Source organism: Gossypium arboreum, chromosome 4 (genome assembly GCF_025698485.1).
Source record: "Gossypium arboreum isolate Shixiya-1 chromosome 4, ASM2569848v2, whole genome shotgun sequence".
In the NCBI taxonomy this organism is placed as follows: Eukaryota; Viridiplantae; Streptophyta; class Magnoliopsida; order Malvales; family Malvaceae; genus Gossypium; species Gossypium arboreum.
This window is the reverse complement of record NC_069073.1, coordinates 26,841,289-26,913,377: the sequence shown is the minus strand read 5'-3', so window position 1 is coordinate 26,913,377 and position 72,089 is coordinate 26,841,289. Positions and strand designations below refer to the sequence as shown.

General features: G+C 36.8%; 1 long non-coding RNA gene and 1 other non-coding gene across 2 annotated transcripts; one reads left to right on the top strand and one right to left on the bottom strand.

Annotated features, from left to right (window-relative positions):
- The first annotated feature begins 46,609 nt into the window (after positions 1–46,609).
- On the top strand, positions 46,610–48,996 carry LOC128291739 (uncharacterized). Its single transcript, XR_008281563.1, has 2 exons — positions 46,610–46,710; positions 48,826–48,996. It is a non-coding gene; the product is annotated as an uncharacterized LOC128291739 (long non-coding RNA).
- Positions 48,997–49,670: 674 nt separating this feature from the next.
- On the bottom strand, positions 49,671–49,777 carry LOC128292195 (small nucleolar RNA R71). The gene has a single exon (XR_008282180.1). It is a non-coding gene; the product is annotated as a small nucleolar RNA R71 (small nucleolar RNA).
- Positions 49,778–72,089: the final 22,312 nt, after the last annotated feature.

Here is a 72,089-nt window from a genome sequence, read left to right as displayed (position 1 = left end):
ACCCATGCAACATGTCATGTATGCAGAATGTCATGCCCATATTTGAATCAAACAATCACAGTCAAGTCATTCATATACCAACATATATTCACAATCAAATTCATCAACCACACAGTCCAAGTTCGTCAGTTGCCCACAAGGGCAAAACAGTCATTTAACACCCTAGGGGCAAAATTGTAATTTTACCCCACAAGGTATCTCGGTAATTCCACCCTATAGGGGTATTTTAGTAATTCTACCCTATAGGGGTATTTCGGTAATTCTACCCTACAGGGGTATTTCGGTAATTCTACCTTACAGGGGTATTTCAGTAATTCTACCCTACAGGGGTATTTCGATAATTCTACCCTACAGGGGTATTTAATATTTTGTAAATCGAGGGTAAAATGGTAATTTTGTAAATCGGGGGTACTTTGGTAATTTTTACAATTTGAGGGTATTTTAGTAATTTTACAAATCGGTGGTATTTCATTAATTTTTCAAACTGAGGGTATTTCGGTAATTTCACAAATCAGGGGTATTTTGGTAATTTTGTAAACCAAGGGTATTTTGGTAATTTTACAAGTTAAGGGTATTTCAGTAATTTCACAAATCAAGGGTATTTTGGTAATTTTACAAGTCGAGGGTATTTCAGTAATTTCACAAATTAGGGGTATTTTGGTAATTTCACAAACCAGGGGTATTTTGGTAATTTTACAAATTGAAGGCATTTTAGTAATTTGGTAAACTAAAGTATTCTAAACAGGGATAACAATACGAATGGGCCTAAAGCCTATTCTCATTAAAATGGGCCCACACGCTCGTGTGGCCCTTTTAGCCCAAATCTAGCCACAGATATGAGATTCACCTAGCCTAGTCCAATATTTACTACACAATCAAACAACTTATCCAATTGGGCCCATAAGCCCATTTGGCCCACATGGCCCGAAGTAGCCATCCTACAGCTAGAGTAGTGAGAAATACACACCTGATTGGAAACTGGAGTTAATCCACGCTCCGAGCACTCTTAGCCGACGCCCAACCCAAACGAGCACGCCACAAAGCGAAAGGGATCAGCCAAGAAAGGTACCTTACTCTCCTCATGGTTCTCTTTATTTAAAGCCAGCTTCGCATCCACTCTTATGTTAGTTTCTCGATGTGGGTTTCCTCCATCATCAGAGTTTAAATTCAACACCAACTCTTGCCGCCCCCTGTTAGCAAAATTAATGCTCTTTGCTAGCCATGGGATTCGAACCCATGCCTCCCCTTAAATGCTCCACACGCTACTTGCCACTAAGCCACAAGGCTTTTTGTGTCACAATTTCTCCAACAATATTTTTAAGGCCTACCTACTACACCCAGGGTTTGATTCACCTTAAACCAAAATTTTTGCTAGAGTCCAGGTTTGAACCCAGGACTTCTCCAACACTTCTCCGCACACTTAACCACTAAAACAAGCTTTCATTAATGAAATTTTCACGCACAACAGAATATTAGAAGCTACCTTCAACTTCTCCCATGCTCAAGGCCCAAAACTTCTAGGCCCAAATTCAAGGTGTTACAATATAACCAAATACATAAGTTCAAAAGTACCAAAGTGAAAGCTTGATAGTGTGATGAGATCTTCGACAAATCCCAAATCCGAGCAAGCTTTGTTTACACTATAAAACACAGAACAGTAAACAAAGTAAGCTATAAAGCTTAGTAAGCTCATATGCTAAGTAAGTAAAACTCACCAACCAAAAATTCAATAGCATAAACATCATATAATTCAATTTAAATTTGAAGCATAAATTAACACATATATTCAATCCAAAGATTAAATGCAATTTCCATGAACTTCTTCGATTTGACGATTGTATAGTTCATGTAAATACCTGTACAAGCTCGTATCAATCTCATACTCATCCATATCCTTGGTATACCCGTTGAACCATTTGTAATACTATCAGTTACTCGAGAATCTCGTACCCTAAGTGCCAATACATAGCCAAAGCTATCTCAATCTCATATCACATATAATTCTCACTCTCGAGCTATCAATGAGTCTGCTCACACAAGTTGTCGGTCATGACGTAGCTACACGGTGTTGCTCACACAAGCTGACGACAATCTACAACACATGCCGGATAACTTAGCCACCGGTCAGACATACGGACTAGCAGCCAAATTACATAACCTCTAATGACATGTCATTCGTATCCTAATCTATTCTTAAGGTTCAACCGGGATTTCTCATTACCGAATCTTCGTCGAACATTTTCATACAATCATATTCATCAATAATTCAAATATAAAGCATTTAAAACACAATTACAATAATGTTTATTAGCATACGAACTTACCTTAATTCACAAAAACGACGAAATGAATCGATTAATCCAACACTTACTTTTTCCCCTAATCTAGATCCGAACTTTGTTTTTCTTGATCTATATAATATCAAATTCAATCTATTCATTATTCATTCTATTCAATTTAGCCCAAAATGCATATTATGAAAAAAATACACTTTTGCCCCTAACATTTCAACATATTTACTATTTAGTCCTTATCTCATAAAAATACAAATTCATGCAATTAGGCCCCTACCCATGCGAGCTAAATTTCATATAGACCCATAGTAGCCTATATTTTTCATTTATTTCACAATTTAACCATAAGATTTAAACATTTCACAATTTAATCTCCAATTGGCAATTTTACCAAAAATCAATTTACAAATGTTGTTTATCTAACAACAACCATTCATTTTTTATTACCAAACATCAAAATACACACATATTCATCAATGGAAAAACCCTCAACCTTTAACAATTTTCCAAATTAGTCTCTGGACTAGCTAGATTAAGCTGTAACGATCTTAAAAACATAGAAATCATTAAAAACGGGACAAAAAATGAACTTACATGCACAATGAGACTAGACCGAATGCTTCAAGCTATTCTCCTTGCTTTTATATGCACTAAATTCAGCTAGGAAGAAGATGAATGAATAAAATTCCCTTTTATTTTATTAAATTATCATTTAATTATCTATTTACTTAATTAACCTTAAAAATTAATTCAATTTACAACATTACCAAGCCATTATCATCCAATATCATATGAATGGTTATTTATCACATAAGGACCTCCACTTTAAGGTACCATAGCTATTAGGGGATTTATTCGCGGTTTTTAATATTTTGTAAAGATTTTAAAATTTTGTATTTGGATGTGGAATTAATATTTTGAGTAGGTAAATGGGCTTATAGAAGGCCCATGTGTTGGCCAAAACCTGGTTGAATTTTTGAATTTTTGGACTTAGGAGTTAGGGGTTCTGGCTAAGTGGCCCTTAAGTGGAGTGATGTGTAAATTGCATCACAAAAAGAGCCTTAGCAAAGTGGCAAGCGTGACGCAACTAGGCTCCTAAAAAGGTAGCGTGTGGAGCATTAGGGAAGGCATGGGATCGATTCCCTGTGTTGACAAATGGATGCATTTATTTTTTTAAGTGCAATAGGGGTAGGTGTTGGAGTCCAAGTGGATTCTGCTAAAGGAAAGTTTGAATCAGTCCAAATGCTTGAATTAAGGAGTGATAAGGGGAGAGATTTAAGGGATTGGGTGAGAGACTGGGAGTTGGCCGAATTTAGGGAATTGAAGAGGGAAAATCCGGCAGAGGGTTTAGGTTAATATTTCGACACCTAGGGCTTTGTGAGGTGTCGTTTTCTTCTGCTCAGGCACCACAAGGGTTTTCTTTTTCTCTCTTTTCCTCTCTAGCCGAAACTTTCACCTATCCTGTTCTTCTTTCTCTACTTTCTTCTCCAAGGCCGTCCATCAAACCTGCGATTCATCAGCACCTTTGCCGAAGTCGCAAAAGCCGAAATCCTGTGACCGCTGCTTGTGCCTATTTCTTCAAAGCCAGGTCCTTCTATGTTCTTTTGTTTTTATTAATCTAGGATTATCTTTTCTTAATCCTAGATACCTGACAGCAATTCTACTTCAAGGTCATAGTCTCACATCGTCATTCCCTTCACCACCCAAAAGCCAAAAGTACCATTAGTTTAGGGGCTTATAGCCGAAACTTCTTCAACCCCTGGATTCGGGTTTAACCATTGTTCTAAGGATAAATCTGCACCGGATTGCGTGGAAATCAAGTAGGAGTAAGGGGTAAGTACTTATCATCTCAGATCTGTTCTTATTTTACGATGTTAGAAAAAGCCGAAATCCCTAAAAATTAGGGAGGCTGTCGATTTGGGCATAAGGCTTTAAGGGCTTGTAACTGATGTTTTCTTTCAGTGATTAGAGTCTTCTTAAGTGTTGGATCAAAAGCGTGAATCATTGGAACAATCGGATTCGAAGCTAGCTATTGATTTTGGAAAAAGGTAAGGGTTCAAAGGCTTTTTAGGAACATGGTTCGACTTTAGTTGAGCAAGTTTTGGGTTTAGTTGTTATGGTTTGTAAATAAGAACTGTGCTAAACAATTATAGGACATCGAAGGAGATATCAGTAGCAGTCGTCGCGAATCAGCTGTGTACTGAACACCCTTTCTTAGTTCAATTTGGCAAAAGCCGAAATGCTGAAATTCTGGCATTTCATAGGCTTGTGAGTATGCGAATGCTCTCAAGACATAGAGTAATTGTTGGATCTAGCACCGCAAGGTGGTAAGTAAGTTTGTGTGACATCTTAACGTACTTCGAAAAAAGAGGGCCTCGATTGGCCAAAATTGGGCCCAATGGGCTTACGGACCAATATGGGTAAGAGATGGGCAAATTAGCCTGTTAGTTAAATGGTGGAACCAAATTTCATAAAACTGCTAAAAATTACTGAAGTAGCTTGTGTAGTTGCGTAAGTTACGAAATTACCCCTAAAGAGCATAATTACCAAAATACCCCTAGGGTTTAAATTGGCTAAACTGCATGATTGATTAATATTGTATTTTACATGATATGCTTTTATTAATATCTGTTGCATGGGATTGGGGTATTGATGGAGGAAGTATTGAAAGTGGTTCATCCACATAAGAGAGCCTTTGCCTCAACTTACTGATATTTGAGCAGTGTTGCTGCAACTGTGGAGTGTAGGGCTGGGTGGGTTGAGATATTCCCCACATGGAGTGTAGGCTGCTACGGGGCAGTGTAGCGGTTGGTGGGTTGAGTAGTCTCCCCAGTTGGGCTTGCATTCATTACTACTATTGTTACTTATGTTACTGAACTGGGCCTATGGGCCACACTGTTATGTAAAAAGGGGCTAAGGCCTTGCTACTGTATTCTGAAAAGGGCTTTGGTCCACTGTGTACTATGATCTGAATAGGGATTAGGCCCAATGGGCTCGAGCTGATTTGGGCTTTGGATGGGTTTCTGTATACACTGAGTTTTCCCAAACTCACCCCTTTTTCCTTCCATCCTTGCAGGTGAGCCCTAGTTGGTGGACTTGGAGCTGGGCGGGATTCGGAGTGGCCACACGTTTTCTACAAATTCGTTTTCTTCTGGTGAACTAGGTTTTCCCTATTTTTCGTTTCTAGTTTTGGGTTTTTTATGTAATAAGGCCGCTAATTATTTTATGGTTTGGGTTGTTTCTTTATTATTTAACTCTATTATGATAAAACTAAACTATGATAATTAACAGAATGGATTAGCTCTAGGACGCGTTTTCAAAAACGTTAAGTGATTTCAAAATAACACGAATACAAGTAAGACTTCCGCTAAGCAAACGTTTCCAACCTTAATCACTTTCTTAAGATGGACATAACCAAACGGTTTTCTCAAAATTATACAAGATGTTAGAGTGTGGCAATGGTGGTGTGCATGTCTAGGATTGGATCCGAAGGGAGCTTGGTACTTAAGCAGTCTGACGGACTCACCTCCTCTTCTTCCCGGTTTCCTACCGTGCCTGACTTAGCTCACTTTAACCTACTTTTAAAAGTGTCTTTTACAACACCAACTAAGTTTTCCCAAACTAAGTAATACGGAATGTTTTGAACGCTTTGATGTGACGCATCAGATCCGGTCATAACGTCTAGGCTGGGTTGAGGGTGTTACATTTAGTGGTGTCAAAGCCTGGTTACAACAACTCAGCTGTGGATCGAGTCCGAAAATCTTTTTAAAAACTTAGGCCTAAAATGGGTATTTGTGGATATGGTAAGTTTTTCGAAGAATGTTCAAGTTTTTTTAAATGGGGTTAAATCAATAGTTTTAAAATAAAAGTGTTTTCAAATCAAACCCTTTTATTTTCTGTAAACAAAACATGGTTTTAATTTTACATGGATCGATAAGGAAGTGGCACATCAATCCCGGCACCAAGTCTCAGAATCGTTTTTTTACGCATTAAATATTTATGGAACTGGATGGAAATAATCATCAGATAGTATCGAGCCTTAGAGATAGTGCTATTGATAATATTATATTAGGGCTACAAAACTAAGACCGTAGCTAAATTGGGATTGCGTGAAAATAACTCAAACTCTATCTGCTCATAAGAAATTACAGAATAAATAAAGGCAATCAAGAAACTAATGTCATAAAATTCGAATCGATAAATCGTTATGAGTACAAGGGTTACTCGGGAAGAGGCCGTGGGCGAGGCTGAGGTAGCACTCAAGCTAGATCTGCGTCATCTGAACACATACCAGCTGGCGAGGTACGTCCACCACCGGTTAATGAAAATGGGCCGTATGACCGGACTGCAAGGGATGACGCTTTGTCTCGTGCCATGTTGAGGGTTTTGGAAAGGGTGGCGGAGCTAACATCGGGCCCATGAATAGGGGTCCATTTCAACGCCTTCGCCAACTGAGAATGAGATTTTAGGGCGATCTCGAGTGGCCCCAAATGTGGCTGAGTACTGGTTGGAAGCCACAGAGCGGATCATGAATGACCTAGACTGCTCAATAGAACAGAAGTTTAAAGGGGCGGTGTCGTTGCTATGGGATGAAGCGTATCAGTGGTGGATTACTGTAAGAGAGGGAACCCCAGCTAAGAGGGTAACATGGGAGCTGTTCAAACAGACCTTTAAGGCAAAATATGTTGGAGCTAGCTATGTGGATGCACACAGAAAGGAGTTCTTGAATCTGACTCAGAGAAATAAGACCATTGCTGAATATGAGGCGGAGTTTCTACGATTGAGTCGGTATGCTAATGGCATCATTTCCACCGAATACGAGCGCAACGTTCGTTTTGAGGATGGTCTCAGAGATGAGTTAAGGGTGCTCATAGCTCCGTAGAGAGAGCGAGATTTCGCTGCACTGGTAGAGAAGGCTAAGATAGTCGAGGAGGTGAAACAAACCGAACGGAAGAATCGTGATAGGGATCGGAATCGGTTCAGGAGGGATACTGGACCAGCGGGTGCTACAAATCGAAATGTTAAGAGAGCTAGGATGGAGGAACCGGTTCGAGCAGTTTCGGTGAACACAGGTAGACCGCAAGCTTGAGGGGATTGCAGCAGAATGCATCAAGGAGAGTGCTGGAAGCCTTCTGGGGCTTGTCTTCGTTGTGGGTCTAAGGAGCATAGGATTAAGGATTGTCCTAGGAGGGCCACTCAGGCTCAAGTGGCCGAACAAGGGGCTGTGTGACCGGCTCAACCTATGAGGGATGGACCGCCGCTACCAAGAGGTTGTGGACAAGGTCGCGGTGGTAATGGCCGTGGACGTGGGGCACCTGGCAGGGGTATTGGTAATGCGGATGCTCGTCAGCCAGCTTTGGTGTATGCTACTCGTCGCCATGAGGAGGGTGACGCACCTGATGTCATAACTGGTACGTTTTTTATACATGGTGTACCTTATACTGCTCTGATTGATGTGGGATCAACCCATTCATATGTGGCATATAACATTTACGGGCACTTTGGGTGTGCTTCGAGGAGACTGTATGTGGGGTGTCTGTGATAAGTCCTTTAGGTCAATCGGTTAAGGTAGAGAAACTCTTCAAGGAGGTGCCTCTGGAGATTCAAGGCAGGGTTTTCTGTGGGGATTTGATGGAGTTACCGCTTGAAGAATTCGATTTGATACTAGGGATGGATTGGTTGACCAAGCATAAGGCAACTTTAGATTGTGCAGCTAAGAGGATGGTGTTAAGGACTGTCAATGATGAAGAGGTAATGATTATTGGAGAACAAAGGGATTACTTATCCAATGTAGTATCGGCGTTGAGGGCTGAGAAACTGATGCGCAAGGGATGCGAGGTATATCTGGCTTTCGTAAGCCAAGTTGAAACTGAGGATCTGACTATGGAGACCATCAGAACTGTTAGGGAATTCTGGGATGTTTTTCCTAAGAGCTTCTGGATTACCCCAAATCGGAAGTTGAGTTTGGAATCGATTTGTTTCTGGAGCGACAAAGATATCTATTGCACCCTATAGGATGGCACCAAGGAGTTAGTGGAATCAAGGCTCAAATTCAAGAGTTGTTAGATAGAGGCTTCATTAGGCCTAGTGTGTCTCCTTAGGGAGCACCGGTCTGTTGTGAAGAAAAGGACGAACGATGCGCATGTGCATCGATTATCGCCATTGAACAAACCGACGATTAAGAATAGGTATCCACTACCAAGGATTGACGATCTGCTTGATCAACCGAGGGAGCTTCAGATTCTCTAAAATCGATCTTCGCTTCGGATACCATCGCCTAAGGGTAAAAGAATGGGATATTCATAAGACAAAGATTCAACTCGATATGGACATTATGAGTTTGTGGTCATGCTTTTTTGGTGATTTAACGCACTGCAGCTTTTATGGATCGATGAATCGAGTATTCCAACCTTACTTAGATCGGTTTGTAGTCGTCTTTATCGACGATACCTCGTATACTCAAACGGAGGCGAAGCATGATGAGCATCTCAGACAGTCTTTGCAAGTGTTAAGGAAAAGGAGCTCTATGCGAAATTCAGAAGTGTGAATTACGGTTGAAGGAGGTAACCTTCTTAGGGCATGTGGTCTCTGCCGAGGGGATTAAGGTGGATCCTCGTAAAATTGAAACGAACCTGGAATGGAAGCCACCTAGGTCAGTATCGGAAATTCGGAGTTTCCTAGGGTTGGCAGGTTACTACAGAAGGTTTGTGGAGGGTTTCTTGGTAATGGCGACACCCTTGACAAAACTCATAAAGAAAGGAGTACCATTTGTCTGGACCGAGATACAGCAAAAAGCTTTTGATCGGTTGAAAAAGGTATTGACTGAAGCGCCAGTATTGATTCAATCGGTGTCTAGGAAGGACTTTACTGTATACAGCGATGCATCGTATGTGGGGTTAGGTTTCATACTGATGTAAGAGGGCAAGGTGGTCGCTTATGCATCGCGATAGCTTAAGGCTCATGAGGTGAATTACCCTACGCATGATTTGGAGCTAGCAGCGGTGATTTTTGTGTTAAAAATTTGGAGACATTACTTATATGGGGAAAAGTCCAACATATACACAGATCATAAGAGCCTAAAGTATCTGTTGACTCAGAAGGAGTTGAACCTTAGGCAACGAAGATGGGTGGAGTTGCTTAAAGACTACGACTGTTCGATAGAGTACCACCCAGGAAAGGCTAATGTGGTGGCGGATGCGTTGAGTCGAAGGGTTGTTACTGATTTGAGAGCCTTGTTCGCACGATTAAGTCTGTACGACGATGGAAGCTTGTTGGCAGAACTGCAAGTAAGGCCTACTTGGACTGAGCAGGTTAGGGAAAAATAGTTGAAGGACGATTCATTAGCTCTTCGATTCCAGCAAGTTAAGAATGCTGAGAACGAGGATTTTGGGTTGAACACCGAGGAGTTCGTGCTTTCGTGGAAGGGTTTGTATTCCAAAGGACCACGAATTGAGGCGATTAATTACGAAAGAGGCTCATGGTGGACTTTGTGCCATGCATCCTAGAGGAAATAAGTTATATCGAGACTTGAGAGATGTCTTGGTGGCTTGATTAAAACGTGAGGTGACTGAATTTGTTGGGAAATGTTTGACGTGCGGCGAGTTAAGGTGAGAACCAATTGCCTTGGGATTATTGCAACTCGTGAAAATTTCGCTATGGAAGTGGGAAAGAGTAACAATGGACTTTGTGAGTGGGTTACCCTTGACACCCACCAAGAAAGATTCGGTGTGGGTGGTTGTGGATAGGTTAACAAAATCGCTCATTTCATACTGCTCGCACCGACTACTCACCGCAAAAGTTGGCCAAGTTATATGTGGCGTAGGTAGTGCGATTGCATGGGGTGCCGGTCGATAATTTCGATTGAGACCCTAGGTTTACATCTCGGTTTTGGCGGAAGTTGCAGGAAGTGTTGGGTACACGATTGGATTTTAGCACCGCTTTTCACCCACAGACAGATGGACAGTCAGAAAGGGTTATTCAGGTTCTGGAAGATATGTTGAGAGGTTGAATCATTGATTTTCGTGGAAGTTGGGAGGACTACTTGCTATTGGCAGAGTTTGCTTACAATAATAGCTATCAAGCAAGTATTCAGATGGCACCATGTGAAGCGTTTTATGGGCGAAGATGTCATACGCCAACGTGTTGGACAGAGTTGGGTGAACGACGAGTGCTTGGACCGGAATTGGTGGCAGACACTGAAAGAAAGGTTAGGCAGATAAGGGATCGGTTAAAAGAGGCATCTGATAGACAGAAATCGTATACGGATCTGAAGCACAAAGAGATTGAGTTCGCTGTTGGGGATATGGTTTTCTTGAAGGTTTCCCCTTGGAAGAAAATTTTGAGATTTGGTAAGAAGGGTAAGTTGAGCCCACGGTTTATTGGGCCTTACCGAATTGTTAAGCCGGTTGGAGTAGTGGCTTATCAGCTAGAGTTACCACCAGAACTGCATCGTATCCACGACGTTTTTCATGTATCCATGCTGAGACGGTATCGATCTGACCCAACTCACATCATACCAGTTGCAGAAATCGAAGTATAGTCAGATTTAACCTTTGAAGAGGAACCTGTGCAAATACTTGATCGTGATGTCAAGGTGTTGAGAAGGAAATCAGTTCCACTAGTGAAAGTACTTTGGATGAACCATGGCAAGGAAGAAGCTACTTGGGAGACTGAGGAGGCTATGCGTCAACAGTACCCTCAACTGTTCTAATAAGGTAAAATTTTGAGGTCGAAATTTCTTTAAGGAGGGTAGAGTTGTAACATCCTGATTTTCGGATTTATTCGCGATTTTCAATATTTTGTAAAGATTTTAAAATTTTGTATTTGGATGTGGAATTAATATTTTGAGTAGGTAAATGGGCTTATAGAAGGCCCATGTGTTGGCCAAAACCTGGTTGAATTTTTGAATTTTTGGACTTAGGAGTTAGGGGTTCTGGCTAAATGGCCCTTAAGTGGAGTGATGGGTAAATTGCATCACAAAAAGAGCTTTAGTAAAGTGGCAAGGGTGACGCCACTAGGCTCCTAAAAAGGTGGCGTGTGGAGCATTGGGGAAGGCATGGGATCGATTCCCTGTGTTGACAAATGGATGCATTTATTTTTTTAAGTGCAGGAGGGGTAGGTGTTGGAGTCTAAGTGGATTCTGCTAAAGGAAAGTTTGAATCAGTCCAAATGCTTGAATTAAGGAGTGATAAGGGGATAGATTTAAGGGATTGGTTAAGAGACGGGGAGTTGGCCGAATTTAGGGAATTGAAGAGGGAAAATCTGGCAGAGGGTTTAGGTTAATATTTCGGCACCTAGGGCTTTGTGAGGTGCCGTTTTCTTCTGCTCAGGCACCACAAGGGTTTTCTTTTTCTCTCTTTTCCTCTCTAGCCGAAACTTTCACCTATCCTGTTCTTCTTTCTCTACTTTCTTCTCCAAAGCCGTCCATCAAACTGCGATTCATCAAGACCTTTGCGAAGTCGCAAAGCCGAAATCCTGTGACCCTTTGCTTGCCGATTTCTTCAAATCCGTGTCCTTCTATGTTCTTTTGTTTTTATTAATCTACGATTATCTTTTCTTAATCCTAGATACCTGGCGGCAATTCTACTTCAAGGTCATAGTCTCACATCGTCATTCCCTTCACCACCCAAAAGCCAAAAGTACCATTGGTTTAGGGGCTTATAGCCAAAACTTCTTCAACCCCTGGATTCGGGTTTTACCACTGTTCTAAGGATAAATCTGCACCGGATTGCGTGGAAATCAAGTAGGAGTAAGGGGTAAGTACTTATCATCTCAGATCTGTTCTTATTTTACGATGTTAGGAAAAGCCGAAATCCCTAAAAATTAGGAAGGCTGTCGATTTGAGCATAAGGCTTTAAGGGTTTGTAACTGATGTTTTCTTTCGGTGATTAGAGTCTTCTTAAGCGTTGGATCAAAAGCGTGAATCATTGGAACAATCAGATTCGGAGCTAGCTATTGATTTTGGAAAAAGGTAAGGGTTCAAAGGCTTTTTAGAAACATGGTTCGACTTTGGTTGAGCAAGTTTTGGGTTTAGTGGTTATGGTTTGTAAATAAGAACTGTGCTAAACAATTGTAGGACATCAGGGGAGAAATCAGTAGCAGTCGTCGTGAATCATGTGTGTACCGAACACCCTTTCTTAGTTCAATTTGGCAAAAGCTGAAATGCCGAAATTTCGGCATTTCATGGGCTTGTGAGTATGCGAATGCTCTCAAGACATAGAGTAATTGTTGGATCTAGCATCGCAAGGTGGTAAGTAAGTTTGTGTGACGTCTTAACATACTTCGGAAAAAGAGGGCCTCGATTGGCCAAAACTGGGCCCAATGGGCTTACGGACCAATATGGGTAAGAGATGGGCAAATTAGCCTGTTAGTTAGATGGTGGAACCAAATTGCATGAAATCGCTAAAATTATCAAGTAGCTTGTGTAGTTGCGTAAGTTACTAAATTACCCTAAAGAGCATAATTACCAAAATACCCCTAGGTTTTAAATTGGCTAAACGCATGATTGATTAATACCGTATTTTACATGATATGCTTTTATTAATATCTCATTGCATGGGATTGGGGTATTGATGGAGGAAGTATTGAAAGTGGTTCATCCACGTCTTGGAGGCTTTGCCTCAACTTCTCGATATTTGAGCGTTGTTGCAACTGTGGAGTGTAGGGTTTGGGTGGGTTGAGATATTCCCACATGGAGTGTAGGGTGGTGCAGGCGAGTAGCGGTTGGTGGGTTGAGTAGTCTCCCAGTTGGGCTTGCATTCATTACTACTATTGTTACTTATATTCTTGAACCGGGCCTATGGGCCACATGTTATGTAAAAGGGCTAAGGCCTTGCTCAGATTCGAAAAGGGCTTCGTCCACTGTAATCTTGTGATCTAAATAGGGCTTAGGCCCAATGGGCTCGAGCTGATTTGGGCTTTGGATGGGTTTCAGATACACCGAGTTTTCCCAAACTCACCCTTTTTCCTTCCATCCTTGCAGTGAGCCCTAGTTGGTGGACTTGAGTCAAGCGGGATTCGAGTGGCCACACGTTTTCGCAAATTCGTTTTCTTCGTGAACTAGATTTTCCTATTTTTCATTTCGGTTTTGGGTTTTTTGTAATAAGGCCGCTAATTATTTTATGGTTTGTGTTGTTTCTTTATTATTTAACTGTATTATGATAAAACTGAACTATGATAATTAACGGAATGGATTAGCTCTAGGACGCGTTTTCAAAAACGTTAAGTGATTTCAAAATAACACGAATACAAGTAAGACTTCTGCTAAGCAAATGTTTTCAACCTTAATCACTTTCTTAAGATGGACATAACCAAACAGTTTTCTCAAAATTATACGAGATGTTAGAGTGTGGCAATGGCGATGTGCATGTCTAGGATTGGATCCGAAGGGAGCTTGGTACTTAAGCAGTCCGATGGACTCACCTCCTCTTCTTCCTGGTTTCCTACCTGGTGCATAGCTTCCGTTCACTTTAACCTACTTTTAAAAGTGTCTCTTACAACACCAACTAAGTTTTCCCAAACTAAGTAATACGGAATGTTTTGAACGCTTCGATGTGACGCATCAGATCCGGTCATAACGTCTAGGCCGGGTTTGGGGTGTTACAAATAGAACACAAGTTTTACACTTTATACGATTTAGTCATTTTTATCAAATTAAGCACTTAAACGATAAAATTTCTTAACGAAATTTTCACACAACATACTATCATGTTGTAGACATTAAAATAATAATAGAATAGTTATTTTGACCTCAGATTTGTGGTCCCAAAACCACTGTTCTGATTTGACTAAAAATGGGCTGTTATAGGTTAACATTTGCAAGATAATGAACATGTTTGGCATACTAGTTTTGTAACACCCCTAACCCGTATCCGTTGTCGAAATGGGGTTACAAGGCATTATCAGATTAAACACAACTTCTGAACGATTACATAAACTCTTAGGTCATTACGAATGCATACATAATAATTTATAAAACACATAATAAAATTTTAAAAAACATTAACATTTAACAAACATCTCATTTCATACTCGAACCCTGTATATTCAAAAAACAGTCACACGAATATAATATGTAACCATACTTTGAAACATATAGTAATAGTTGTTAATTTGTAACTCTTAAACATACAACAAATACTGCATTAATAAATCTCAAAAATACCTCAAGCATAATTTCAAAATTTATAACATTATGCGCATGGTACATATTAGTAGAAACCATTTGATTAATAACTTAAACTCAAATATCAGCTTACCTAATTTGCATAAAAACAATCATGATTCCTTATAACTTGAATTACTATTTATATGATCAATTGAAAATGCATAAGCAGAAATTATAGATACTAAAATTCATAAAATTTATACAGTGTCTACTTTCATTTTTTTTTAATCACATCATTATACACATCATCAATAAGACATATGTTTTAGTCAAAAAAACCAAATGCATGTAATATTTTCCATTTCCAAAACATTTTTCACCTATATTTCATTTCAAACTGAAAACAACTAAGCTTAAAACATCATTTTTAGCCATTTCATTATACACTTATCGAACACTCAACTTACATATACTATACATATTACTTATCTATCACATGATATAACCCAATTCAACTAAAATTAGCTTATTTAAAAACACATCAAGAATCCTTACCAAATCATATCAAGCACTATTCACCCATATTTATATTCATATTTCTTAACCAAGTCGGACATATATACATCAGATAAAACTCATATAATCTTCTTATTTTACCAATGAACAAATTTTATTTGGTCATTTTTCAATCGCTTAGCCGAATGTAATTATACTTAATACATATGCTTTTATCAATGTTTAAATTTTCATCATTTTTAATCTATCACTTTATATGCATATAACCTTTCATAGAAAATAAATCAATATACATATATATCAACCATAATTTGCACATCAAGTCAAACATATTACAAATATATCTTATCTAATATATATAAATATCAAACCAATACATCATATACTTATATATATATATAAATGCCGAATCATGATTATCTTGCTAACATGATTCATAACAATTTCTTCACTTAACACAAGCATATTGAACTAAGATTTATCACAAGCCATAATCGAATTACCTAGTTACCATAATACATAGCAAATCTAAATAAAACATGTTTCACTTATAAATACAAAGCATGGTTGAACCATCAAACAAATATAAATCTATTACCTAAATTCAAATACAATACATAGCCGAATCATTAAAACAATAGGTAAAATATCAAGCGTAATTCATACATACATATATACCATAGCCGATTCAACCAAACCAAATAAAATCATCACTTGAACATAGAATACAAACCAAACTTAGCACATACAAGAACCATGATCAAGATAGCAAATACTTATATATCAAATTAGTCATTTTTGCATGGCTTATCATATACAACACTTCAAACATATCCGAAATGTAGTATAGCCTGTACATACCATAGGTTCAAAATTTAGCTTTTAAAAATACCGATAAACAGACGATAGTAGGTTAGACTTTGCTAACGATCCCTGAGTCCATAACTAGTCTCCAAAATCTATAAAACAGAAGCAATGATACACACACAGTAAGCTAGCACAGCTTAGTAAGTCATAAGCAATTAAACAACTGAATGACATAATCAACTCAATTTAACCAAACCAATTCATGCTATCATAATCACATTTAATCTCAAACTTACAAATTTGTATACAATATATACATTCATGTATCAACTTTAACTTGGCCGAAATACATATATATATATCCATTATCAAATTTATCATTTACTTCTAAGGTCAAAATATCATCACGTAGATGAATATATATACACATTCATATATGTATACGCATTTTTCACATTTTAATATCACATACTTATATAATTTTGCCAAATATAGATTTGCATTCAATATATGTATAACCAACTTAATAACATGATTCATATCATCACTTCAAATACCAAAACTTACCTTAATTTCAATACATTAGCCAACACATACTTGAACCCTTTTAATTCAATTTCGCATTCGGTCTACTTAACATTCCCCATTCAATCATTCAGAATTAAATAGGATACTCGGATAATCACATATATTGTACAATGCCAATGTCCTAGACGTGGTCTTACATGTAATCACATATAGATGCCATTGTCCCAGATAGGGTCTTACACGTAATCACATATCGATGTCATTGTCCCAGACAGGGTCTTACATGTAATCACATATCGTTGCCAACGTCCCAGATGTGGTCTTACACGTAAGCACATATCGATGCCAATATTCCAGACGTGGTCTTACATGTAATCATATATCGATGCCAATGTCCCAGACGCAGACTTACACGTAATCACATATGGGTGCCAACGTCTCAGACGTGGTCTTACATGTAATCAGATATCAATGCCGATGTCCCAGACGTGGTCTTACACGTAATTACATATCAATGCCAACGTCCCAAACATGGTATTACACGTAACCACATATCGATGCCAACGTCCCAAACGTGGTCTTACACGTAATCACATATATCATTTCAACCATGCTTTAAGGAAATGCCAAAATGCTTGTTTCATATAAAAACAAATAATCATATCATACCACTTAAAGATCAAACTTACTCATTCTTTTACTTCATGATATGCGCATAAGTATATCAAATGAACATTAAAGAACCAATTCTCTAAAGGCCAACTTATACATTGCTTAATCATCAAACATAAATCATTTTTACTAGAATATTGGCCAATGCAAAAATGTACCATTTCATTTACCATATTTCAAGCCAAAAATATCTCATATTTAATACAAATAACTTATAAATAAACATTTGGCTAATTGATAAATCTTTAATACAACATTTGTAATATACATCATCAAATCCTTATAAACCAACCTAACTAATTTATTTCATAACCAAATATACCATTATAAAACCTAATTATAAGGTCATATAACTCACAAATCATACCACAATCACATTTTTCATTACTCAATGTCGATTCATAACTTGCTAATAATCATTACAATTATTTATAGATCATATATATTGAAATTTAACAACATCTATTTGCTTATAAACTTACCTCGAACAATGACGATCGGAACGGAACGACGATTCAATAACTTTGGTTTTCCCCCTATCCAAATTTGATTTCTTTGATTCTTAATCTAAACATATTCAAATTAAACTTATTCAAACGAAAATTCACTCAATTTAATCCGAAAGCACATGATTGGAAAAATTACCATTTTGCCTCTAACATTTCACACTTTTCACAAATTAGTCCCTATTGCACAAAACACAAAATATGCAAAATTTAAATATACCATGCTTGGGTCAAATATTTATCTTCCTTATATAAGTCTACACATTTCATTTATTTCACATTTTAGTCCCTCAATTTATTATTTTTACAAATTAGCCCTAATTACTCAAATTCATCAAAAATTTAAATACAAAACATGTTAATCTATCACATATCTTTTATTTTCCAGCATCAAACAACAAAAATCACGAGCTTCAACAATGGAAAAATACAAAATCATCATCAAATTCAAAAATTGAGACATGGGCTTGATAGATAACATAGCAACGATCTCGAAAACGTAAAAATTATCAAAAAGCGAGCTAAATTACATACCTTACTTAAGCATGTATATGACCGAACCCTTAAACTCTATTTTTTCTTTTCTTACAACATTCGGCCATTTCAAAAGATGAATGCATGGCTTTTACTTATTTTATGTTTTATTATATTAACATTATTTAATATATTACAAAATTAACCTTTGTTATAAATTATGAAACCATTATATATTATGACAAAAATCGTCCATCACTAATTCATATGGTTTAATTACATCATAAATACCTCATATTAAAAGAACAAAGCAATTTGGTACTTTAATAATTAGTTAGCAACTTTTATAACTTACACAATTTAGCCCTTTTCAAATGATATTTTCATACACCTAAATTCACACATAATAAACGCAAAAAATAATTTTTAAATATTTTTTTGAGTCGGATTCGTGGTCCCTAAACCACTATTCCGAATAGGGTCTAAATCGAGTTGTTACAAGTTTTGTATACAAGCTTATAAATGACACTTGGTTTATGTTACTTGGTTGGTGCCAAATTGATAATTAGAAGATTAATGATAACAGTAAAATTTTGAATGGTATTATGCATATGAAATAGGTTGTGATATGAAATGGTTTAAAATATTGATATGAACTGTATTTGATTGAGTTTATTAAATTGTTGATGCCAATGAGGGCACATTGGTTGTGTGTTTAAATGCCTATCAGAGTTAACGTTTAAGCTTTGAAATATGTATGTTTCGGTGTGGAAATGAATGACATAAATTGGCATTATAGGTCAATTAGCTTGGATTGTATAAAACTTGCAAAAATAGGTCATTTATGCTGCACACAGGCATCATACTGCCCTGTGTCACACAAGGGTTGTTAACATGACCATGAGTGATACAAATTCAAGTTGGTTTTTAGTTCACACGGGCATGACCATAGTTTGTTATACAGTTTGACAACACGACCTTGTGACCTCTGTTTCACATTTTAACCCTTCTTTTTGTAAAAGTTTCAAAATAGTCCTAAATTGATTCCAAGTCAGTTTAAGAGCTTTCGTAAGCTTGATTGAGACTCAGTTTTGTTTTTAATGTATGTTAAACATAAAATTAATTTGTATATATAATGATTTAAAGAATAATATTGAGTAATTTTCATCTGAATGTTTCTATTTACTTTTGTAGAATCTTGTAGCACAGTTCAGTGCCTGGATCGGGTATAGGGTGTTATAGTTACAAGTTCCAATGTCATTATGTCACGAATCTTCATGGCATGGAGAACCTTTACTTGTGTCGTAGGAATGCTCGTTAGGACGATGCGACCCTCATCATCCGACGTCACAGTCTATTTCTTTGCTTGTAGTGCTGGCTCATTACGAGATCGTGGCGCCAAATTGGGACGTGGCTTACTCATTAGGATGGCATGATTTCTCACATTGAAATGAGGCTTATTCTTTGTGATGCCTCATTAACCTCGTGACGACATCACGATAGTTTTGGTCATCCCCATGCATGAATTTTTTACTTCTCATTTCGTATGTTTGTCCCTTTTCGTGGACTCATCAACACGTAAAAATAAAAAAATAATCTGATTAAAACTATTAACAAAATAATTAAAATATTATGAAAATTAATAATTTAAAATTAAAATAAATTCAAATGAAAAGTCATTTTTCAGAATTGGAACGATCTATATCGCTCTTGTCAAAGAACTTCCAACTAGTCCTTGATACTTTGTTCTATCATTTGTTCCTCCATCGAGAGATTTAAACTAGCACCATTGATCAATACCATTGGCATTGCCTTATCTTTGACTGACACGAAATCTACATTAAGAGCCATTTGGTACTGAACCTAAGCTATCCTCAAATTGATATTCAAGATATTTTTACTTCGAGCCTTGTTACCTTCATGTCACGTGAGGCTTTGTGTACTCAAACTTTATCTTTAGTTTCAAATGAGAACTAGGCAAACTCAATAGTTTCTTTGGTTGACACCTTATTGGTTTTGGCCAGAAAGTGTATGGGCTCGTATACATTTTCATTCAGAGTCTGGTTAAGCTCCATTTTAATGGTTAGATCTATTTTTACATATACATCTACATATATAGCTATGTCTATTTCTACGTTAATTGTACCAGAGATGCCTTCGGCTATATTCAATGTCTCCTCGTGGTCTCTGGTTCCAAACTCTTGCTAACTATTTTCATTTAATTCACAACGATACAGTGGCTCTCATAATTCGAGTTGGGAACATCATGTCTGACCTCTTCCACTAGGGTCTCTCTGCTTCTTCTTGCTTTCGAAGTAATTCCTCTAACTGGTGCACTAGCTTTGAATTCTTTCTATGTTAGTTTGGAATTCTATATTGCGGGGAAAAGACTGGTATTCATCTTACTCAAAAGGAATTTTGGATGAACAATCATAATTTCCAAGACTACGATCATAACTCCATTAATTCATCGACACTCCATTTGCCTTTCTTGATCTCTGATTACGCATATGTTGTTCATACAAGTATCTACATACATTATTATCCATGATTAAGTCCATTTCTTGCTGAGTTGAATATTTGAGCACATTGTATTCTTCTAATCTACCACAAATCGTAGCGGTAGATTTGGTATTTTTTAGCATTTGATGAGATTATTTTCTAAGCATTTTAATATGTTTTATTGCATTTTTGCATTTCTTAGTTTAGGATTAAAATATTGTAAAATAAGCATTTTACGTAGTATTTTGAGTTAGTTGACCTAATCGGGTTAATACCAGCCTTAAGGTGGTTTTAACACTTTACATTATTGTGCAGGACATCTAATTTTAGGCCTAAGAGCGTAAGGAATGGAAGTCGAGTCATAGTACAAGCTTCTCAAGTCGTAACACAGCCGAGCTTATAAGGAAAATCATATTCAAATTTTTGTTTCACAACACGCAAAATTCTGTGTCCCAACATAGGTGCGATGTGAGGCCAAATATAAGCAAAGGTGTTTTCATTCACACAATACATCTTTTTGTGTAATTAAGACTGATGTTTACCCTAATTAGGACTACTAAACTCTCCTATAAATAGTTAAGTTAAGCTTTATGAACTTTTTGCCACATTAGTTTTAGGTTTTATTTTAGTATATTTAGGTTAGTTTAGGTTTTAGTTGATTTTTCTAAACATTTTTATTTCTTGTTCTTCGGCTTGGATTCTATTTGAATCAAAGTATTTACAATTCAATATTTCAGTACTTCTCTTTTATTATTTGTTTGTAACCGTCAAGATCTAGAAAACTGTCAAATGATTTCATTATTCCGAGCACTCCAAGATACCATACAGACAATCTCTACCTTTTCTCTTTTATATTATTTTGTGTTTTTACACGAGTAATGTAACGGCCCAATTTTGGGCCTAGTCGGAATAGTGGTTTTGGGGCCACAAATCCGTCGAGAAAAAAATTTATTTTTTTTTATTTTTATGATCTACAATTTCACAGAATTATTTATGAAAATTTTGTTCAAAAAATTTGACGTTTGGGCACTCAATTTAGTTAAAAGGACTAAATTGTAAAAAATTGCAAAAGTTGCGTTCTACATGTTAGAGGTGTCCAATTGTTATGAAATTTTAAATTGGAGGTCCTTAAATGGTAATTAGACCATTGGTTAATTTTTTGGACAAAAATGGACATGAAATAGGTGAAACAGAATATTTTTAAGTTAAAGGCATTTTGGTCATTTAGTAATTAAAATGAATTAGAAAACAAAATAAAAGCCAAAATTTATCGTCCATCTTCTTCCTTGGATGAATTGTACATGAAGAAACCATGGATAGGGTTTTCCAAGCTTCCAAGCTTGACTGTAAGTCCGTTCATGCCTCGTTTTTAATGATTTTTATGTTTTTAAAATCCTCGTAACAAGATATACCTATTTCTACCATTTATTTGAGTTATGATGAGGTCTAGGGTTTGACCCATGTTATAAATTTGTGCATTTGGATGTTTAATGGTATATTATGCATGTTCATGTTTGGAGAAACAACTTTTGCTAAGTGATTTTCTTTAAAAATGCTTAAAAGGACTAATTTGTAAAAGTTGTAAAATTATGTGTACAAAATGTGATTTAGTGAAAAATGTGAGCTTCTATAAGGGGGAATATGAATTGGCTAGGCTTAGGATTTGAGAAAAATAAGTGCTTTTCATCTTACGAGCCTAGGGGCAAAATTGTGTAAATATGTGAAACTTTAGAGGCAAAAATATAATTTTACCATAGTGTGATTTTTGGACTAAATTGAATAATGTGAGTATTAAATGAGCTAAATGTGTTATTATAGATCAAGAAAGATGAGGAATTGACCTTGATCGGGGAAAAGAAAAGGTTGTGGACTAAATTGCAAATTCGTCATATTTTGCACCGAGGTAAGTTTGTACGTAAATAATGCATCATTTTTACTTATGTTATCACATTTTATCATGTTTTATGAAATATGGGTGAATATTGAATGAAATTAACAAGTATCAAAAAGTGAGAAATTTCCTGGTTGAACATTAGGAACAGAATAGGATACGAGTGACATGTCACTAGTGACTCAAGTGTGGTACTATGGGAAGACCACTTTGAGAAGAGATAGATTGGTCACAAGTGTGGTACTATGTGAAGGCCACTTTGTGAACAAAGATAGCTTTGGTCACAAGTGTGGTACTATGTGCAGGCCACTGGGTATCCGTTATTATTCCGATGTGTTCAACGAGAAATGACTAGGGGTAACGGAATATGACTATGTGATGAATAAGTGTAGGTACATGTGTAAACTTATGAGAAATGTGCTCGATATGTGATTGAACTTTGGCAAGATTGATTTGTAGTAAGTGTTACAATGAAAGTTACTACAAAGAAAACATGAAAGAGTGAAATTTAGTAATAAAACAGTTTTGGACAGTAGTAGTTCTGTGAATTTGAAAAATCACCAAAAATGATGTAAATCAAATTAGAGGTTGAATAAGATATGCAATTAAATATTATTGAGTCTATTTTCATATAAAGGAAGCTTCTAAGTAAAAGATTTCATATTATGAGATATTTGAATTTTTGTGAGGCAGAGTCAGAAGGATTTCAGATTCCCTTGTTCTGATTTGGGAAAATCATTAAAAATTTTACCAAAATTATTATGGATTATAATTTATATGCTTAAAATACTTAATGAGTCTAGTTTCGAAAGAAACAAAAAAAACATCATCTGAATCCAGTATGAGGAGATAATTAGTTTTTAGTGAAGAGGGATTGGAGCTGTCAGACAGTGAAACATGGGTGATTTTAAAGAATAAACTGTACTTATTGGCTAAACAAAAAATTCTGAAAATTTTATGGTAAGAATATATGCGAGCCTAGTTTCTGGAAAAATTATTGGATCTTAATTTGGAGTTCCATAGCTCTAGATATAAATAATTTAGTGACTATGACTCGAATAGACAACTTGTTTTGAACTTAAGTAAATAGTGGATCTATGTGTAGTTATGATTGTATTACTTTGAAAACATACTTTGAGGATTTATAAAAGCATGTTAATAATTTATTTATTATTTACATACCTGCTTACTAAGCTATATGCTTACTCCCCTCTCTTTTCCATTGTTTTATAGTGTGACCAAGCTAGCTCGGGGTACGTAGATCATCGGAGATCCATCCACACTATCAACACTCTTTTGGTATTTTGAAAGCATTATTTTGAATTATGGCATCTATAGAGGACTTGGTTATTTTTTTATGTGTCATAATTTATTTGGCCTAAAATCTTGGCCTATGTTATTTGATGGTTCATTTTGTATAAGGCCATTGATGTTGGCTATTATTGGTTAAGTTGTATGTTTATGATAATGTCATGTTGTGTGTTGATAAATTTGGTATAAGTGTGTAAATGTTTTGGATGGAAAAAGGCTTGGTAAATAACCTAACTTTCATCCACACGGCTGGCCACACGACCATATGCTCAGGGCGTGTGCCCCTGTTTTTCAAGAAAATTTTCAAAGTTTTCAAAAGTTCTCAATTTGGTCCCGAACCACTTTCAAAGTATGTATTGGGCCTCGTAAGTCCATATTAGGTATTTTATGATGAAACATGAAAAGTTTTAATTTGGATGGAATTTTATGACTTGGTTTTGTATGATTGGTTATGTTTAAGTCTGGTAATGCCTTGTACCCTGTCCCGGTGTCGGACACGGGTAAGGGGGTGTTACAATTAATCTAATCATAGAAAAGATGGTTTTTGAGATGATGAGTGTCTAAATATTTAAGGAGATTAACAAGCGAATGTGAGAGTGGTTAGCAGAAGAGTTAGGGTTTTTCCAATAAGATTAATTGGTGTAAATAAATGTGTTCTTAAACCCTAGGTTGACGACCTTAGGAAGTAATATAGGTAAATGGATCGAGAGATGAGAATACTGAGTAAATCATTTATTTATCCCAGTAAAAAAAGTGAAGCCAAAAGGTAAGCGTGTATTGGTTGATTAGTTAGGGAATAGAGGCCATGATGTAATAATGTTTAGGTAATAATTAATCTTCTCATAAAAACCCTATGTCTGGAGTTGATTACAACCACGAAAGCTACTTAATCTTCTTCTTGTCATTTGAGTGATTTTCATTTGTTCACATCATTTGCGTACTTTCAGTTTTTAATTATATATCTATATCTTTAATATTTAATATTGATTGTCATAAAGTGATGTTTAATAAGTATTGTTTAGACCTATTGCTGTAGATAATAATATTTTTAGATTTAACTCAACCTCCATTGGTTACGATCCTCAGAATACTTCGCGGTGTACCATTGTAACACTAATCTATATTACAATTTGACATGTTCGCTTGCAGATATCACACATAATTTATATTTATTTATTTGCACAATTTTAAATCTAAATATTCGTACATTTGGAGGTGATCAAGTCGCATTGTCCCTATAGCCACTGTACCATTTGATCATGATATGAAATCACCAAGAGAAGGATTTTACAATCCAAATAACCCACACTTACAATTTGGTTAAAAATGGATGGATAATGAATAGAGAAAGGAACAAGATCGATGAGTTGAGCTATCTAAAAGAATCATTGGAGCAAAGTGAGTATAAGTTTAATCAATATGTGGAAAGAAAAAATAGAGAAGGAAGAAAAGGGAAGAAATCCAACCATCGACGACGATAGCGGCTGTGGAGAGTTCAATGATGGTTGAATAAAAGGAACTATATGGGATTTAGCGTATCAAGGTTGGAGAATAAAAAAATAAAAAAAGGGTTCGGTCACAGTGGAGAATAGGAGCAAATGTTAAAAGAAAGGGTGGTGGTTATTTTGTAAAATGGAGAGAAAATAGATGAGAAAATAAATGAAAAAGAAAGAAAATGGGAGAAAGGGGGAGGTAGGGACAACAAAGGGGTGGTCAGAGCTTGGTCAACCATGAGTAGGTTCAATGAACCTCAACTAAAGGCAAGGTAAGAATTTTTGGCAAAAAGATAGAGACATCGAGTGAAAAGGGGGATCATGCTCCCTAAACTTAAGGTAAGCTTGACCTATATTGGAGGAAAGGAATCCTCCTATTTATGGTGAAAATGATGTGGACAGCAAGCACTAAAAGTACATTGAAAAATGTCTAACAATTAAATAAAATGAGTGTGAACATGTGGGCTTCAATTTAGGACCACTAGGATAGCTAAAAAGTCATTAAACCACTAGACAACCAACTTGTTTTAATTTTAATAAAAAATATTTAAAACCATGGGATGACCTTTGCTAAGGGTTTAAAACAAATTTGCACCAAAAAGAAATTAATGAGAGAATCAGGTCATCCAGGACAGCTCCATCACTACTCGGTCACTATAATTGATATTTATTTATTATCAAATGAGTAAAATATTATCTAAATAATAATTTAGTCGTGACCACTCTCGGTTCATTAAACCAACTTCTACTAACCCAGTTTTTGGGATGTGACACCTTATGTCTTATAAGCAGTGACTGTTGCAATCTTCTGGATTTGATGTCAAGATCTAGAGATCAAGCTATTGCTCAGGGTTGTCAAGTTAGTCCTTAATACAACTCTTGCATGTATGTCGTGTGTTCTAGAAAATTATATGAAAATTCATTGAAACATGAAATGGAAACTAGATAAATGAGCAATGGATAAGTCTTATATGTATGAAAAGTATGAGATTTGACTAGTCTAATTAGGTATTAGGAATCTTGAGGCTAAAGAATGATAGCATATAAATGACTGAAAAGTGTAGTGTAGGTGTCTTTAAAACATGCTATGAAATGTGTCTGTTATGAATGAGTCAGTATGTGTGATGAGTCTATGTTTGTCTCCATTGAGTCATCTAAAAAGGGTCCATTAGGACTTTAAACACATACTTTGGAAAAGGACAAGTTCATGGCCATGACACCATATCGTGTAAGACCATAACTGTGCTATGGCATCATATGGAAAGATGATCGCCTCAAGACGTACCGACTTCCAAAGTAGAAATCCTACACAAAAGATGTGGAAAAACGATATTTGCAAGTATACGACTGATAAATCGTAATTTATACATATTTTTATCCCATGCTTAGCTTAATTGTTGGATGAATTATCCTTAGATTTGGTGAATTTAATGCTCCTAATCCTTTAATTTCATGATTTATACTTAGGTGAGCATAAGAGAGTAAAAAAAGCGAGAAACGGGCCAAAAATGGAGAAAATGGGTCAACATGGGAAATCAACACGGCCTGGACTTCCTCACATGAGTAGTTCACATGCCCTTGTCTATTTAACAGATTGCAACACGGCCTAAGCCATCTCATACGGGCGTGTCACACGGGCGTGTCCCTGTCAAGTCTAGTCCTATTCGGAAAAGGCCACTCTTGAAGGTTTTGAAGCATTCTAAAGCCTATATAAACACCCCAGGAGGTACCTAGAAGGGGGACACGAAATAGGAGGCAAGGAATTACTCGAAGAAAGCCGATTGATCCATCTCAGAAGTCGGATTCACCTTCAAGACTAAAGATCTCCCTTCAATTTCCTTCAGGAGCTTTTGGGTTTTCTTTATGTTTTGTTATCATTATTCTTTTAAGATGTTTTCTTTTACACTTATGAACTAAATTCCCTAAATACCTAAGGGGAATGAAACCAAAGAAGGATCTTGTTATTATTTTCTGAATTATATGATAAATATTTGACTTGTTCTTAATTATGAGTTCTTAATTCTTGCTTTAATATTCCAGGATATTGATTCAAGTATTGATGTGCTTATTTGGAGGAGCAAAAGTCCCTGTCTAAGAGTAGATCTAACATAATTAAGCGGAGTTAATTGCACGCCTAGAGATAGGGTGAAATAATTTTGTCAAACTAGGGTGAAACATAATAAGGGAATCCATAGATCGAGTTAATGCAACAATAGGGGTTTTAATTAGAAAGAGATTTCAATTCATCAACCTGGGGTTAGACATTGTTAGTCTCGAGAGAGATAATAATATAAATTACGAATTTATACGAATCAAGTCAAATGAATATGTAACACCCCGTACCCGAGACCGTGACCGGAGTCGAACACGAGGTGCTAACAGACATAAAATATTTATTTTCACAGTCCATTTAAAAATTTCCAGCCAGCTGGCTAACTGTGTCACTGTCACCTTAAAATTCATATCTTCAGTTCCACAACTCAAAAATCAGTTTCGTAATTTTTCCCTGAAACTAGAGTCATATATGCATCTACAAATTTTTTTTCTAGATTTTTTGGTTGGGTCAATTAGTACAGTTTATTAGTTAAAGTCCCCCATGTTACAGGGATCGACTACACTGACCTTCGCGCATTAAAACTTGGATATCTCCCTGTACGGGGCTTCAATACTGATGCCGTTAGTTTCTATAGAAACTAGACTCAAGTAGGAATCTATACATATATGGCATGACTCCTAATTATCTCTGGTTAATCTACAATGAATTTCCAAAGTCGGAACAGGGAATCTAGAAACCGTTCTGGCCCTGTTTCACGTAAACCTAAATATCTCTTAACATACAACTCATATGACCATTTCGTTTCTTCCATATGAAATTAGATTCATCAAGGTTCATTTACATAATTTATTCACTATTTAATTCCATTCCTACTATTTTTAGTGATTTTTCACATCCACGTTTCTACTGCTGTCAGCATCTGCCTTTAAGGTAGATTTTACCTACTTCATAATTTCCTTGATTCAACTATCCCTTTTAGCATACATGGCACAAAAGATGATCACGGTTAACCATTCCAAGGGCTAATCGATTCCAAACATTTCCACATCTCTTAATGAACAACATACAAAATGATTATGATACCATGCCAAAGTGTATATAAGCCATTTTCGCATGGCTATCCAAATTTATACAAAATCAAAGGGTCTATGACCAACAAACGAAAGAGTAGTCCTATACATGCCATTTCAAAGTTCAACCAAAATTTGTACCAAAAAGGGGGCTTTGATAGTGTGGGAGACTTCGACTTCCAAAAATCCCGAGTCCGATAGCTGACGAGCCAAAATCTATAAAACAGAGAAACAAAGAAACGGAGTAAGCAATTTATGCTTAGTAAGTTTTGAGCAAGGATTCCAAGACAACAAAAGCATAGCATTCATATAGCTAAACGGATAATTTCATATGCACACATTCTCAATATCACACTTACTTCACATTACCAACCCTTATGTTCATACACAAAAGATCGACTTAGCTAAAGGCGGTAGCTCGCTTATCAACCGAAATAATACTTATTTGTAAGGGCTCAACTAATTCAAACACATACGAAACATACCTCATTGCTGGAATTTTTGCAAGCGTATTAACTGAAATTTTTACAGCAAGATTGCTCATTCCCGAATCACGTACCTTCGGATTTTATCCGGATATAGCGACTCGCTCAAAAGCCTTCGGGACATAGCCCGGTTATAATAGCTCGCATAAATGCCTTCGGGACTAATCCCAGATTTGGGAACTCGCACAAATGCCTTCGGGAATTAACCCGGTTTTGGTAACTCGAACAAATGCCTTCGGGACTTAGCCCGGATACCATTCAAATGACCAAGCACATATATCAACAAATCATAACACATCCGTATTACATTCTCATTACCAAAGCTCAAACACAAGACACTCATCATATTTACAATTTCGGCTCAATAGCCACATACAAGGGCATGATTTCGATTTGCTTAAAACATGATCTAATCAAATCATAATTTAAGCTCTATTACTCAAGAACTTACCTCGGATGTTGTCGAACGATTTCGATGGCTATTCGACCACTTTTTCTTTCCCTTTATCAGATTTAGATCCCCTTTGCTCTTGAGCTTAATTAAACAAATAAATCGATTTAATCATTCGAGCATCGAAAAGAGGAACACAAGCCACTTAGCCCACACTTATACATTAGACCTTAGAGTCACATACATGTGAAATCATGCATCAACTCAAGATATTAACCCACACTCCCCTTCTTAGCCGATTGTCCTAACCAAGATAAAGGCATCAATATGCTTGCCTCTAACCGAATGCATGCACACCAATCCATCTCATGTGGCCGAATATGCATGTTGATGTTGAGGCCAATTATATATTTAATACCACACATAAATGGCATACATTTTACTAACTAATGCATCACATATTGTAGCTCAATATGCATCTATCATTTACTCCATAACCGAAACATCATCATATGTAAATATATACCTTGAGATAGTATTTATGTCATACCAATACATCATGTGCAACATATATACATATAGGTGCAAGGGCCGAATCTCAAGTTGATTATAACCAAATATAAACATATATCCAAAACTCAAATCTTACCTACCATGCAATATGCATAAATCATACTTATAGATATACCATGGCCGAATACACCACAACACCATACCATTTCAACTTTGGTCATGGTTAAATAAAGAACTTAATGTCTCACTCAAAAATGCTAAAAGAAAATCCAAGAGTCCTCAATCCACCATCACATGTGTCATTATCAAGCTTCATATTTAGCATGCAATGGCATTAACACAAAATCCACCTTGGCCGAATATCATCCCCATGACATAGCAAAGATTTGAACCATGGGCTAATAAGAACATCAAGCTAGCAACTAAAACATGCATGAATCTCATGGCACAACCTCAAACATACCTTAATCTAGACACAAGTATGGCCAAACCTCCTCCTAATCCTCTTCCAAACCAAGCATGAAGCAAGAACTCCTTCCTTCTTCCTTAGAATTTTAGGCTCAAAGAAATGAAAAGGATGAACAATTTTTTCTTTTTTCTTCAACTCACGGCAAAATGGGGGGGATGGATGAGACCATTTTTTTCATCACTCCTCCCTTTCATTATTTTATTTTTTTCTCCCATGATGCTCCAACATAACATGTCTATGACATGTTTTGCCCATAATTCTTTGTCATGGCCGGCCACCACCTATAAAAAGAAGGGGTATTTGACATGCAAGGCCATTGTTTTGCATGCATGATTCAATTAGTCATCACACATTTCCCTATCGTACTTTCAAAGTTTACTACTAGGTCCTTTTTAGTGAAATTCACATTTATAACCCTAAATCAAAACATCAAAAATGTCACACACGAATTAACACATATTATAGGCATCAAAATGAATATTTAATTATTTTTATGCCTCGGCTTTGTGGTCCCGAAACCACATTCCGACTAGGGTCGTTTAAGGTGTCACAACTCTCCCCACTTAAGAAATTTTCGTCCCGAAAATCTTACCGTAAATAGGTTTGGGTATCGCTCTTTCATAGAGTCCTCGGGTTCCCAAGTAGCTTCTTCTATCCCGTGTTTGAGCCATAACACTTTCACTAGCGAAACCCTTTTGTTTCGCAACTCTTTCACTTCACGTGCTAGGATACGAATCGGTTCTTCTTCATAACCCATATTGGCTTGAATTTCAACCTCTGATGGACTAATTACGTGCAACGGATCAGATCTATAACGTCGAAGCATCGAAACATGAAAGACGTCGTGAATCTTTTCGAGTTCAGGGGGCAAAATCAAACGATATGCAACTGGACCAACTCGTTCGGAGATTTCGTACGGCCCAATGAATCTCGGGCTCAACTTGCCCTTACGGCCAAATCTGAGTATCTTTTTCCAAGGCGAAACTTTAGGAAACACTTTATCTCCCACTTGATATTCAATATCTCTTCGTTTCAAATCCACGTATGATTTCTGACGATCTGTGGCCGCCTTCAGACTTTCACGGATTACCTTTACTTTTTGTTCAGCATCTTTAATCAAATCTACTCCGAAAATTTTACTTTCACCAAGCTCGGTCCAAAACAATGGTGTACGGCATTTACGACCGTACAAAGCCTCGTAAGGTACCATCTTAATACTTGATTGAAAACTATTGTTGTAAGCGAATTCAATCAAAGGTAAATATCGTTCCCATGAACCACTGAACTCAAGGATGCAACATCTCAACATATCCTCGAGTATTTGAATTATCCGCTCAGATTGACCTTCGGTTTGGGGGTGAAAAGCAGTGCTAAAATGCAACTTGGTACCCAAAGCTTCTTGCAATTTCTTCCAAAACCGTGAGGTAAATCTCGGATCTCTATCCGACACAATAAAAATAGGTACCCCGTGCAATCTCACAATCTGAGAAACATACAATTCAGCTAGTTTATCCATTGGGAAATCCGTGCGTACGGGGATAAAGTGAGCCGACTTAGTCAATCTATCAACGACGACCCAAATTGCATCCTTCTTACTTGCCGACACTGGCAACCCAGATACAAAATCCATCGTGACTCGTTCCCATTTCCCTTCAGGTATCATGATCGGCTGAAGCAAACCCGTGCGCACTTGATGTTCCGCCTTCACTTGCTGACATACTAAGCACTTCGAAACAAAGTCAGAAATGTCTCGTTTCATACCATGCCACCAAAATCGTCGCCTCGTGTCGTTGTACATTTTGTACTCCCGGGTGAATTGACATTCGGCTACAATGAGCTTCGCTCGTAATCATCGAAATGAGTTCAATTTCTTGGAACACACAACCGATTTCGTACCTCAAACAATCGTCATCATCAATTTGAAACTCCGATTCCACATTCGAACACCTTCACCCGCTTTGCAACCAACTCATCGTCGCCTTTACGAGCTTTACGAATTTGATGAATCAATAATGGTTTGGCCTTTAATTTGGCCACTAACACATTGTCGGGTAGAACAGACAAGTGTACATTCATTGCTCGTAAAGCAAACAGTGATTTACGACTTAAGGCATCCGCAACCACATTAGCCTTTCCGGTGATAGTCAATGACAAGCTCATAATCTTTCAACAACTCGAGCCAACGCCTTTGTCGCAGATTTAAGTCTATTTGAGTCATCAAATATTTGAGACTTTGTGATCCGAAAATACATGGCACTTCTCACCAAATAAGTAATGTCGCCATATTTTCAAGGCGAATACGATGGCAACTAATTCGAGATCATGGGTCGGATAATTTTTCTCATGTGGCTTTAATTGTCTCGACGATAGGCCACAACTCGACATTATTGCATCAATACGCAACCTAACCCAAGTAGGAGGCGTCACTATAGATGACAAACTCTTTGCCCGATTTGGTGCACTAAAATTGAGCTTCACAAATAAGTTTTCAGTTGATCAAAACTTTTCGACATTTTTCCGTCCATTCAACTTAGCATCTTTTGAAGTAGCTTCGTCATGGGTGTGGCTATCATTGAGAAACCTTTACAAACCGTCGGTAGTAACCTAAGTCCCAAAAAGCTCCGAACCTCAAGAATATTTCTCGAGGCTTCCAGCTAAGTATGGCTGAAATTTTGCTCGGTCGACTCGAATACCCTATGCAGATACCACATGACCCAAGAAGCTAACCTCTCTAACCGTAACTCACACTTCATCGAACTTAGCATATAATTGCTTATCCCGTAAAATTTGCAATACTAATCTCGGTGTTCAAGATGATCGGTTTCATCTCTTGAATAGACCAAGATGTCATCAATAAACACAACTACAAACCGATCCAAATACGGTCTAAAGATCCGATTCATCAAATCCATAAATACCGCAGGGGCATTAGAAAGCCCAAACGGCATCACTAAAAATTCGTAATGACCGTACCTCGTTCTGAAAGCAGTTTTGGGTACATCCGAATCTCGAATTCACAACTGGTAGTAACCCGATCTCAAATCTATCTTTGAAAACACTGAGGCTCCTTTCAGTTGATCAAACAAATCATCAATACACGGTAACAGATATTTATTCTTTATTGTCACTTTATTGAGTTGACGATAGTCGATGCACAACCTCATGGTTCGTCTTTCTTTTTCACAAACAATACGGTGCGCCCAAGGTGAGAAACTTGGTCGAGCGAAACCTCTATCCGTCGGCTTCTTGCAATCGAGCTTTCAACTCTTTTAACTCGGTTGGTGCCATACGATACGGAGATATCGAAATTGGCGTAGTCCTGTACAAGCTCAATACCAAACTCTACTTCCGAACAGTGGTAAACCCTAGTAATTCTTCGGAAAAACATCCGGTATTCACAAACCACCGCACAGATTCGGGTTTCTTTTCCAATTCCTTGTCATCAAGTACATACACAAGGTATGCTTCGCACCCCTTTCTCACATATTTCTAGGCCAACATTGCTGATATTACAGCTGGCAACCCCTTTAAGTCTGTAGACTCAACTCGGATTATCTCGTTATTTTCGCACCTCAGATCAATAGTCTTGCTTTTGCAATTCACAACCGCATCATGCACGGTAAACCAATCTAAACCGAGGATAACGTCAAATTCATCAAACGGCAAAAGCATCAAGTCCGCCAGAAAACAGGAACCTCGAATTACTAGGGGACATTTCTTACACACTTTGTCGACAAGCACGTAACGACCCAAGGGATTTGACACCCGAATTACGAACTCAGTAGACTCAATAGGTAAAGTCTTACTGGATGCTAAGGTTTCGCATATATAAGAATGAGTAGAACTAGGGTCAATCAAAGCAATCACATTAGTATCAAAGAGAGTGAAAGTACCGGTAATGACATCTGGCAAGGAAGCATCCTCGCGTGCGCGTATGGCATAAGCCCTAGCAGGAGCACGAGCCTCAGATCTGGTCGCAGCATCTCTAGATCCTCTCTGACCACCACTAGCATTGCCCGTATTTCTAGATGGTCTACCTCGAGCAGTGGTAGCACCCGGTTTCACACTCTGATCTACATTCTGTTCAGACAACCTCGGGCAATCTTTAATGAAGTGGTCAACTGATCCGCACTTGTAACAGGAGCGGTCACGGAACCTACAACTCCCAGAATGCCATTTGCCACAATATTGGCACTCGCTCATCTCGACGATCATTTCCAACACCGGCGATCAAGTGACTCGTGTGCTCACAGGGGTCGATCGCGATCTCGTCTAGAAAAGCCCGGTGTCTCTAGACCGCCTAAGCCATCTCTAAATTTGTTTGATGACTGTGGGAAGGGCTTTCCCGAAGACCTCTTACGAAACTCCTTTGCTCCCGCCTCAGCTTTTCTTTTCTCCATACTGAGCTCCTCGGCTTTGCAAGCTCGCTCGACAAGTGCCACAAATTCTCGGATTTCCAAAATGCCAACATACAGCTTTATATCATCATTCAGCCCATCTTTGAAGCATTTGCACATCACAGCTTCCGAAGAAATGCATTCTCGCGCGTACCGGCTAAGCCTCACAAATTTTCGTTCATAGTCGGTAACCGACATAGAACCTTGTTTGAGTTCAAGAAATTCCTTCCGTTTTTGGTCAATGAACCTCTGACTGATATACTTCTTTTGAAACTCGGTTTGGAAGAACTCCCAAGTTACTTGCTCTCTAGGCACAACAGAAGTCAACGTATTCCACCAATAGTAGGCAGAATCACGTAGCAAGGAGATAGTACACTTTAGGCATTCATCGGGTGTACAAGATAGCTCATCGAGTACCCGAATAGTGTTGTCCAACCAAAATTCAGCTTGCTCGGTATCGTCGCTATCCGTAGGTTTAAATTTAGTAGCCCCATGTTTTCGGATTCTATCAACTGGAGGCTTATTTGACCTTATTTGGTCAGTTACCGGAGGTATTGTAGGTGCGGGGGTTGTATTAGTCGGGAATGGAGGTTGTGGAACAGCCGTATTAGTTCGAATGTATTGGTTGAACCAATCATTCATCACACTATAAAAAGCTTGCCTAGCCTCATCATTCGGATTGTTAGCAATAGGTTGAGAGTCCGGCCATTGTCCCTTGTGCGGGAGCAGCGCCACACTCTCCACATCATCAGCTATCGCTTCGGTTGGGATCGGGATCCATTACTATAAATAAACACAAATTCAAGTGTCAGAAATCACCACACTATCAATTAATCACAAAATGGCATGTATAGCTAGACCCAAACGTATTATGGTAGTCCTAGAATCGACTAAACCGTAGCTCTGATACCAATAAAATTGTAACACCCAGTACTCGAGACCGTGACCGGAGTCGAACACGAGGTGCTAATAGACATAATATATTTATTTTCACAGTCCATTTAAAAATTTCCAGCCAGCTGGCTAACTGTGTCACTGTCACCTTAAAAATCATGTCTTGAGTTCCACAACTCGAAAATCAGTTTCGTGATTTTTCCCTGAAACTAGACTCATATATGCATCTACAAATTGTTTTCTAGAATTTTTGGTCAGGCCAATTAATACAGTTTATTAGTTAAAGACCCCCGTGTTACAGGGATCGACTACACTGACCTTCGCGCATTACAACTTGGATATCTCCCTGTACGAGGATTAAATACTGATGCCGTTTGTTTCTATAGAAACTAGACTCAAAGAGGAATCTATACATATATGGCATGACTCCTAATTATCTCTGGTTAATCTACAATGAATTTCAAAAGTCGGAACAGGGAATCCAGAAACCGTTCTGGCCCTGTTTCACGTAAACCTAAATAACTCTTAACATACAACTCATATGACCGTTTTGTTTCTTCCATATGAAATTAGATTCATCAAGGTTAATTTACATAATTTATTCACTATTTAATTCCATTCCTACTATTTTTAGTTATTTTTCACATCCACGTCGCTGCTGCTGTCAGCATCTACCTTTAAGGTAGATTTTACCTACTTCATAATTTCCTTGATTCAACTAGCCCTTTTAGCATACATGGCACAAAAGATGATCACGGTTAACCATTCCAAGGGCTAATCAATTCCAAACATTTCCACATCTCTTAATGAACAACATACAAAATGATTATGATACCATGCCAAAGTGTATATAAGCCATTTTTGCATGGCTATCCAAATTTATACAAAATCAAAGGGTCTATGACCAACAAACGAAAGAGTAGTCCTATACATGCCATTTCAAAGTTCAACCAAAATTTGTATCAAAAAGGGGGCTTTGATAGTGTGGGAGACTTCGACTTCCAAAAATCCCGAGTCCGATAGCTGACGAGCCAAAATCTATAAAACAGAGAAACAAAGAAACGGAGTAAGCAATTTATGCTTAGTAAGTTTTGAGCAAGGGATTCCAGCACAACAAAAGCATAGCATTCATATAGCTAAACGGATAATTTCATATGCACACATTCTCAATATCATACTTACTTCACATTACCAACCCTTATGTTCATACACAAAAGATCAACTTAGCCAAAGGCCGGTAGCTCGTTTATCAACTGAGCGAATACTTATTTGTAAGGGCTCAACTAATTCAAACACATACGAAACATACCTCATTGCTGGAATTTTTGCAAGCGTATTAACTGAAATTTTTACAGCAAGATTGCTTATTCCCGAATCACGTACCTTCGGATTTTATCCGGATATAGCGACTCTCTCAAAAGCCTTCGGGACATAGCCCGGTTATAATAGCTCGCATAAATGCCTTCGGGACTAATCCCGGATTTGGGAACTCGCACAAATGCCTTCGGGAATTAACCCGGTTTTGGTAACTCGCACAAATGCCTTTGAGACTTAGCCCGGATACCATTCAAATGACCAAGCACATATATCAACAAATCATAACATATCCGTATTACATTCTCATTACCAAAGCTCAAACACAAGACACTTATCATATTTACAATTTCGGCTCAATAGCCACATACAAGGGCATGATTTCGATTTGCTTAAAACATGATCTAATCAAATCATAATTTAAGCTCTATTACTCAAGAACTTACCTCGGATGTTGTCGAACGATTTCGATGGCTATTCGACCACTTTTTCCTTCCCTTTATCGGATTTAGATCCCCTTTGCTCTTGAGCTTAATTAAACAAATAAATCGATTTAATCATTCGAGCATCAAAAAGAGGAACACAAGGCACTTAGCCCACATTTATACATTAGACCTTAAAGTCACATACATGTGAAATCATGCATCAACTCAAGATATTAACCCACACTCCCCTTCTTTGTAACACCCCGTACCCGAGTCCGTTACCGGAGTCGAACACAAGGTGCACACAGACTTAACTTAATTATTCTCACAGTCCATTTAAAATTTTCCAGACAAGCTGGTTACTGCATCACTGTCGCCTTAAAAATCATATCTTGAGTTTCAAGGCTCAAAAATCAGTTTCGTAATTTTTCCCTGTAACTAGACTCATATGTCCATCTTCATTATTTTTTCTAGAATTTTTGGTCGGGCCAATTAGTACAGTTTATTAGTTAAAGTCTCCCCTAATCCAGGGTTCGACTACACTGACCTTCACGCATTACGAATTGGATATCTCCCTATACAGGGCTTCAATACTGATGCCGTTTGTTTCTATAGAAACTAGACTCAAGGAGGAATCTATACATATATGGCATGACTCCTAATTATCTCTGGTTAATTTATAGTGAATTTCCAAAGTCAGAACAGGGATTCCAGAAACCGTTCTGGCCCTGTTTCACGAAAACCTAAACATCTTTTAATATAAAACTCATATGACCGTTTCGTTTCTTCCATATGAAAGTAGATTCATCAAGGTTCATTTACATAATTTATTCACTATTTAATTCCATTCCTGCTATTTTTGGTGATTTTTCACATCCACACCACTGCTGCTGTCAGCATCTGTTTTCAGGTAAACTTTACCTATTTCGTGGTTTCCATGGACCGACTAGAGTTTTGTCATACATAGGTCCACCTATGATCATATTTAGCCATTCCAAGGGCTGATCATTGCCCAACACTTCCATTCCAGTCCATAGTCACATCATGAAACCATATATACATACATAAACACAAATGGTCTAATGCCATACTCCACTTCTACGAGCCATTTTCGCATGGCCGTACACACATACATCACAAAAAGTACTTGAAAAACAACAAAGGGTAGTCCTATACATGCCATATCCAGAGTTCAACTAAAAGAGTACCAAAAGGGCTTTGATAGTGTGGATGACTTGACTTGATGATCCCGAATCCGATAGCTAACGGCGAAATCTATAAAACAAAGAACAAAGAAACGGAGTAAGCAATTTATGCTTAGTAAGTTTTGAGCAAGAATTTAAACACAACTGAAGTATAGCATTCACATAATTAAACGGATAATTCCATGTATTCATATATTCAAATCATTTCTACTTTACATTCCAACCCCTATGTTCATACGTAAGGGATCATCTTAGCCAAATACCGGAAGCTCATTACTCAACTGAGCGAATATTATTCAAAGGAACTCAACTATTCCAATGCACATACGAACATACCTCATTGCTGGAATTTTTGCAAGTGTATTAACTGAAATTTTTACAGAAAGATTGCTCATTCCCGAATCACGTACCTTTGGAATTTAACCGGATATAGCGACTAGCTCAATTGTCTTGGGACATAGCCGGTTATAGTAATTCGCACAATTGCCTTGAGAATTAACCCGGATTTAGTAACTCGCACAAATGCCTTGGGACTTAACCGGTTTTGGTAACTCGCACAAATGCCTTGAGAATTGACCGGATTTAGTCACTTAGCACAAAAGCCTTGGGACTTAGCCGGACATCATTCGAATAAACATGCACATTTAACACTAAATCATGACACATTCAGTATTTCATTTTCATTAGCAAAACTCAAATACAATACACTTATCACTCTTGCACATTTCGGTTCAATATCCACACACAAAGAGCATGATTTGATTTACTTGAGACATGATCTAATCAAATCATAATTTAAGCTCTATTACTCAAGAACTTACCTCGGATGTTGTCGAGCGATTCGATGGCTATTCGACCACTTTTCCTTCCCTTTATCGGATTTAGTTCCCTTTGCTCTTCACAAATTTAACAAATAAATTTATTTAATCATTTGAGCATCGAAAAGAGAATTCAAGGTACTTAGCCCACATATATTCATTAGACATTAAAGTCACATATGTACAGATATCATGAATCAAACTCAACACATTAGTTAGTACTCTCCTTAGTCGAATTTTCTAAGTCAAGATAAAGCCTTCAACATGCTTACTTATGGCGAACAACACATCAACCTATGTACTCAATCATGTGGCGAATATGCATGTTGATGTTGAGGCCAATTACATGTTTAATACCACACATGAATGGCATACATTTTACTAACTAATGCATTACATACTGTAGCTCAATACACATCTATCATTTACTTCATAACGAAACATCATCATAAGTAAATATATACCTTGAGATAGTATATATGTCATACCAATACATCATGTGCAAACATATATACATATAGGTGCAAGGGCGAATCTCAAGTTGATTATAACCAAATATGAACATATATCCACACAAATCTTACCTACCATGCAATAAGCATAAATCATGCTTATGGACATACCATGGCGAATACATCACAACACCATACCATTTCAATTTTGGTCATGGTTAAACAAAGAACTTAATGTCTCACTAAAAATGCTAAAAAGAAAATCCAAGAGTCATCAACCCACCATCACATATATCATTAACAAGCTTCATATTTAGCATGCAATGGCATTAACACAAAATCCACCTTGGCGAATATCATCCCCATGACATAGCAAGGATTTGAACCATGGCTAATAAGAACATCAAGCTAGCAACTAAAAACATGCATGAATCTCATGGCACAACATCAAACATACCTTAATCTTGATACAAGTATAGCCAAACCTCTTCCTAATCCTCTTCCAAACCAAACATGAAGCAAAAACTCCCTCCTTTTTCCTTAGAATTTTCGGCCAAGAGAGAATGAAAAGGATGAACAATTTTTTTTTTCTCTTTTCTTCAACTCATGGCAAAGGGGGGGGGGAACACTCACCATTCTCTTTTTTTTTTTTTTCTTCCCTTTCATTATTCAATTCCCATGCTCATTACTTTATTTTTTTCTTACATACACCATTGTCACAACATGTTTTATGACATGTTTTTTTGCCCATAATCCCTTGTCATGGCCGGCCACTACCAATTAGGGGGGGAAATTTGACATGCAAGTCCCCCCTTTTGATTACATGCACTATTAGATCCTTATAGATTAGCCTATCACATTTCAAAAGTGTCACACAAGTCCTAATAACTGAATTCACATGCAATCGACTAAATCGAAGCTTGAAATTTTCACACATTCATAAATACATATTCTAGACAATAAATATTAGGTTCAAACATTTCGGTGACTCGGTTTAGCAGTCCCGAAACCACTTCCTGACTAGGGTCAATTTTGGGCTGTCACATTCTTAGCCGATTGTCCTAACCAAGATAAAGGCATCAATATGCTTGCCTCTAACCGAATGCATGCACACCAATCCATCTCATGTGGCCGAATATGCATGTTGATGTTGAGGCCAATTATATATTTAATACCACACATAAATGGCATACATTTTACTAACTAATGCATCACATATTGTAGCTCAATACGCATCTATCATTTACTCCATAACTGAAACATCATCATATGTAAATATATACCTTGAGATAGTATATATGTCATACCAATACATCATGTGCAACATATATACATATAGGTGCAAGGGCCGAATCTCAAGTTGATTATAACCAAATATAAACATATATCCAAAACTCAAATCTTACCTACCATGCAATATGCATAAATCATACTTATAGATATACCATGGCCGAATACACCACAACACCATACCATTTCAACTTTGGTCATGGTTAAACAAAGAACTTAATGTCTCACTCAAAAATGCTAAAAGAAAATCCAAGAGTCCTCAATCCACCATCACATGTGTCATTATCAAGCTTCATATTTAGCATGCAATGGCATTAACACAAAATCCACCTTGGCCGAATATCATCCCCATGACATAGCAAAGATTTGAACCATGGGCTAATAAGAACATCAAGCTAGCAACTAAAAACATGCATGAATCTCATGGCACAACCTCAAACATACCTTAATCTAGACACAAGTATGGCCAAACCTCCTCCTAATCCTCTTCCAAACCAAGCATGAAGCAAGAACTCCTTCCTTCTTCCTTAGAATTTTAGGCTCAAAGAAATGAAAAAGGATGAACAATTTTTTTCTTTTTTCTTCAACTCACGGCAAAATGGGGGGATGGATGAGACCATTTTTTTCATCACTCCTCCCTTTCATTATTTTATTTTTTCTCCCATGATGCTCCAACATAACATGTCTATGACATGGTTTGCCCATAATTCTTTGTCATGGCCGCCACCACCTATAAAAAGAAGGGTATTTGACATGCAAGGCCATTGTTTTGCATGCATGATTCAATTAGTCATCACACATTTCCCTATCGTACTTTCAAAGTTTACTACTAGGTCCTTTTTAGTGAAATTCACATTTATAACCCTAAATCAAAACATCAAAAATGTCACACACGAATTAACACATATTATAGGCATCAAAATGAATATTTAATTATTTTTATGCCTCAGCTTTGTGGTCCCGAAACCACATTCCGACTAGGGTCGTTTTAAGGCTGTCACAGAATAAATCTTGTAATTCAGAGTGAATAACAAGTGAAGTCTAGGTAGATTTTTCCTTAGGTATTGTCAAAATCAATCAGTTTTCGTAAAATTTATTTCCCCAATTCACTTTCTGTGCATTCTTAGTTTAGTTGTAATAGCCCAAAATTGGGTCTAGTTGGAATAGAGGTTTCGGGACCACAAAATCCGAGATAGAAATAATTATTTTATGATTATTTTTAGGTCTATGATATGATTGCATGATTGTCTTAAAATTTCGTGAAGAAATTCTATGCATAAAGTGCTCAATTTGAAGTTAGGGACTAAATTGAATAAGTTGCAAAACTTGCATTCTAGAAGTTTCTAGTATGAAATTGCTTTGAAATATTAATTAGGAGGTCTTAAATAGAAATTTGACCAATTTCTAAGTGATGGACAAAAATTGGACATGGATGGAATTTTTAAAGTTTAGTAAGGAAGGGCATTTTGGTCATTTGGTATTTAAAAGAAATAAAAAGGGAAAATAAAGCCAAAAGTGACTCATCTTTTTCATGGAGGCAGAAATTAGCATGGGGGAAGCCATGGATAGGGTTTTCAAGCTTTCCAAGCTCAATAGTAAGTCCGTTCTAACCCCGGTTTTCAAGTTCTTTATGTTTTTGGAATCCCAGTAATTTGATTAAGCTTATTCTAGCAATAATTTAAGCTAGGGTTCATATTTGGAAAAATACCCATAGGTGAAATGTGTTTATTTTTCTATTTTATGATAGAATATGAGGTTTTAAATTATGTTAGACAACTTGTGCTACTCGATTTTGAGTGAAAACGAGTAAAAGGGCTTAATCGGTAAAAATACCTAATATTCATAAGTATATGTTAGAGTGAGAATTTGATGTTCCCATAGAAGGTAAAAGTGATCAGCATGTCATAAAACATAAGAATAAGGGATGAAGTTTAATTCCTGAGCCTAGGGGCAAAAGTGTAAATATGCAAAAGTTTAGGGGAAAAATTGTAATTTTTCCAAAGTTTGAGTTAAGGACTGTTTTGAATAGTACATTAATTAAATAAGTAAAATATGATGTTTTAGATCTCGAAAAACGAGATTTGAACCTAGAATGAGAGAAAAATCAAAAATTGGGAAAGTTGGTAAAATGGCCGTTTTAGTATCGAGGTAAGTTCATATGTATAATAAGCATTAATTTTTGAATGTTTCAATGTAAATTTGATATATTTATTATGATTTCGAGGTGTTGAAAGTATGTAAGTTGGTATGATAATAATACTGACAATAATGTTGTAATTTATATTTGAAAGTTAAATTTAGTGAATTAATTGAATTATTTTAAATTAAATGATTATGATGCCAAGTTTATGAACTGATTTAAAAATATGTCTATGGTACATGAAGTGCATTGAATTATCATACATAAATGTGATTTCTATGATTATGGATATTATGAGAAATTGTAAGTTCATATGATTTTTAATAAGGCAATGTGTAATTTAATGTTATTGCCTTGATATTAAATAAGATGTAAGTTTATATGTAAGTAATACATCAATATTACTTGTATTATGATATTTTATAATAATATTGGAAATATGTTTGTGGATAATTACTTGATTGGTGAAATTTTTGGAAATGAAAAAGAAATCCCGGTTGAACCTTCGGAAAGATTGGATGATACAGATAGTATGTAGCTAGGTCACATGTATGATGCTGAGTGCACATCATGTGTACAAGAGAGCTACAAGACATTATGATGTAGCTAGGTCGCATGAGTGATACTATGTGTACTCCATGTAGACAAGAGAGCTACGGGATATATGTAGCTAGGTCGCATGCGTGGTTCCAGGTGAAGGACACCATGTAGACAAGAGAGCAATGAGATAAATTGGCTAGGTCACATGGGTGGTACTGAGTGTTCACCATGTGTACAAGAGAGCCAAACTATATGATGGGTGGAGCCATGTGCTAAAACCACCAAGTATCGAGGATTGATCTGAAGTGTTCAACGGGAGACTCTCTATGTATTGCTTTGTGAGTTTTGTGATGAATAAGTGCAGGAACTTGGTTATGTGAATGATGTGTTCATTAAGTGACCAGGATGTGGTAAGGTTATAAACAAGTAAGTTATACATGAGGATGATTTTACGGTGACCTTGTGATCATGGGCCTATACTTGTGATGTATGAAATGTGGTGAAAATGATTTGTGACATGTATGTTAAAATGAGGTTAATACAAAGAAAGTGTGAAAGAGTGAATTAGCAATAAAAGCTGTTTTGGACAAGATAGCGGGCGTGATTTTGAAAAATCACCAAAAATAGTAAAAATTTAATCATAGACTGAATGAGATATCAAATTAAATCTTAATGAGTCTATCTTCATATAAAAGAAACAGAGCAAGAAAACGATCCTATATTTTGAGATATTTATGTTTTTGTGAGACTAGTTCAAAATGATTACGTGATACCCTGTTCTAACTTTGGAAAATAAAAAAATTTGGATAAAAATAATTAGAGGCTTAAAATTATATTTTTGAAATCCCTAATGAGTCTATTTTCAAGATAAATCAACAAGAACATTATCCGAGTTCTGTACTATGAGATAATTAATTTGTAGTGAAGAGAGGTCAGAACTGTCAGAAAGTGAAACAAGGGAAATTTTAATGAATAAACTGTGTTAATTGGCTGAACCAAAAATTATGAAAATTTTATGGTAGAAAGATATGTGAGTCTAGATTTAGGGGAAATTTACAGATCTTAATTTGGAGCTCTGTAGCTTGAATTATAAATAAGTAAGTGACTATGACTCGTGTGGACAGTTTGATGTGAGCATTTATTAGTAAATTGTGAAATCGTACTTACAAGAATGCTATATACATTAAGGATGTGGAATGCAGAGGAGGAGGAGGAAAATAAATATATGTGGAATACATGGAAACTATGGTATATGAAATATTGATATAATGAAATAAATGATATGTGTTTATAAGAAAACAGAAAGAGAATGATATGTATCATGACATGTATATATATATATATATATATGACTAGTCTCAATGTAATGCTTGTTGGGTATGGAGTTGAATTGAAATGTTTCAGGCAAACATGTTCTTTTGCGCATCTGAATTGTGATATTTTATAAAGATATGATCTAGTTTTAAATATGAATGGTTGATGATTAAACTAAAGATATTTGGTAAGATGATAATCTTGGTATAAATGTATAAGTGGTACTATAATAAACAAGGTAAAATGAGTATGAGAGACACATGTATGATGACATACAAATGCTATGTTTGTGGTTTAATTGAGAATATTTAATCATTAAATGAATACCATGTTATATGCTTTTGATTTTGTATAGGTGTGTAAGAGATTAAGGTTGACGAAAGCTTGGAAAATAGCCTAGGTATATTCCATACAGGCAGAGACACGGCCATGTGTCTCAGCCATGTATGAAACACGACTTTGGGACACGGGCATGTGCAGCCTTAAAGCATGAAATTTCCAAGATTTTTGTAAGTTCTCGATTTAGTCCCGAGCCCTTTCTAAAGTATGTTTTGGGCTTCGTAGACTCAAACAAGGGACTATGTGTAAGTGAATGAATGTTTTGAAATATGAATGAAATTTTATGGCCCGTATTTTAGTTTAGTGTTTGTATGTTTGTCCGGTAACGCCTCGTACCTTATCCCGACCTCAGGTACGGGTAAAGGGTGTTACATTAATAATTAGTTTAGATAAAACAAATCCCTTTATTTTTAGGCTAGATAATAAAAAGAAAGTTAATACTAGTACTTTTAGTTCCTTTGGGTTCAACATTCCAGTCTTTCCATAAGCTATACTATTGTTCGATAGGTGCGCTTGCCTTTGTCGTGATAATAGTTAGTTTTCAAAAACGGTTATTCATAAGTTTTAAAACTTATCAAGATTTGTTCACATACAATTTTTGGCACCGTTGCCAGGGAATTAAGATATTAGGAACACTTAATTTTTACTACTTTAGCCATTTATTTTATTGCAATTTAAATTTTATTTTGATTTTTGTTACTAAATTTTCTTTTGCCTTATGGCAGGTTTTTATAGTTTATGATTAGAAGAAACCCATCGAGACCATTGCTGTTTGATAGTGAGATCGATCGCACAGCTCGCAGAAGCCGAAGAGAAATAAGGCGAAGCCTAAGATTCACAGAGGAAGAGCAAGATTACGATATTTCCACCACAACCGAGAAGATGGCTAAAAATCAAGAAAATCCGCTACCTCCTGTGATTGCTTGTAACACCCTGAATTTGGGCCTAGAAGTTTTAGGCCTTGAGCATGGGAGCGGTTGAAGGCAGCTTATAATATTCTGTTGTGCGTGAAAATTTCGTTAATGAAGGCTTGTTTTAGTGGTTAACTGTCTTTGAGAAGTGTTGGAGAAGTCACGGGTTCAAACACGGACTCTAGCAAAAATTTTGGTTTAAGGTGAATCAACCACAGGTGTAGTAGGTAGGCCTTAAGAATATTGTTGGAGAAATTGTGACACAAAAGCCTTGTGGCTTAGTGGCAAGTAGCGTGTGGAGCATTTAAGGGGAGGCATGGGTTCAAATCCCATGGCAAGCAAAAAGCATTTATTTTGCTAACAGGGGGCGACAAGAGTTGGTGTTGAATTTAAACTCTGATGATGGAGGGATCCCACATCGGGAAGCTAACATAAGAGTGGATGCGAAGCTGGCTTTAAATATAGAGAACCATGAGGAGAGTAAATGTACCTTTCTTGCTGATCCCTTTCGCTTTATGGCGTGCTCATTTGGGTTGGGCGTCGGCTAAGAGTGCTCGAAGCGTGGATTAACTCCAGTCTCCAATCAGGTGTGTATTTCTCACTACTCTAGCTGTAGGATGGCTACTTCGGGCCGCAATGGGCCGAAAGGGGCCATGTGAGCCCAATGGGCCTACGGGCCCAATTCGATAAGTTGTTTGATTGTGTAGTAAATATTGGACTAGGCTAGGTGAACCTCATATCTGTGGCTAGATTTGGGCTAAAAGGGCCACAATAGTGTTTGGGCCTATTTGGGCCGAGAATAGGCTTTAGGGCCATTCGTATTGTTATCCTTGTTTAGAATACTTTAGTTTACCAAATTACCAAAATACCCCTGGTTTGTAAAATTACTAAAATGCCCTTGGTTTATAAAATCACCAAAATACCCCTGGTTTGTAAAATTACCAAAATACCCTTGGTTTACAAAACTACCAAAATACCCCTAGTTTGTAAAATTACTAAAATACCCTTTGTTTATAAAATTACCAAAATACCCCTGGTTTGTAAAATTATCAAAAGACCCCTAGTTTGTAAAATTACCAAAATATCGCTGATTTGTGAAATTACTGAAATACCCTCGACCTGTAAATTATTAAAATACCCTCGACTTGTAAATTACCAAAGTACCCTTGATTTACAGAATTATCGTTTTACCCTCGATTTACAAAATTACCAAAATACCCCTGTAGGGTAGAATTACCTAATACCCACAGGGGTAGAATTACTAGAATACCCACAGTAGGGTAGAATTAGAAATACCCTGTAGGGTAGAATTACTGCAATACCCACAGTAGGGTAGTATTACCAAATACCCACGTAGGGTTGAATTCTTGAAATACCCACAGGGGTAGAATTATCATAATACCCCTATAGGGTAGAATTAGAAATACCCCGTGGGGTAGAATTACTAAAATACCCCGAGGGTGGAATTACCGAGATACCTTGTGGGGTAAAATTACCATTTTGCCCCAAGGTGTTAAATGACTATTTTGCCCTTGTGGCCAAGTGACTAACTTGGACCGTGTGGTTGATTTAATTTGATTGTGAATATATGTTGGTATATGAATGGCTTGACTGTGATTGTTTGATTCAAATATGGGTATGACATTCTGCATACATGACATGTTGCATGGGTTGGGATTTTGTACGGAAGAAGATCTGACCTGTTAGGATCGCATGGTTGCTTGACGACTGTGGATCCACCGAAGGCTTAAGAGCTGTATATTCATACTGATTTGATAAGGTCGCACAGGTCGCCCAAGATGACTGTGGACCGATCAATGGCTGAGTGCCGATCGTATTTACCTGAGGCTATATGCCAACTATATTACCATCGCTGATGGCTATGTGCCTAACATGATACAGCTACCGATGGCTTAAAGCCTTCTGATTATGGCTTTGTGTCAACCTACATATGGCTCTGTGCCAACTCGATTATGGTACATGTGCCAAACGTATTTGCCTAAGGCTATGTGCCAATATATGGTTATTGACGACTCTGTGTCGATCACATTTACCTAGGGTTGTGTGCCGGTTATGTTACTCTAGTTGATGGCTATGTGCCTAACATAATGCAGTTATCGATGGATTTATGCCACGTACTCTATTAAGTGGCTTTGCCACATTATCTGTTTCTGGTGGTTATGCCACAAATATCTATTCTGGTGGCTTTGCCACAATATCTGTATCTGGTGACTCTGTCACAATATCTGATAACTGAGCAGCAATGCTGCAACTATGGAGTGTAGGGCTGGGTGGGTTGAGTTATTCCCCACATGGAGTGTAGGGCTGGTACGGGTGGAGTGTAGCGGTTGGTTATAGGCTGGATTGGGTTGGGATTGCATTCACATTCTGATTTTTGATTCTGTTACTTGATACTAATTTTGATTTTGATTCTATTACATGATACTGATTCTGATTCTGATTCTGTCACCTAATTTTGATTCTGATTCTGATTCTAGTTCTGATAATGTTTCTTATTCTGTAATGGGTTAAAGCCCATCTGGTACTGTCTGTTAAAATGGGCTAAGGCCCAATTGATACTGAAACTGTAAGTAGGGCTGGGACCAACTTTTAATTCTTTTATATGACTGATTGTTCCTTTTATATAGTAGGGGATTTCACACTGAGTTTTCGTAAACTCACCCCGTTTATTAACCTTCCAGGTAATTTCCAGCCTTAGATGGATTGGGGTTGCGAGGGGCTCGGAGGAAGCCACACACACTGTTTATGTTATAGTTTTGATTATTGCTTTTAAATGTTTTTATGTGGGTTGTAGTAAAGCCGTTGTAATTTTCTGGATTTCAAATTTGGAATTTTATTTATTGTTCTTATAATTGCTAGTATTAAAACACGGTTTTCCAAAGCAACTCTTCGTTGTTCAAAACATCACGTAACATAATTGTTTTTAAATTAAGCTTCCATAGCGCCGGATTTTTACAAAGTTGTTAAGAATGTTATTCAGCTGAGGTTTTCTAACAAGGTTTAAAAAGGGTACCAGCTTTTAATTATTAAGAAGGGTTTTTAATGGAAACATGGTTTCCGAAAAACACTTCAATGTGACACGCCAGATTCGAGCCAAACTTCCAGGCCGGGTTTGGGGTGTTACATTGCTCCTGATCCAGTAAATTAGAATCCTGCTTCACGCACTATGTATGATTATGCTAAACCTACTTTAACAGGAACTGAGTCAAGTATAGTTAGGCCTACTATTGCTGCAAATAATTTTGAACTGAAACCTAACACGATTCAAATGATACAACAGTTTGTTCAGTTTGATGGTTTACAAGACGAGGACCCAAACACTCATTTGGAAAATTTTCTAAAATTCTATGACAATTGTAAAATCAATGGCATTTCTAATGATTCCATTCACCTTTGGTTATTTCCCTTTTCATTGAGGAACAAAGCTTAACAGTGGTTGAACTCGTTACCACGAGGGTCAATCACTACTTTGGAACAAATGACCAAAGAATTTTTACTTAAATATTTTTCACCGGCTAAAATGGCTAAGTTGAGGAATGATATCTCTTCTTTTGTGTAGATGGATCTAGAAACACTCTATGATGCATGGGAGAGATACAAGGATCTATTGAGAAGGTGCCCTCACTATGGGTTACCTTTATGGTTGCAGGTTCAAACGTTTTATAATGGTGTGAAACCCTCAACAAGGCAACTTATTAACGCAGCTACTGGTGGGACTATCAATAACAAAACACCTGAAGTGGCTTACGAATTTATTGAAGAGATGTCACTAGTTAACTATCAGTGGCAAGTCATGAGAATAAAGCCAACAAAAGCAGCCGGTGTTTTCAACCTTGATTCGGTCACGATGCTCTCTAATCAGGAAGAACTTTTAAAGAAAAAAATTGACAGTTTGTGTGGTCCTACTCAGGTAAATCTAGTGATGAGATGCGATTGAAATGGAGGAGGAGTACATACAAAATATCAATCATTCAACCCCAACTTCGAGGAGGAACAAGTCCAATACAATACATGGGTAACAATAGTTCTAGATTTCAAAATAACCCATATAGTAACACATATAATATAGGTTGGAGGAACCATCCCAATTTCTCATGGAGTGGTCAAGGGAATCAAAGGCCACAACATCCTTCGGGTTTTCAACAACCTCCTTACCAACAGGAAAAGAAGCCGAACCTTGAGGAGATGCTAGAAATAACACTAAAGAATACTGAAATAACACTAAAGAATCAACAAGCATTGATCCAAGGGCTCGAAACTCAGATAGGACAGCTCGTTAAACTAATTTCTGAATGACCACAAAGTAGCCTGCCAAGTAACACTGAATCTAACCTAAGGGAACAACTCCATGCGATTACTGTTCAAGACGAGGAAGGGTTAGTTGAACCTGAACTAGAACTGAGGCAAGGAATTGTGGCAATTAAATTTTTAAAAGAGCTTTTAGCAAATAAGCGGAAGTTGGATGAGGCGTCGCATGTGGAGATGAATGCAGTTTGCTCAACCATTCTGCAAAATAAGTTGGCCAACAAATTGAAAGATCCAGGGAATTCTACGATTCCTTGTTTAATTGGTAGCTTATGTAACACCCTGATTTTTGGGCCTGGAAGTATTGGGCCTTGAGTCTGGGTTAAGGTGGAAAATGGCCCAAGAGTAAATTGGAAGTATTTGGATGTTATTATTATTATTTTGTATGTTTAGTTTAGTAATTAAATAAATTATGAAGGGTTTATGGTGTGGGAAAAAAGGCCCAAGAGTAAATTTAATTCGAGGCAATTCCTGAATTTTAATTTTGGGAGAGAGGGTTCTGGCGATATAGGCTTTTAAAGTTGAGGTGGTAAAATAGCACACAAATAAGGCCTTGGTAAAGTGGCAAGGTGGCGCCACTAAGTTCCTAAAAAAATGGCGCCTGGGAAGGAATTAAAGGTCCAAGGTTTAAGTTGCAAGGTAAGCATATTGTTACTTTTTAATTTTACGCATGTGTCGGGCATGTGATCACTTAAGTGAATTTTGACAAGGGCCTTAGGGAGGTTGGGATGATTGTTTTAGTTGATATTAGGGTTAGGTTCTTTTCCTTTTCTGTCTTGGAGAATTAGGGTTAGCCACCTGAAAGCTTTCACTGCCATTCATCTTTTCTGAGTTTTCACAAAAGCCGAAAACGCAAATTCGTTCTCCTTGGTGCCGATTTCTTCTTCCTCTATTTCATCCATTTTCTTTCTTCCTTTTTTCTTTTTCTTCTAGCCAAAACCTTCTGATCACCTTACTCACCTCCTCTGTCGATCCCATCCTCCATAAAACCTCCATAGCCGATTACTATAAAAGCCGAAATCCCGAAAACTCACTTCTTGTGCCGATTTCTCCAAGCCAAAATCCTTCAGTTATTTTTGTTCTTTTTGATCAACTTTCATATTATCTAAACCCTTAGTATCTGTCGGCAACATTAGTTCAAACTTATAGCTTCAAATCGTCATCTTCTTCATCACTTAAAAAGCCAAAATACCATAGATTTAGGGACTTATAGCTGAAACTTCAGATCTCTTGGATTCTAGGTCTACTATCATTTAGAGGATAGATCTACATCAGATCTGCATAGAAATCAAAGAGGAATAAGTGGTAAGTGCTCAACACCTCAGATCTAGTCTTATTTACAATTTAGAAAAGCCGAAGTCCCTAAAATCTAGGGAGGCTGTCGATTTGGGCATAGGGCTTTAAGGGTCTTTAACCGATAATTTCTTTTGGTGATTAGTGTCTTCTAAAGGTTTGATCGAAGGCTTGGATCTTTGGAACAACTACACTTAGATCTAGTCATCGTTTTTCGACAAAAAGGTAAGATTCTAAAGGCTTTAGGGGCATGGTTCGAATATGGGTTGCTGAATATTGGGACTGGTTGTTGTGGGCTGCAATCTAAGAATTGTGGTAATCAATTGTAGGACATCATAAGGGATCTCAGTAGCATTCATCGCGAAACAGGTGTGTATCGAGCACCCTCTTATAGTTCAATTTGGAAAAAGTCGAAATGCCAAAATTTCGGCATTTCGTGGGCTTGTGAGTGTGCGAGTGCTCACAAGACATTTAGAAATCGCTAGATCTGAAATCGTAAAGTGGTAAGTTAGTCGTGTGTGAAATTTCGTGCACTTTGGTAATGGGGCTCGATGACTAAAATGGGCCCAATGGGCTTACGGGCCCAAACGAGAAAAAAAGGATAATAAAAAATAGGCAACAAGTATGTTCTATTAGACTGTGGAATCGAAACTGCTTAAACCGATAAACTGGTCATAAAATGTGAACTAAATGGGCTTAAATTGCTAGTGGACACTGTAAGGCCCATTAGGGGTGTTAGGCCCCAATGGCTAAAATTGTGAAATTGAGATAAATAAATTACTGCGATGACAAATGGGCTAGTAAGGACCGTAACATTCATGAGAACCCTTAAAACTGATAAAAGTACTGAAATACCTGTATAGGTGGAAAGTTTACAGTTTTACCCCTAGGGGTAAGGTTGACCTGAATGCATGTTTGACTGTTACTATTTACTGCATGCCATGTTATTATTATTGATGCATGGGATTGGGTTATTGATGGAGGAAGTACTGAAAGTGGCTTGACCATGTACTGGAGGCTTTGCCTCAACTTACTGATATCTGAGCAGCAATGTTGCAACTGTGGAATGTAGGGCTGGGTGGGTTGAGCTATTCCCTACATAGAGTGTAGTGTGACACCCCTAATGTGACCCTAGTCGGAAAGTGGTTTCGGGACCACAAAACCGAGTCATAAAAAATAATTAACCGTCATACTTAATGCTTATTATATGTATATATGCATGTGTGAAAATTGCATGTTTGAATTTTGTTAATTGAAAGTGAGTTTTATTAAATAGGACTTATGTGTGACACTTTTGAAATGTGATAGGTTAATCTATAAGGATCTATTAATGCATGTTAGGAAATGCTTGTACTTGCATGTCAAATTACCCAAAATGTTAGGTAGTGGCCGGCCATGCTATGGGTTAAAACATATTATAAACATTTTGTGTTAAAATGTTGTGTGAGAAATAATAAAATACTAGTTAATGGGAGGAGAAACCAAAGTTGTCTCACCCTTGCTCCTCCAATGCCGTGACTTGAGGGAGGAAGAAGAAAGTTGGGGTTGCTTTAATTTTTGGCTTAGAAGATGGCTAGAAGGAGGAAAAACTATGGTTTTAGCTAGTTAGGTAGCTGAAATTTCAAGTAACTTGGTAATCCATCGAAGAAGAAGAAGAGGGCTGCAACAAAAAGAAAAATGGAGACAGTTTGCATGTTGAAGAAAACTAAGGATTTAGCTTGTTTAAGAGTTGTATCCTAAGTTGGTAAGCTTTCTAAGCTCCCCTCTATCTTTAACTTTGTTGTAAAGAAAAATGATGATGGATTGTGGTTGGAAGGCATGAATGCGGGTTGTAGAAAAGAAAAGCTCTTTGATTAGTTGTAAAATTACTCTTGTCCAATTTTGTGCCTTCGTTATCTTGTCCAAAATTTGAACAAATTAATGGTTCTATTTTCATGCCGATTAGGGGTTGATAAATTGAGTCTAATAGCTAAAATATTATGTTATTCTTACTAAGTTTCAGTTGTTAGTAGTGGCGTAACAATTTGACAATTAAATGCATAAATGATCTGCTGAAGCTGCAGCTTGAAAACAAATTGTTCCAGCATGTAAATGCTGATTTGAATGTCTTGTAATATGTGGAGGAATTGGTCTGCTGCATGTTTGAAATAAAAGAAAACAATGGTTGTTAAATATTAGTTTTGTTGCTAATCGAATGGGTTTAATTCATTGTTCAAGGGCTATAAATTGGTGTTAATTAAGCTATTCGGATGGTCTAATAAAACAACTGAATGTTAAATAATGCTTGCTGTCAGATTGAAATTATGCTAGAAGGTTGAACAATTGTTGTTCAAATGGAATTTTGGAGTGTTTAATGGACTCCATGTTGCTAAAATTTACATGAATAGAAATTTCTAAGCTTAAATTGTAAGAATTTGAGTTGCGTGGTTTAAATTGTCAAAGATGCATTTGGCAATTGATTATAATTTGTTAAAGGGTGTAAAGTATTGGTAGTTCTAAATGGTACATAGTTAAATGAAGATGGAAGCTTGATAAACTTTTATTTAGAATGGAAGTAGGAGAAATGTGTATTCGGCCATGTTGTGATGAGTTGAATTTGAATGGTTGATGCCTTAGTTTATAAATGGTCATTAGATGAGTTTTAAACTTGTTAAAGTTTGATAATTTGGGGGTGTTAAGTTGGGGAAAACGTGTAATAAAAATGGGTTGATAACGTTTGTTTGTTAATTGATGTTTGCACCTTAAATAGTTGAAATAAAGCTTGCCGATTATGATTAAATGTTTAAATTGTAATGGTCATATATAGGTATATATATATATATGCCTTATGTATGTACCATGTACACATAAGGACATTCGGCAATATGATTAAATTCATGTATAAGGAAGCATGATAAATTAAGTGACTCATTGCTTGTGAATGTGAATTAGATATAAATTAAATAAGCATGAAATCGAGTCATGGCATGTTTTATTAAATATGATACATATTGAAGTCTATTGTTTTAGATATAGATTAAATGATATGTGATTGCCAAATGTGATTGTTAAGTGAATAATATTAGTTAAGTACTAAAGCAAATCTATTTTTTTACTTAAGTTTAAGAGCAAAGAGGATCAAAGTCGGATAGGGGAAAAGAGAAAGTAAACGAATAGCCGTGGATATCTAGTCGTCGACCACTTCCGAGCTAAGTTTTAAGTGATTAAACGTTGAGTAAATTCAATCATAATAGGACATAATGAGTTGATTTAATAAGATATGATGTGGCCATGATATGTCTTAAACTCAAATGGTAAGTTCATAAGTGTTTAGACTTGGAAATTTAAGAGCAAATTGTAATAATTTGCTTAGGACAGCAGCAGTAATGTGATTTTAGAAAATCACTATAAATTGTTGGTGTGGAATTATAGGCTGAATAAAATATGTAATCAAATCTTAATTAGTCTAGTTTCTTATAAAAGAGACCGTGTAAGCAAAGAAATTTCTTATAAAGAGATATTTAAAGTTGTGTGAGACAGTGTCAGAATGACTCCGAAATCCCCTGTTCTGTTTTTAGAAAATCATTATAAATTGTACAAAAATGTTTATAAGATAAAATTTATATGCTTAGACTCCTTAATGAGTCTAATTTCAAATGAAATCAAATAGAACATATTTTGAATTCTGTACAATGAGAAATTTGATTCGTAGTGAAGACTGGTCAGATTAGTCAAATAGTGAAACAGGGGAAACTTTAAGAAAAATCTGGTATTGATTGGCCAAACCTAAAATTCTGAAAATTTTATGGATGGAAGATATATGAGTCTATATTCAGGGAAAATTAACGTCAATTGATTTTGAGTTTTGTAGCTCTAGTTATAAATAATTTAGTGACTATTGCTCAGGAAAACAACTTGTAGTGAATATGTGATTTTGTTGTAAACATTGATGAAACTATTTGAGTTGCTTATAAGCTATTGCTGAAATTGATGTACAAGATAAATATATATATGTGTGGTAAAGCCGAATGGCTAGTGTGATATATGTATGAGATATATATCTGTGGTAAAGCCGAATGGCTAATGTGAAATATATATGAGATATGTATATGTGGTAAAGCCGAATGGCTAGTGTGAAATATGTATGAGATATGTATATGTGGTAAAGCCGAATGGCTAGTGTGAAATATGTATGAGATATGTATATTTGGTAAAGCCGAATGGCTAATATGAAATATGTATGAGATATGTATATGTGGTAAAGCCGAATGGCTAATGTGAAATATATATGAGATATGTATATGTGGTAAAGCCGAATGGCTAATGTGAAATATATATGAGATATGTATATGTGGTAAAGCCGAATGGCTAGTGTGAAATATGTATGAGATATATATATGTGGTAAAGCCGAATGGCTAGTGTGAAATCTGTTTGAGATATGTATATTTGGTAAAGCCGAATGGCTAATGTGAAATATGTAGGAGATGTGTGTATATTGTGCCCAAATGACCAAATGTGAAAGGTGTGTATTATTAGATATTTGATGAGGCAAATGAATTACAAATATGACAGTCGATGTGAATGTTGTAACATGTGATTAAATGTACATGAAACTTGGAAATATATTCCGGGTAAGACCCGATGACTACGTGTGGAGATTATGTCCGGGTAAGACCCGATGACTACGTGTGGAGATTTTGTCCGAGTAAGACCCGATAACTACGTGTGGGGACTATTCGAGCTAAAGGTTTCGCTGAAGATTTGAGTAAAGCATAAGATTATACGACTTCACAGTAACAATTGGTAATAAATACGTTCAATGCGTTAAGTTGGTCAGGTATGTATTTTGAGATTATATTTAAGCTTGATTTGGACTAAATCACAAGGTCGTTATGTGATGCATATGTGAGTAAAGCAATAAGACTGTTCTATGATTATTGTGCATTTGGTCAATGTGGAAAGTTAGGTGAAAATATGTAATGTACCTATGTTTATAAGAGATCACTATTAAGTGAGAATTTATCTGCCTATTATATATGATGAGATGTGCATATTTGGTAAAGGGATGGTATGCCCGAAGGAAGAGTGAAATAAAAATACGAACAACTATGTTATAATTTGATTGTTATATGTTGACACTGCTTAAAACTTACTAAGCATTGTAATGCTTACTCCGTTTACTTTGTTTCCTCTGTTTTATAGATCTCATTTGGAAGCTACTGCTCGGGGATCATCGACAACTAGTCACACTATCACTATCCACCGTTTCGTCTTCGCTATGTTTTGGATTATCTTATGGCATGTATAGAATAGACTAGTAGTGGGAGGATATTTTGGTTAATGTATATAAGCTATCGAATATGACATCTTTTGAATGTTTACTTTTATAAGTTTTTTTTTTTTTTAAAAATTTTATCTCTGGTTGTGTCTAGCAATTATCCAATTGAATGATCTTTACTTCAAGAAAATGAAAAAAATTTTTACTGTACTGATATGAGTTTCAAGTCCGGTAATGCCCCTTTACCTATTCCGGCGACGGATACGGGATAGGGGTGTTACATGTAGGGCCGGTACGGGTGGAGTGTAGTGGTTGGTTATAGGCTGGGTTGGGCTTGCATAATGAATATGTCTGTTTTGTTCTGGAATGGGCCTATGGGCCATATTGTTATCTGAAAAGGGGCTAAGGCCCGTTTCTTCAGATTCTCGAAAAGGGCTTGACCCGATACCATTATTATCTGAATATGGCTTAGGCCCAATGGGCTTGAGCTGACTTGGCCTTTGGATGGGTTTTCCATACAGACTGAGTTTTCCAAACTCACCCCCCTTTTCTCTTCCATCCTTCCAGGTGAGCCCTAGTTGGTTGGAGCTGGGCGAGATTCAAAGTGGCCACGAAGATTAAATTTCTGGTTTTTTTAAATAATTTTCAATTATCTTCCTTTTAAATTTCGCATTTATTTTTTATTTTTTATATTTTGGTTAAAGTTGTAATAAGGCCGCTCTATTATTTTTATTTTGGGTTTTTCAATTGGTTAGCTCTAGGGCGCATTTTATAAAAGTTACTTATTTTCAAAATATCACGATAACCGAGCAAAGCTTCCGCAACGTAAATGTTTTCAAAGGAAATAAATATTTTAAATAGACCTAAACTTAATTTGTTGTTCGTGGACAAGTAGTAAGCTTAAAGTGTGGCAATGGATGTGTGCATGTCTAGGATTGGATCATGGAAGAGCTAGGTACTTAAGCAGTCTAATTGACTTACCTCCTCTTTTCTTGAATCCTACCTGGTGCGCAGCTTCCATTCACTTTAATTTAAAACGAAAATGTTCTTTAAACACTAAGAAAGATTTTAGATAAAACATGTCTTCTCTAATAACGCTTCAATGTGACATGCCAAATTCGGTCGTAACATTTAGGCCGGGTTTGGGGTGTTACATTTAGTGGTATCAGAGCCCGGTTACAACAACTCGGCTGTGGATTAGGGTCCGAAAAGTTTTTCGAAAAACTTTGCTAAACTTAGGCCCAAGAAGGGTATTTTGGAAATGGTTTTGGAAAATTCTTTTCAAAGATATTTTACAAGGTAGACATGTTTTAAGCTTCAACCTTAAAGTGGTTTAAGTTTTTCTAGGTTTTCGAAATTTGATAACTGAAGAAGTGGCACACTGAATCCCAGGCACCAAGTTTGTAAGTATTTTTATTCTGTACTGTTCTGAAATATTGTTATACTAGTACAGATAGTACTGACACCCTACTATGATTCTGTAGTTAGGGTAATACTAAAACTGTAGAAACTGAGACAGTAGGGAAAACTGAAAACTTTAGAAGACTGAGACTGTAGCTAGGATACGATACTACAAAAACAAGAACTTTAAAATACTCTTTATGCATAGGACATCTGTATAAATACTGAAATTTTTGAATCGAGATCTTGGTAATTATTGTTATGCATGTGCCGGGCATGTGATCACTTAAGTGAATTTCGGCAAGGGCCTTAAGGAGGTTGGGCCGATTGTTTTAGTTGATATTAGGGTTATGTTCTTTTCTTTTTCTGTCTTGGAGAATTAGGGTTAGCCACCTGAAAGCTTTCACTGCCATTCATCTTTTCTGAGTTTTCACAAAAGCCGAAAACGCAAATTCGTTCTCCTTCGTGCCGATTTCTTCTTCCTCTATTTCATCCATTTTCTTTCTTCCTTTTTTCTTTTTCTTCTAGCCAAAACCTTCTGATCACCTTACTCACCTCCTCTGTCGATCCCATCCTCCACAAAACCTCCATAGCCGATTACTATAAAAGCCGAAATCCCGAAAACTCACTTCTTGTGCCGATTTCTCCAAGCCAAAATCCTTCAGTTATTTTTGTTCTTTTTGATCAACTTTCATATTATCTAAACCCTTAGTATCTGTCAGCAACATTACTTCAAACTTATAGCCTCAAATCGTCATCTTCTTCATCACTTAAAAAGCCGAAATACCATAGATTTAGGGACTTATAACCGAAACTTCAGATCTCCTGGATTCGATTTCTACTATCGTTTGGAGGATAGATCTGCATCAAATTTGTGTAGAAATCAAAGAGGAATAAGTGGTAAGTGCTCATCACCTCAGATCTAGTCTTATTTTACAATTTAGAAAAGCCGAAGTCCCTAAAATCTAGGGAGGCTATTGATTTGGGCATAGGGCTTTAAGGGTCATTAACCGACGATTTCTTTTGGTGATTAGCGTCTTCTAGAGGTCTGATCGAAGGCTTGGAACTTTGGAACAACTAGACTTAGATCTAGTCATTGGTTTTCGGCAAAAAGGTAAGATTCTAAAGGTTTTAGGGGCATGGTACGAATATGGGTTGCTGAATATTGGGATTGGTTGTTGTGGGTTGCAATCTAAGAATTGTGGTAAAAAATTGTAGGACATCGTAAGGGATCTCAATAGCAGTCGTCACGAAGTAGGTGTGTATCGAACACCCTCTCATAGTTCAATTTGGCAAAAGCTGAAATACCGAAATTTCGGCATTTCGTGGGCTTGTGAGAGTGCGAGTGCTCACAAGACGTTTAGAAATCATTAGATCTGAAATTGCAAAGTGGTAAGTTAGCCATGTGTGAAATTTCGTGCACTTTGGTAATTGGGCCTCGATGACTAAAACTGGGCCCAATAGGCTTACGGGCCCATACGAGAAAAAAAGGATAATAAAAAATAGGCAATAAGTATGTTCTGTTAGACTGTGGAATCGAAACTGCTTAAACCGGTAAACTGGTCATAAAACTTGAACTAAATGGGCTTAAATTGCTAGTGGACACTGTAGGGCCCATTAGGGGTTTTAGGGTCCAATGGCTAAAATTGTGAAATTGAGATAAATAAATTACTGCGATGACAAATGGGCTAGTAAGGACCGTAACATTCATGAGAACCCTTAAAACTGATAAAACTACTGAAATACATGTATTGGTGGAAAGTTTACAGTTTTACCCCTAGGAGAAAAATTACTGATATGCCCCTAGGGTTAAGGTTGACCTGAATGCATGTTTGACTGTTGCTATTTACTGCATGCCATGTTATTATTATCTGATGCATGGGACTGGGTTATTGATGGAGGAAGTACTGGAAATGGCTTGACCACGTCTTGGGGCTTTGCCTCAACTTATCGATATCTGAGCGACAATCTTTGCAATCTGTGGAGTGTAGAAATTTGGGTGGGTTGAGCTATTCCCCACATGGAGTGTAAGGCTAGTATGGGTGGAGTGTAGCGGTTGGTTATAGGCTGGGTTGGTCTTGCATAAACGAATATGTCTGTTTTGTTCTGGAATGGGCCTATGGTGTAACGCCCCTTATACGTGTTCCACATCGAAACAGGGTACGAGGCATTACCAGATCATAAAATATATCATTAAACGAAACTGAAATAGAAATATGTCATCCAAATAGATAATGTATCATTATAACATATGTCTTGATCAATATTAGCCAACTTCAATGGCTTGTACAAAATAATTTGGTTAAATAATGTAACCAATATTTTAAACTTAGGCAATTATGACACGTAACAAAATAACGAAGCCTACTATACATGCCATAATTCAAAAGAAATGTTTAGTTCAAATACCCAAAAGTATTGATAGTGTGGCAGATCTTCAACGATCCTTACCTCCCGAGCAATGCCGGACGACACTATAAGACAAAAGAGAGAAAAGAAAGTAAGCTTATATAGCTTAGTAAGTAAGTATATAAATAATAATTAAAGAATATAATATGTTTACACATTAACTCAAGTGTATTTACTTTTAATTTCAATATTTACTCCACTTTGATTGGGCTGTCTCTCCTGCATCATGTTCACTAAATAAACCATAACTCGAGTTACAAAACTTGAAATTTAAATCTGTAAAATTTTCCTAAAACTAGACTCATATAAATTCTTACAAATATTTTTCTAGAATTTTTGGTCCAGCCAATTAGTACATTTTATTAGTTAAAGTTTCCACTATTATATAGCTCGACTAATCTGACCTCTGTTCACTACGAGTTGAATTTCTCCCAGTACACAATTCAAATAGTCATGAAACATTTTAATTTAAAACTAGACTCAATAAGGAATCTAGACATGTAAACTATATTTCTTAATTATTGTTTTACAAGTTTTAATGATTTATAAAAGTCAGAATAGGGGATCACATAGTCAATCTGAACAAGTCACACACAAATATAAATATCTCAAAATATAGAGTTCCTTTGCTTGCTCTGTTTCTTTTATATGAAAATAAACTCATTGAACTTTAATTTCATATCTCATTCAGCCTCTAATTAAATTTATACTATTTTTGGTGATTTTTCAAAGTCACGTCACTTCTACTGTCCAAAACAGTATTATTGCAAATTCACTCTTTCACACTTTCCTTGTATTAACCTCACTTAGCATACATATCACAATTCATTTTCACCACATTTCATACAAGTATAAGTCCATGATTACAATGCCACCATAAAATTATCCCGTTGAACAATTCGGATCAATCCTCGATACTTGATGGTTTCAGCATACTGCCCCACTATCATATTTCATGTAATTCGGCTCTCTTGTACACATGGTGAACACTTAGTACCACCCATGTGACCTAGTCAGTTTATCTCGTAGCTCTCTTGTCTACATGGTGTCCTTCACTTGGAATCACACATGCAACCTAGCTACATTTATCTCTCCCGTAGCTCTCTTGTCTACATGGGATACATCCCGTATCACACATGTGACCTAGCTACCACATAGTATCTCGTAGCTTTCTTGTACACATGATGTGCACTCAGCACCATACGTGTGACCTAGCTACGCTCCATCTACATTATTCAATCTTTCCAAATGTTCAACTGAGATTTCTCTTTCTATTACTTATTTCCATTCCTCCAATAGTCGATTTATGCTTCAAAATTAGCTAAAATACATATAATAGGGTGAAATATAAAATGTAAATGAAGTTAATGTATTATTTACATACAAACTTACTTCGGTGCAAAATATAGAAATTTTGCAATTTAGTTCAAAACCTTTTTCTTCCCCCGTTCGATATCGATTCCACGCCTTTCTTGATCTATAACAACACATTTAGCTCATTTAACACTCATACTATTTATTTCAATCCAAAAATCACATTATGGAAAAATTACATTTTTGCCCCCTAACTTTTACAAAATTATGATTTTGCCCCTAGGCTCGGAAATTTAATTTCAGCCCTTATTATTATGTTTTATGACATGCTGATCATTTTTCCCTTCTATGACAACGTCAAATTCTCACTCTATCACATAGTTATAAACAATAGGTATTTTTACCAATTATGCCGTTTTGCTCGTTTTCGCTAAAAATCGCTTAGAAAAGATCGTTCTCTTCACTTCAAACATTTATATTCTACCATCAAACATCAAAATACATGCATATCATTCATGGGTAAAATTTTAAACATAAACCCTAACTCGAAATAATGGTAGAAATAGGTAGACCGAGCTATGAGGATTTCAAAAATGTAAAGAACATTAAAAACGGGGCTTGAATGCACTTACTATTGAGGTTGAAAGCTTGGGAAAAACCCTAGCTATGGAGAACATGTAAGTTTCGGCCAAGCTTGAATGAAGATGAACACATTTTTGTGTTATTTTTCCCATTTTATTCATTTAATATACAAATGACCAAAATGCCCTTACTACTAAACTTTCCTAAAATTCCATCCATGTCCTAATTTTTGTCCATATAAAGTATAATGGTCTAATTTCCATTTAAGGACCTCTACTTAAAACCCCAATTTCAATCAAGTACTTTATGAACTAGAACACACATTTTTTTTTACTTACTTCAATTTAGTCCTAAATATCAAATTAAACACCCAATGGATAAAATTTTGCGACGAAATTTTCACACAATTATGAAATCATAATATAAACACTAAAACTTAATCAAAATAATTTCTTTCAACCTCGAATTCGTGGTTTCAAAACCACTATTCTGTTTTGGCCCTAAATCGGGCTGTTACAACTCTCCTCCCTTTAGGGATTTTCGTCTCTGAAAATCTTACCGGTAAAGAGATTTGGGTACTGTTTTCTCATGGCTTCCTCCGGTTCCCACGTAGCTTCTTCTACTCGATGTCTTTGCCATAACACTTTTACTAAAGCTATACTTTTCTTTCTCAACTGGTTTACTTCTCGAGCCAAAATCTTAATCGGTTCCTCATCATAGGTCAAGTCCTATCAACTCTCAATTTCTGTTGGAGAAATCACATGTGAAGGATCAAAATGATAACGTCGGAACATTGATACATGAAACACGTTATGAATTCTTTCTAACTCTGCCGGTAAGGCCAACCGATATGCCACTGGTCCAATTCTCTCAGTAATCTCGTACGACCCAATAAAACGCGGACTCAACTTGCCTTTTCGGCTAAATCTCAGAATCTTCTTCCATGGTGACACCTTCAAGAACACTTTATCACCTACCTGGAATTCAATGTCTTTTCTTTTTAAATCTGCATATGACTTTTGTCGATCCGAAGCAGTTTTCAAGCAATCACGAATTACTTTTACTTTCTCTTCGGTTTCTTTAACTAGATCAACTCTGTGAATCTGTTTCTCACTAAGTTCGGTCCAATATAAAGGAGTCCGACACTTGCGACCATACAAGGCTTTGTACGGTGCCATCTGTATACTTGGCTGAAAACTGTTATTGTAGGCAAATTCAACCAAAGATAGATATTTCTCCCAACTGCCTTCAAATTCTAAAACACAGCATCTAAGCATATCTTCGAGTACTTGGATTACTCTTTCCGAATGACCATCTGTTTGTGGATGAAACGCGGTACTATTCAATTTTGTACCCAAAGCTTCTTGTAACTTTTTCCAGAATCTTAAGGTAAACCTCGGATCTCTATCTGATATTATAGACATAGGTACCCCGTGGAACCTCACAATTTCAGCAATATATAATACAGCTAATTTATCAAGTGAGTAATAGGTACGTACCAGTATAAAGTGAGCCGAATTTGTTAACCTATCAACCACTACCCAGACAGCATCCTTTTTTTTAGGAGTCAGAGGCAAACCAGTTACAAAATCCATGGTAATCCTATCCCATTTCCACTTAGGCACAATTCTTGGTTGGAGTAATCCACAAGGCACTTGATGCTCGACTTTTACTTGTTGATGATCAAGCGCTTGGTTATAAATTCAGAAATGTCCCTTTTAATGCCTGGCCACCAATATAACTTCTTTAAATCATTATACATTTTTGTGCTACCAGGGTGAACCGACAAACAACTACTGTGCGCCTCATGTAATATTTTCTGAATCAATTCATCATTTTTCGGTACACATATCCTGTCTCGAAACATCAAACAGTCATCCGGTCCAACTCAAAAATTTGAGTCGTAACCCGATTCGCACTGAGTTCTCTTGGTTTGCAACTCACTATCATTCTTTTCAGCATCACAAATTAGCTGGAGAAATAACGGTTTAGCCCTCATCTCTGCTAAGATTGACCCATCATCAGACAATGCTAACCCCGTATTCATGGCTCTCAAAGTAAAAAGAGATTTCCTACTCAAAGCGTCAGCAACTACATTCGCTTTTCCCGGATGATAATCAATCATTATCTCATAATCCTTCAATAATTCAAACCATCTCCACTGTCGCAGATTCAAATCCTTTTGATTCATCAAATACTTCAAACTTTTGTGAGCGGTAAAAATTCGGCATTTTTCACCATACAAATAATGTCGCCAAATCTTCAAGGCAAAGACAATAGCGACCAATTCGAAATCATGTGTAGGATAGTTCTTCTCATGCAGTTTTAATTGTCTCAAGGCATAAGCTACCACTTTACCCTCTTGCATTAGTACACATCCAAGGCCTGTCAATGATGCATCACTATAAATTACGAACTCCTTCCACAGCTCGAAATTGTACTAAAATTGGTGCTTCAGTCAATCATGCTTTCAGCTTTTCAAAACTCTGCTAACATTTATCAGTCCATTCAAACTTAACATTCTTTTGCAGCAACTTAGTCATTGGAAAGGCAATCATCGAAAATCCCTCGACAAAGCGTCTATAATACCTGGCCAAGCCTAAAAAGCTTCTAACCTCGGATACATTCTTTCGTGATTTCCAATCAACGATCGTGGAAATCTTGCTTGGATCCACCCGAATACCATCACCTGAGACTATATGTCCCAAAAATCTGACTTCACGAAGCCAGAACTCACTTTTACTAAACTTAGCAAACAATTTATTTTCTCTCAAGATCTGCAATATGGTTCTCAAGTGTTCGGCGTGCTCAGATTCATGCCGAGAATAAATTAGAATGTCATTTATAAACACTACTACAAACTTATCTAATTATGGCCGAAAGATTCGGTTCATCAAGTCCATAAATATAGATGGAGCATTTGTTAGGCCGAAAGGCATCACAAGGAACTCATAATGTCCATACCTTGTCCTAAAGGTGGTTTTCGGCACATCCGACTCCTTAACTCTCAACTGGTACTAACCGGACCTCAAATCGATCTTTGAAAACACTGTGGCCCCCTTTAACTGATCAAATAAATCATCAGTCCTCAGCAACGGGTACTTGTTCTTTATAGTCACCTTGTTGAGCTGACGGTAATCAATGCAAAGCCTCATTGAGCCATTTTTATTCTTTACGAACAATACGGGAGCACCCCAGGGAGAGAAACTCGGTCTCACAAATCCCTTTTCTGTTAACTCTTGCAACTGAGCCTTCAATTCTTTTAATTCAGTCGGAGCCATTCTATATGGAGCAATCGAGATCGGTGCAGTACCCGGCAACAAATCAATGGCAAACTCTATCTCCCTGTTCGGAGGCAATCCAGGCAATTCCTCTTGAAATACATCTGGAAATTCACAGACTATCGGTACTGATGCAAGCTTCAATTCAGACAGCTCAGTATTCATTACATAGGCCAGATAAGCTTCACATCCTTTCCTCATGTATTTCTGTGCAGACATGTGCGAAATCGCCATAGGCAATTTATTTGATTCATCTGTTTCAACCCACAGAGTTTCACCATTTTCACATTTCAACTCTAGTGTTTTCTGTTTACAATCTACCTTGGCATCACACAATGTCAGCTAGTCCATTCCCAAAATAACGTCAAACTCATCAAATGGTAACAACATCAGATTAGCCAGAAAATAGTGACCTTGAATCATTAATGGGCAATTCTTGCAAACCTTATCAACTAGCACATATTGGCCTAAGGGGTTCGACACTTTAATCGTAAATTCAGTAAACTCAACAGGCAACTTTTTATTAGATACTAAATTCATACAAACATAGGAATGAGTAGACCCGGGATCAATCAATGCAATAACAATAGCATCATAGAGAGAAAATGTACCGGTAATCACATCGGGAGATGATGTATCCTCTCGGGCACGTATGGCATAAGCTCTAGCTGGCGCTCTAGCTTCTGATCTCGCCGTTGAGTCTTTCATTACAATTTTACTGCTAGCTCCACCTCCAGTATTTCTCGATGGTCTACCTCTGCTAGCAGCAGTGCTCTGTGTGGCACTCTAAAATTTTTCTTCTTTAACTTTCTCCGGACAATCTCTGATAAAATGCTTGCGAGAACCACACTTGAAACAAGCTCGCTCGTTTTCCCAACACTCACCAAAATATTACCTACCACATTACTGACATTCGGGCTTTCTAGATCGCACATTACCCACACTTGCCACTGAAGTAGCTTGAGCTTTAGACCTCGAATATGCCCTACCACGATCTCTGTGTGAATCCCCAGTTGAAACTATCATTCAAGGGCTTGTCTCTTTTGACCTCTTTGATTGAGATTGAAATGACTTGCTTATCGACCTCTTTCTGACATCTCGAGCCTCAATAGCATCTTTTCTTTTTTCTTTGTTCAATTCTTCGGTTTTAAGAGCTCGGTCAACCAATACTACAAATTCTTTCAGCTCCAAAATTCCCACAAGCACTTACAAATTCCTCATTTAGCCCATCCTCAGACCTTTTACACATAATGGCCTCGGTGGACAGACATTCCTGGGCATACTTGCTGAGCCTTACAAATTCGCGTTCATACTCTGCCACAGACATCTTACCCTGCTTCAATTCAAGGACCTCCTTCCGTTTTTGATTAATAAATCGTTGACTTATGTATTTCTTTCTGAATTCATCCTGGAAGAAATCCCAAGCAACCCTTTCTTTTGGCACCACTACTACCAAAGTCTTCCACCAGTGGTAGGCTAAATCTCTCAAAAGTGATACAACACACTTTAAGCACTCCTCGGGTGTACATGAGAGCTCATCAAATACACGGGTAGAATTTTCAAGCCAAAACTTCACTTTCTCGGGATCATCATCTATCTTTGCTCTAAATTCTTCGGCCCCTTGTTTTTGAATCTTGTCAACCGGAGGCTTGTTCGGTCTTACCAAATCTATGCCTTGAGCAGCTATAGGAACCGTCTGAGGTATGGGAGGGGGTGGAAGAGGTTGAGCATTTGGGTTTGCTCGAATAAACTCAGTATACCAATTGTTCATCATTTGGAGAAAGGCATCCCGAGCCTCATATCCCTGTCTTAATGTCTCAGATCTACTTTCTACAGGCGCGGTCCCTTGTGCGGGAGCCACGCATTACTAAAAGATCATCACCGCAGCCCATCAAAGATCCATTACTATATTAAAACAAAACACAGTTTAGAATAATCAGGAGTCACCACACTATCACAGTATATTTATGGCATGTATAGCTAGACTTTTACACACACTATATTAGTTCGAGAACCGATTAAACCATAGATCTGATACCACTAAATGTAACGCCCCTTACCCGTGTTCCACATCGAAACAGGGTACGAGGTATTACCAGATCATAATAAATATCATTAAACGAAACCGAAATAGAAATATGTCACCCAAATAGATAATGTATCATTATAACATATGTCTTGAACAATATTAGCCAACTTCAATGGCCATGAAACATCTTTCATTTAACACTAGACTCAATAAAGAATCTAGACATATAAACTATATTTCTTAATTATTTTTTTACAATTTTTAATGATTTATAAAAGTCAGAACAGGGGATCACATAGTCAATCTGAACAAGTCACACAGAAATATAAATATCTCAAAATATAGAGTTCCTTTGCTTGCACTGTTTCTTTTATATGAAAATTGACTCATTGAACTTTAATTTCTTATCTCATTCAGCCTCTAATTAAATTTATAATATTATTTACCATTTTTCAAAGTCACGTCACTGGTACTATCCAAAACAGTATTATTGCAAATTCACTCTTTCACACTTTCCTTGTATTAACCTCACTTAGCATACATATCACAATTCATTTTCACCACATTTCATACATCACAAGTATAAGTCCATGATTACAATGCCACCATAAAATTATCCCATTGAAAAATTCGGATCAATCCTCGATACTTGATGGTTTCAGTACACTGCCCCACTATCATATTTCATATAATTTGGCTCTCTTGTACACATGGTGAACACTTAGTACCACCCATGTGACCTAGTCAATTTATCTTGTAGCTCTCTTGTCTACATGGTGTCCTTCACTTGGAATCACACATGCAACCTAGCTACATTTATGTCTCCTGTAGCTCTCTTGTCTACATGGGATACATCCCGTATCACACATGTGACCTAGCTACTACATAGTATCTCATAGCTTTCTTATACACATGATTAGCTTTCCGAATGTTCAACCGGGATTTCTCTCTCCATTACTTATTTCCATTCCTCCAATAGTCGATTTATGCTTCAAAATTAGCTAAAATACATATAATAGGCTGAAAGATAAAGATGTAAATAAAGTTAATGTATTATTTACATACAAACTTACCTCGGTGCAAAATATAAAAATTTTGCCATTTAGTCCAAAACCTTTTCTTTCCCCCGTTCGAGATCGATTTCACGCCTTTCTTGATCTATAACAACGCATTTAGCTCATTTAACACTCATACTATTTATTTCAATCCAAAAATCACATTATGAAAAAATTACATTTTTGCCCCCTAACTTTTACAAAATTATGATTTTTCCCCTAGGCTCGGAAATTTAATTTCAGCCCTTATTATTATGTTTTATGACATGTTGATCATTTTTCCCTTCTATGACAACGTCAAATTCTCACTTTAACACATAGTTATGAACAATAGGTATTTTTAACGATTATGCCGTTTTGCTCGTTTTTGCTAAAAATCGCTTAGAAAAGATCGTTCTCCTAACTTCAAACATTCATATTCTACCATAAAACATCAAAATACATTCATATCATTCATGGGTAAAAATTTAAACATAAACCCTAACTCGAATTAATAGTAGAAATAGGTAGACCGAGCTACGAGGGTTTCAAAAATGTAAAGAACATTAAAAACGGGGCTTGAATGCACTTACTATTGAGCTTGAAAGCTTGGGAAAAACCCTAGCTATGGAGAACATGTAATTTTTGGCCAAGCTTGAATGAAGATGAACACATTTTTGTGTTATTTTTCCCATTTTATTTCATTTAATATACAAATAACCAAAATGCCCTTACTACTAAAATTTCTTAAAATTCCATCCATGTCCTAATTTTTGTCCATATAAAGTATAATGGTCTAATTGCCATTTAAAGACCTCTACTTAAAACCGCCATTTCAATCAAGTACTTTATGAACTAGAACACACATTTTTTTTTATATATTTCAATTTAGTCCTAAATATCAAATTAAACACCAATCGATAAAATTTACATGAACGAATTTTCACACAATTATGAAATCATAATATAAACACTAAAACTTAATCAAAATAATTTCTTTCAACCTCAGATTCATGGTTTCAAAACCACTATTCCGTTTTGGCCCTAAATTGGGCTGTTACATATGGGCCATGCTGTTATCTGAAAAGGGGCTAAGGTCTAGTTTACTATATTCTGAAAAGGGCTTCGGCCCAGTACCCGCTGTTATCTGAATAGGGCTTAGGCCCAATGGGCTTGAGCTGACTGGGGCTTTGGATAGGTTTTCCATACTCACTGAGTTTTCCAAACTCACCCCCCTTTTCTCTTCCATCCTTGCAGGTGAGCGCTAGTTGGTGGACTTAGAGCTGGGCGGGATTTAGAGTGGCCACGAAAATTAAATTTCTGGTTTTTTTTTTTAAATAAGTTTCAATTAGCTTCCTTTTAAATTTTACATTTATTTTTGATTATTTCTATTTTGGTTAAAGTTGTAATAAGGCCGTTCTATTATTTTTATTTTAGGTTTTTGAATTGGTTAGCTTTAGGGCGCGTTTTATAAAAGTTACTTATTTTCAAAATATCACGATAACCGAACAAAGCTTCCGCAACGTAAATGTTTCAAAGGAAATAAATATTTTAAATAGACTTAAACTTAATTTGTTGTCCATGGACAAGTAGTAAGCTTAAAGTGTGGAAATGGATGTGTGCATGTCTAGGATTGGATCATGGAAGAGCTAGGTACTTAAGCAGTCTAATTGACTCACCTCCTCTTTTCTTGAATCCTACTTGGTGCGCAGCTTCCATTCACTTTAATTTAAAATGAAAATGTTCTTTAAACACTAAGAAAGATTTTAGATAAAACACGACTTCTCTAATAACGCTTCAATGTGACACGCCAGATTCGGTCGTAACGTCTAGGCTAGGTTTGGGGTGTTACAGCTTAGATGTTAGTAATGCTTTTGCTGATTTAGGGGCTAGTATTAATGTCATACCCTATAAAATGTTTAAACAACTAGGTCTTGGGAAACCCAAACAAACTAGGATGAGCATTCAGTTAGCAGATAAAACAATTAGATTTCCTAGGGGCATTAGAGAAGATGTACTCGTTAAAATTGACAAATTTATATTCCTAATTGATTTTTTTGTTCTAGACATAGAAGAGGATAGTGACGTGCCTTTTATTTTAGGAAGGCCCTTTTTAGCAACTGCTAGAACTATAATTGATATTGGTACAGGTGAACTCACACTTCGTGTGGGTGATGAAACAATCACTCTTCAAGCTCAAAATTCTACTAATACTGATCATGTGGTGCAACCTTCCTTGCAGGAAACACGTTCGAAAAGCATACATGAGCCTTGTTCAAGTAACAACAAAGGACCCATCTATTAAGAACGAAGGCTGCAAATCGAGAAACTCGATGAATGGCAGACACAGAAACTGAGAGCACACGATAGACCAAAACCACACCATGATGAGCTCAATGTTTCACCAAAACAACTTAAGATTAGAGACAAAGTACTATTAGATGCAACAGACCCTCGTATTGGCACTTCTGAACCTAATGGAGCAACCACTCTTACGGTACTTAGCATTTTTCCATATGGTACAGTCGAGGTAATTTATCAAAAAATTAGCACCTTTAAGGTAATCGTACCCATCTAAAACCTTATTTTGAGTTTGATAGTTGGAATAAGGAGTGTAACTCCTCGCACTACCATGACCACGCAACAGAGAGGTAAGTCGAGCTTAGACTATAAATAAGCGGTCCTCGAGAGGCAACTTGAACACTAATGGTGTTAACTTTTTTAAATTTTAGTTTTTAACATTTAAATCACTAACTGAGTACTTGAACACAAGTTTTTCAGAAACTACATGGCCAGGCACATGGGCGTGCCTTAGGCTGTGCTAATACCACGGGCGACAATGATGGCCGTGTGAAAAAAGAGCAAAAGCTTTCCCAACACAGGATTCAATATGCTGCCACGGCGGTGCGACATGGTCGTGGACAAAACTATCAAAACAACATAGGCGGGCGACACGCCCATGTTTAGAAGCTGTGGTTGAAACTGAGAAATTAACACGGGCATGCGACACGCCTGTACCCACCAGCCGTGCTCGAGACT